This window comes from Lytechinus pictus, chromosome 8 (genome assembly GCF_037042905.1).
Source record: "Lytechinus pictus isolate F3 Inbred chromosome 8, Lp3.0, whole genome shotgun sequence".
NCBI classification, from domain to species: domain Eukaryota; kingdom Metazoa; phylum Echinodermata; class Echinoidea; order Temnopleuroida; family Toxopneustidae; genus Lytechinus; species Lytechinus pictus.
This window is the reverse complement of record NC_087252.1, coordinates 17400475-17472563: the sequence shown is the minus strand read 5'-3', so window position 1 is coordinate 17472563 and position 72089 is coordinate 17400475. Positions and strand designations below refer to the sequence as shown.

Sequence of the window (72089 nt, the reverse complement as noted above, 5' to 3'; positions counted from 1 at the left end):
ATGCAACTCACCAAAAAAATTCGACAAAGCTCCCCAAAGCTCGGGCTGCAGCATAAGGTTCGATCACCGAGCTGCAACACGCGTATTATGCATGGGTTGTCCTTGGCAACCACGGGTACGGGTTTACTCTGACCGGGCAAAATGTCAACATTTTGAAACGAACAAAGAGATTGGATTAAAAAATGACGGTACTTTTTTTGAACTAATCAAAATGGATGTTATATCCAGTGGCGGATCCAGGGGGTGGCGCAGGGGGCGCGCGCCCCCCTCCCCCCCTAATATTTGAGCGGCGCCGAAGGCGCCGCTCAAAAAAAATAAAAGAAAAGTAAAAGAAAGAAAAGGCGCTGCTTGAAAAAATAAAAATATAGGAAAGAAATTAAAGAAAAGGCGCCGCTTAAAAAAATTATACACTGATATAATATTAGCAACAGTAAGGAAAGACTATCCCCCAGCAAAGCACCATCATATCATCTTCCTTATCTTTTCTTTTAACTACCCTTTTCCCAACAACTTCGCCGGTTAAAAATAATCAGCAGTGCGCTGCCTGCATATAACTGGCGCCAATCAAGAATAATCAGCGCCACCTTAATCTAAATCGGCGCCGGACAATAATAATCAGCGCCATTTGGTTATAAATCGGCGCCGGTACAGAAAAATCGACGCTGCCTGAGTTCTTAACCGGCGCCGATCAAGGATAATCAGCGCCACCTAAATCTAAATCGGCGCCGGACAAGAATAATCAGCGCCATCTGGTTATAAATCGGCGCTGCCAGAGTCTTAACCGGCGCCAATCAAGAATAATCAGCTCCACCTAAATCTAAATCGGCGCGGGGCAAGAATAAACGGCGCCATCTCGTTATAAATCGGCGCCGGTAAAGAAAAATCGGCGCTGCCTGGGTTCGTAACCGGCGCCGATCAAGGATAATCAGCGCCACCTATATCTAAATCGGGGCTGGTCAAGAATAATCAGCGCCATCTGGTTATAAATCGGCGCTGCCTGAGTCTTAACCGGCGCCGCGATCAAGAATAATCAGATCCACCTAAATCTAAATCGGCGCCGGACAAGAATAATCAGCACCACCTGGTTAAAAATCGGCGCCAGTCAAGAATGATCGGCGCCTCCTGGTTCTAAATCGGCGCCAGTCAATAATATGAATTGCCGCTGCCTGAATCTTACGTGACGTCGGTAAAAATAATCAGCACTACTTGTTCTAAATCGGCGCCGGTCAAAAATAATCAGCGTCCCCTGGTTCCAATAAATAGGCGCCGGTAGAATAATGAAGAAGGGCCTATTGCCAACCAAATCTAGATCGGCGCCGGTCAAGAATGATCAGTGGCACCTGGTTATACATTTTATTGTTGAATGGTCATAACAAAGCTTATCGCATGCCCTTACAGAGTGGACTGGGGCGGGGCAGTTGCCCACAGAATGACAGATGTCATGAAATCTTTAATTTATTTCAAAAATCCCAGAATCATACAAAAGCGTAGAGCAAATCCTTTAATTTTGATCTTATTTTCCAATGCTTTAATAAAAAGAAGGTCGGTCACTTTTCTTCTTTACACATTCCACATTGTGCTACCTCTATGGCCTTTAGTTTAAGACAGCTACTATAGTGTTGTGTAAGATGATTCGATATCTTAGCCCAAAACTTTGCTAAAACCCGTTACTAGTACCAGGAGTGTATAATTACGCAACCAGTCGTATATTGAGATTGAGCTACACAACTCGTTCTTTATTTAAAATCGTGCTTAAATTATCCGCTTCTCAGATTGGAATATAAAAATTTTCAGCTCGCGCTTCGCGCTCGCATCATTTCTGTAGCAAAACCCCATACTTTTCATGATTAAATAGGTGAATAGAATGTCCCTTTTTCAGGACTAAATGTCAAAAGAACTCCCGCTTCGATTTGCAATAATCTTTTGCTGGATATAATCTTGTTCTTTATTACAAACCTCCATTAAACTGTCATTTTTTTTCAAATCGAAATATCAAAATTTTAAGTTCGCGCTTCGGGCTCGCATCTATTGTTTTTTTAGATACCCATCTTAATCATTGGTACCAAAAATGCATAGAATATCAAGCTTTCTGGTCAGAATATAAAGAAATTTCAGCTCGCCCTCGGCACTCGCATTATCTGTGTAGTGAGATATGTATCCTCCTCATGAGTTACTACAAACAGTCCTAAACAGGCACCTTTTTCCTGTTTTCAGGTCAGTATACTAAAAATTTCAGCTCGCGCTTCGCGCTCGCATTAATTTGTTGGTGAGATATGTGTTTCTATCTCATGAGTCATATAAATATATATATATATGTGTGTGTTTGTGTGAGTTTGTTTGTTTTGTGTGATATCGAGCGCCTTTGGAAAGTTGATTCATGATTTGCCCCCCAAATCTTAAAGAAAGGATCGACGCCCCTGTGTATATATATATACATATAGTAAAAAAAACTTGTATCTCTATTAATATACAACAGTATTGGCCTCATCGCAATAAAAGGGTTATTACACGAGATTTTGAAACCGCACATAACATGCATAGTTTGTGTTACTTTTTGCTTGTTTCTTTCTTTAATAAGTTTTTCAATCTCTCTCTATACATGTTTTTAGAAAGATTATATGTTTAAATTGATGTATATTTCTGTTATAATGAGATATGTTTAAGTGGACTTCAGGGAATGGTCGTACGCAGCAAGGGGGAAGGAGGGGGGGGGGCACATTCGCGATCTGCTGTTGTGAAAAACATTTTTTTTTCCCTTAACATTTCATGAAGACTATGAAAAATGTGCAAATGTGAGATGTGCACCAAATTTTCGAGTCTTGCCCCCCCCCCCCCGGAAATATTATCTGCGTGTGATCATGCAAAATGGCATGACTGAAAATCCTACATTTTAAAAAGAGCATTTGACAGGGTCAGACTTTACCCCTTTTTCAACATTTTCTTTTATGGCGCCGGTGAAGTGCAAAAATATGTGCGCCGCTCGGCAGTGCGCCCCCCCCCCCCCTTTCGCCAAAAGCTGGATCCGCCTATGATATCATTGTAATCATAGTGATCTGAACTTTCAGATGATGTTTCACTTTCTTACTTGGCTTGATTTGGCGCGAAGTTACCAGAGCAAAAGATGTCCTTGATTTGTAGCCCTCTCTCACACAAAATTGGGGGAAACTTGAAAAATGTAAGTCTAAAATTACGGTATCTTAAATTCTACATATTTGATATGATTAATATGATAATAAAGCTGAAAATCTAAATTTTCTAGATCTGCTTCACTCTTTGATATTGACTCAATATTAAAAAAACGACAACGAGTTGAAGTGCGAAAACAACGGAGTTTTGCACGTTTTTTTGTTGCAAAATCTGAGTGGAAATCAGAGTGATGGCAAGTGCGTCTCAAGAAAATGTCAAACATGAAAGCGGTCCAGTCCCAGGGACAGTAGAACAATACCAACAAAATGTGCCATGATGTGATCATCAGGTTGTTGGTAAGAATGTATTGGGGAACACAAGGAAAAGCATTAGCAGTAAAGCTAAAACGTCAAGTCCGTACACGAACCATTGCATTAGAGTCACAACTATCACTATCTTAGATGAGCAAGCAAGAGGCCAGGCATATCATGACGGTTTCAGGACATAAAAGTGAGAGCAGTCTTAAACATTAATATCGAGTTTACGAAGGACATAAACCACCAATGAGCTTATGCTTGTCATAGAATTGTCAGTTGAAGGTTAGGCTTTCTAGTCCTAGTAGTACAAGGTCTAAAGTTAGTGCCAGATTTGGTCCTGGTCCTGGATCTGGTTAAGCAAAAGAAAGATCAGGACCACCAAGTACAGTCACCAGGCCACCACCTAGTCCTGTTTCATCTCATCCACCACCAGATTCTGCACCTGACGTTATTAGTCAGCCTCAGGATCTACAGAGATCCACATTGGGTCCTGGACCAAGTCCTGGTTCGACAACAGAGAGCTCAGCCTCAGGAAAACATTGATCAATCAGTAGGCTGCCATCTGGTCCTGTTATATCTCATTCCTAAATTTGTGCATCTGATGTTACAGCTCAGAATCAACATGGATCTCAGTCAGCCCTGTGTCCTGGACCTGGACCGGACTCACAGTCCTAACCTCAAATGAACTTTGTATCAAACAATTAGGATGTGGACCAGAAAAGGGTAGAACAGTAACACTTTAAACATATAACAAGTAGGCAATACTGCATCGTACCCTATGTAATTATGTTGCGTTCGTGTTTGTTGTTATTACGTTGAACAGTCGGAACGGTTGGAATTTCATTGGGATGTAGACTACCGCTATGACTGTTTTCCTTATCGATGCTTTTGGCTTTATCTCTGTTGGAATTTGAATTTTTGCAAGGAATTGATCTGGTAAGTACATTCTATATTTTGTTAGTGGATCTAGATCTAGTGGATCTAGATCTAGTTTCATCTAGGCCTAGGTCTAGTTTCTCTACAAATTAGAGTCTAGATAAAGAATCTCCATCACTTCAGGCTATCTAATATAAAATATATTGAATGGTTGGGTATGTAAAATAGACATTCTTTGGACCGCCTAAAGGATTTATATTTTCCCTCGTGTTCATATTTTCTCTCAGCGCTGCGCGCTTCAGGGAAAAAATAACCCCTCGGGAAAATATGAATCCGGTGGTCCAAAGAATGTTTATATTACACACTCCATCAGTCAATATCTGAATAACTTTGATACATTGTCCCGCCTTTGAAATTATAAAATACATACTAAGGAATTTTCAAATTAGGTTGATTATGACTACGAATAGACAAATGATTTTTTTTCCACAGTTGAAAATACAATTATTTAGAAAATAGGGCCTATGCCAGGGTGTAATTACCCGAAATTAAAAAAATCTTTGATTAAAAACATATAGTACAACAAATATTGCTTTTGTGAGAGAATTAAACCTGCAAGATGAGTATTTCTTTAACTGCACTTTTGAAGGAATAAACTAATAATAAATTCCTACTACACGTGGATAGGGAATTCTTAACATCTGGACCATATAGCTTTGTGAGCCACCAGCGTGCGAGGGTTGTAAAAGTCCATATTAAATGCTTGACTTATGTGTTGGATATGGATACCATTATGTTGTGGAAACATAGTGAAAATGTGGGCAAGTAACATTCCGGCACGAGATAAAAAGGGAAGTTTGAAGGAAATGGATATCATCAACAACCAGACATTGCAGTTCAATATGGTTAGGGTAACCAAAGCAACTAGCAAAAATAGAAAATTGCCTTTTTTACAACAGAAGAACTTAATATGTGACATTCCTTGATATTGTCCAAAGAAAATTGCAACACGACACATCAGGTAGGAAAGGACTATTGTGCAAAATGCACATTATTTTGTCAGGTTCAATGTATTCATTATAGTGTAGTTTATATTTCGAGAAAATGATTTACTGATGTGTTTCAAGTTGACTTTTAACGAACATCCCTATGATCCTAGTAGACACCTTTGTTTAAAAAAAGTATTGTCAAGTTTTATTCTTAAATCACAGTTACCATTATCCTTCCTCCCTTTGAAATGTTTATCATATGTTTCCATTCAGTGATAGCATATTACCTCGAAACCCACTAGATAGTTTTGAAAGTGTAGGAGTCCTTCCTAGGATATCAATATCACGATGGGATAGACAAATACTTGTGTCATCCGCAAAAAATATGTAATTTAATGTGTTTAGCACCATGTACATGCCGTTGATATTAATCAGAAATAAAAATGGACCAAAAATAGAACCCTGTGGTACTTCCCATAAAAAAAATAGTATACCACATTTAGAAAAGTTAAGGGATGTGTGCTGTCTTCTATTTGAATGATAACTTTTAAACCAATTTAGCGCAATTTTGCCCCTATCTCTATCCTAATCCAACCATTTGTCTACCCCCCGGGCTTTGCCCAAACGGAAGCGTTGGAACCCTTTTTCACCGAGTTTTGAATGTATGTTTAACCTTTTCAACAGCAGAATCAAAGAGTCATTAGTCTAAATCGGCTTATAACCACTTGGCCTACAGTCAGTTGGCAATATGGTCTAACATCGTTTGGTTTAATATCTCAAATGACAAAATGACGAACAAGACTACCAACTGTGGTAAAAAAAACAACAAAAAAACAATGGACCAAAGTTAATGATTTGTGCATCGTATTTGTATTAGACAAATTTGATTTTATTTTAGACCATTTGATGATTAGTAAGAATCGGAATTAGACCAACTAAGGATGGGGTTCCAGTCAACAATTAAGAGACAAACAGACGCTCCTAACGCACCATTTCGTCAAAACCTGGAGGGTCTTTGGACGAAACGGTAGTAGTAGTAGTAGTAGTAGTAGTAGTAGTAGAAGTAGTAGTAGTAGTAGTAGTAGTAGTAGTAATAGTAGAAGTAATAGTAGTATTAGAAGCAATGGTAATATCATTTGATGTTAATGTTAGTTTTTTGCTGAAGTAGTATTAATACTATTAATAGTAGAAGTAGTAGCAGTTGTAGCATTAATATCATTATTATTATTATTATCATTAGTAGTAGTAGTAGTAGTAGTAGTAGTAGTGATTCCAAAATAGTCCTAAAGAGTAGTACAATTTAATTTGAAATATTTAGTATCTTGATACATGTATATTCACGATGAATGATTTATGTTTGGGAATCCCCACCTTATAACGGATGTTGCAACATTTTGTAGCAAGAGGTTCCGTTGGTTATCATTATAATTAGGGATGGGTCGATTTATTCTTTTTTAGTGTTTTCATGTCATAATGAGTCAATTCTTATTGAACATCATTTGAAGTTGTAATATATTTATCATACAACGCAATGAATTGTGTAATGAAATTCTTGTACTTTTCTTTTGTCCTACCAGCTACCTGTATACGGTAAACGAGTAAATTTTAACATCATTTGTGTCGTGTGGAAAGTGCTTATATTGTGCAAACGACTGTTCAGTTTGTGTATACTGATTGACGGATACATGATCTAAAAACAAACAAACACACGAACAATACAAACAATTGGGTGGAGAGAAAAGCTAAGAAAGGCAACTAAAAATCGAGATGGTAAATTCATGAATTCATTTCAGACTACAGGTCCAGATTATAGTCCAAAAGTAGAAAAACAAGAATTAAGTTCATGAAAAAACAGTGTAAAATTTCATTTAGACTTCGTACCGAATATGTCTCTTTGACTGCCTATAAATTATATAAAAAGTATATGTACACAATTTCGAAAAACATTTCTAAAGGGTCTAAAGAAAAATTTAAGTCATAAAAACTATAATATCTTTCGTTATTATGTCTACTTAACTGGATTTTTAACACATCCAAGCTCCACCCACTTCTTTACATGATTTATGAATAGTTTGGTAATGTATTCAAAACTTTCAGCATCATTGAAATACTATGATGCATCAGACTATTAAGCCTATTCTATGAAGTTCGAATGAATATTATTTTTTTAAGTTAAGTAGTTCAGTCTACCATCAAGTGTATTTATACAACCGTTAAAATGTATACAGGGAAGTTTCTGATCGCGCACTCTGTTGGTCAAAATATTGGCGATAGAATCTTTGCATTATAGTTTTCATGAATGTAATTATGGTCATTACAGGGTGTCAAAAGTGATTCCAACAACTGCTCAAAACGTCCGATTTTCAGCTAAAAATTAAGGAAATATAAGAATACAAAAATAAGCTTGCGCTTGCATTATTCATGTGGGCCTTATGGAATACCTTATGTTGTTTGTAAGAATAAAACCAAGATTTACATAAGATTTTAGTTAGGAATAACCTTCACCCCCTCCCCCAGAAAAGAATAATAATATTTAATATATAATATAAAAGAAAATAAAACAAGTAAAACATAAAACAATATGAATTTTTTTTTAGAATCCGATCGGAAAGAATTCGGATGAGAAATTGTTTTGTATATATTTGCTGGGAAGCCCGGTGGAGGTGTTGTGTCGCCCTAAAGCTCAAGTTCGCAGTGATGTATATGCGACCCTCTGATAACAAAGTTAGTGTCTGAACCTTAGTGCTGTGGTATCAACATCATTAATGACATCCTTTTCTCATTTAAATTCTTTAAATGAAATCACGTTTTACTTCCTTGGCTATACTAACAGGTTTAATTCTTTCATCGCCAGATTTTCATAAATTTTTATTTTGGAACTAGTACTCTCTTTTTTTACCAATTAAAAATAATGTTATGATATCCCCAGGCTTGGTAGACTTCATTTCTAGTGTGATAGTTTGCGAACTTACCAATTATTTTCTTTGTGTCCTCCTGCGCGAGCCGGAGGACATTGTCCAGTCGTCTCACCACTGCACCAATTAGAGGTTAGCCTACGCTTAATGTAATAGATGTTAGAAACAGCGCCAATTCGAATCTATTACTCTTTTGTCGTTAGTTTTTCGTTCGGGATCTCACAGCCGCCGAAGAAATAGTAGGTTTGGCTTGAGTATTGACCAGCGTCATCAATAGTCTCTATTTAAACTTACGACGTTGGGATCTCATCTCTGGTTCGTCTGCGTCCAACTGACTAGATTCAACCTCTCCCTACGAAATGTTTCCTATAAATAAGTGGGCTACATTTTCTGCTATCAGTGGGAGCAGTGCTGACTTTATAGATTTAATGCTTCCTTAATCAGCACTGTGTAGCCGCAATCACAGCCTAATTCCTCACGCACTTTCTTTTTATTCGGATTCGTTAACTAGCAGCGCAACGCAAGTCATGTAGTCTTTTTTGTAAGTTCTTTTTCGGTAACCGTGAAGGAAGACAAAGAAGAGTCTTGGGTGTATTGCAGAGTCCCCCTCTGGAGACCAGCAACAACATGATTGGTGCTGCTGAGAAGGGCTATCATCCTTTTTTCATTTATCAATTTCAAGTTTATATGTAATGTTAATCGGAAAAAAATTGAATTAAATTCAAAATTATATGGCCTGATAGATGATTTGGAAGTAGGCCTACCGGTAGTTGAAGGGCTAAAGTAGGGAGTTTCGATTTTACGACGCACGACGAATTCAAGAACATAAATGTATTGTGAAACACCATTCATGACAATGAAGTCTCTGTCGAAATTGTTGAATGAAACAAAAAAGTTTCGTCCTGGATTCTGGACAAACGACATAACTATTTTTTTTTTCTTCAAATTTCAATATCTTCTTCTTCTCCTTCTTTCGTTTCTTCTTCTTTTGCTTCTTCTTCTTCCTCTGATGGCTGGTGGAGATCAACAACAGTCAGCTGTACAAAGACCTTCCAACCATTTGATGGAAATTTTCATAGACTTCACAGTGTTCTTAAATCCGTCCACATTCCAGTTGCGAAAGATTCTAAGTGTTCTTGTATGTACGATGACAAGTCTATCCTGTCAGCTTTGGTCCTTGTTCTCGACATCATCAGTAATTACAAACATGCAAATAATGAGGTGAATATCTCGACTCGGTGTCAAAAATATACCTGCAATGCTTTTCACTGCTTAGACCAAGGAGTTACTGGTAACTCCTTGCTTATAGTTCTAAAAGGTACATTTTCGTTGGAATTTGTTTTGCAAAGTTCCTTGATTTGATCCATAACAAAACCTTTTTTTAGTGGTTAGTTTTCGGCGAAGAAACTAGAAAGAGTGATGGTGATTAGCAGAGAACTTTCTTTAAATTTTCGACAGTGAGATTGGAGGATTTGACATTATGAAATGTGAAACGCATGGCATAGACACGCCAGCACAACGTGTTTCTTTGATTTTAAATCATTCAGAAATCTGCCTCGCTGTTGAATGATGCATGTGCAATGCCGATATTGTTTTCAAAGCATTTTGTTGTCCTGCCCCCAACAAGTTTTGTAATGTATTAATATCTGTCCGGTATTTCAGAAAATAACGATACATGTGCAGTGTCATGCTGAGGATATACGAATATTATATTAGCGTTTTCACTGTATTTCATGAAAGCTGATATGATAATTTGTTCGGAGCGAGAGTGAAATATAAATTGTCACAAATGATTATCAGATGATATTGAAGTATCACTTGAAATGATAATTTAAATAACTCAAAAATAAATCGTCATTTTAAACTTCGTATTCTTTACCTTCCTTCGAAATTGGCGGTAGGTGAGGAAGGGGTAGGGTGTTTGTATATACTTTCGTATCAATCTCAAGAAAAAATCATTAAGAATGTGAACTATCTCCTCCCGCCCATTCGTAATCGGATCGGTGCCAAATTTGAAGGGGGTATGAAAGGCTGAAAATGACAAATGCCCTTAATATTAACGGAGAAGGATTAGACAAGTAAAACACTTAAAATTTCATTAAAATCCGGTAAAAGTAAACAATCCTACATAACTTTATTGTACACTTCTGAAATTTCCGTAAAAACAAATTTATGCGTGATTTCCTAGATATGCAACAGTTACTTACCATTTAAATAATCATTTTTAATCGCAAATTATTTAATTTTACATACAATTCTCTGAAATAATTATCTTTTGGAAGAGAGTCTGGCAAATGATGACGTTAACATTAATGGGTCAATCTCATTTTTATATTATTGAACGAGACCATGTGAATAATCGTAATTTCACTTAATAAATTCTAAACGAACAAGTCGGGACAGAACATCATTTGGTAGCTAATTGCATATTCATTAAGACATGAGCAGAACTCTTTCACCAGAACAATGTAATATTGCTAATGTCATAATTATCTTCGTCATTCGTCGTCTAATTCTCATACTTGTTAGAGTTGTTTTTTTTTGTTTACATTAATCTGCCTATTTAAATTATATTACTCTCGGCCTGGATAACCGTTCAACATTGTCTTATGCAAAAATTTAACTACTCAGAACGTTTTAAAAAATCCATGATTTGTAACTGTCATTGAGAGGAAACTATTATGGTTGACTTCCTTCCTGCTTTCGCTTACCAGAACGGAAGTTATGTTTAATGTTCACAACACTTTTAACATAACAGTAGGCCACCTGACCTGGCCTCCTGCCAAACGTGAAAAAAAGAAGTTCCAGCTCCTTGTATAGCTGAATAAAATTGACATCCCATCTCTGTCCCCTACCCTCCCCCCCCTCATCCCGTTCCTCATTCCTTGCGGAAACATTATGCCAGGCCTATACACTACCCAACATCGGCTCGCACTATATCAGCTCCCCCCCCCCCCCCCCCACAGAACAAGAAAAATTACAAGTAATATTTTCAATATCACAGTTACTGCCATAAACGTGAAAACCATCACCTATCACCTTCTTCATCTGCCACTGCCAACACCATCGCAACCATACTATAAGTAACATTATCACCATATCCTCGATCAGCTCCATCGCAATGATACCATCATCAATATCACCATGATTTTAATTATCATCTCCACCATCACCACCATCGTCACTGTCATCTTCATCATCATCATTACCATCATCAACATTGTCACCATCTTTTCTGTCATCTCCATCACCATCATTACCATCAGCAACATCACCACCATCTTTTCAATCACCTCCATCACCATCATTACCATCATCAACATCAGAACCATTTCATTATCATCTACATTATCACCATTACCATCATCCTCACTATCACCCCAATCACCACCATTGCTATCGTCATCACCACGACTATCGACACTGCCACTATTATCTTTATACTTATTATCATTACCACCATTACTACACTGCAAAAACACCTATGTTGATTAAACACCAGCCCGGTATCTATATCGGACCACAGCAGAGAAGCGTTGAAGCAACGTACACCAGTTCAGAACCAAACACTAATTGGTGTTGCTTAAATGCTAAATTGGTGTTAGCCTAACGCCAAAACGGTGTTGTTTCAACACCTCTCTGGTGTGGACCGACATAGATACCAGGAAGGTGTTACAATAACACCATCGTTTTAGCAGTGTGCAACTCTTGCCATCGAGTCCCTCAGCATGGTCCCCATTATAAACACCGTCTCTAATATCACATTTATCAGAACCATTTTCATGTCCACCATCCACATAGCTCTGAACATCACGCACGTTCAGCATCTTGACCTAACATCACTACGACAAACTAGATAATCAATCCTCATCTTTTGTTCCAGCTACACTTTGTAAATGAATGCGAATGCTAAGTTTCTCAGAAGGAACAAACGATTTATTATCTAAGAAAAAAGTGGAATAGAAACCTAAGTGTGCAAGTAAACAAATCACGTGCAAGTACTGGGAAATACAAACTGTGGAACCCTGCAGGGCTCCATTCTTTCCCCTCTGTTTTGTATTCTGTATATCAGCGACTTGCATAGATAATCGAATTTATCATCATTTAAAATGCATGAAGATGAAAGTAATCTTCTTTCACACATCACCTTTCTTTTTCAGTTACCTAATACCTCGTCGAATTTGGATAGGTTACACAGAGTTACACCAGGTAGCTAGATTATTACTTTTTACAAGTTTATATATAAACAAGGCGTCATTGATATCTGATTTTGGTAATACATTTAAGGTACATTTCCTATCTATATACACTCAAATAATAATATCGTCACTCAAATAATGAGATATACTCTGTATTATTTCTAGCCTGTTTGAATTAACCTTATTCTAGCGTTGGAAAAGAGCGCGGCATATCAGATAGCTGCTCTTCTTAAAACAGAGGCGATATGTATTATGATTCATTTAAAAAACGACACGGATCAATCTTTTATAACATTTTTAAAATGCACACATTTGTTAGTTGAATCCTTTATGTATCACTTTAACAATCAATAATTACCCATCGTCCTTAGCAATATATTTCGAGTAAATAATGAATTCCTCCAATGCAACGTTTGCCGCCTTGAGTTACCTCAAATTCCAACATACTGATTTTTTTTACAGCTCATAAATAATCATTCTATTCCTTCGAATTTAGACACATTTCACTCTAACAGCAAAATTATGTAATAATATTTTATACACTGACAAAAGAATTCATATCCTTTATTGGTAATGTTCAAAATGTATATATAAAATATATATATATGTATATTTATATATATATATATATATCTATATATGTATACATATATATATACACATACAATATATATACATATATACCGATTGTATATTAGGCTTGTTGGATTCAGGTGGAGAGAAAACAAAGACAAAAACTACATCTTTGAGTGGTATGCATTCAGTTCCAACACAACGCCTAGGTTAAAAAGCAAAATAATACATACAAATAGCCGTACTAAAGGCTCAGGCTGTAAATATTGAGCGTAAGTAGGGAAATTGGTATGTCATATTCACTCGATACTGACGCAACCACAATCATGAATATGCATGAGAAGAATAAGATAATCGATAAAGACTTGTTAAGAAACTAATTCAGGATAAAATGAGGTGACAATGACCTCCAATATCACTCTTTAAAATCATAATACATAAATAATCACTCTTAAAAATAAAATGTCAATATGTTTGGATAAGAGTTAAACGATTGCACGACAAGAAAGAATAATAGTACCTAAACTAGAAACAAAGTATTGTGATATAGCGTGATAAAGATGACTATTGAGGAATAACTCGTGAATTATTCCTGATGTTTTTTAAAAAATCTGTATTTGTCCAGCCAAGAAAAATCTCTTTCAAGGCCATACTGAGCACTTTTGGCAACAATCTTATAACTTATTTTCTTTCCCCCTTTATTTCATCCCACTTTTGTCCTTCGTTCTTTCTTTTCATTTTCGTTTCTTTTATTCATTGCTTTGGAAGCCCCATTACCTTCCTGATACATGTTTTATTATCTATAATATTTTTTATGACCATGCATCTCCTTGTATCCATTTATTTTTACCATTTCCATGTTTGTTCTACGTTTGCTCTCACTATTATTTCCCTTTTAAATCGTTTGTATTGAAATCAACTGCTTTTAAGATTGTCTAATTTCATTGGTAGCGTTTTTACAAGCTTTTCTTTCGTCGGTCTCCTGTTAATAATAATACTTTTTATAAATGCTATATAAAATTACAAAAAAAAACCAAATACAACAGTTGGTTAAAATTTTATACAAAACTGCACGAAATGGACACCACTTGTAATATATATGTATAAATAAATAATGTATAAAATGGGACTTTAGCATGTGTTTGAACACAAAGATGGAAGGGCACTGTTTCAATTTTCCATCTACAAGTCTGTTTGAAACGTTTGATTGGTCTTAATTAATTCGAATAACTAGTTTTATGATTAAATGAAAGAATGAGACCAAATAATATACAATGCAAATAAAAAAATGTTTTGTTTTTTATTTGTTTGGTGAAATGACTGCGGAAATAGAAAGGGTTTAGTGGTATGTATAAATTTTGTTCAGCTTTTTTACAATATGAACACACTTAATGCGTTACATGTGATCAAATATAAAACAATGCACTTTAAGAAAAAAAAACTCAGTATAATTTTATTACGATGAACATTTTTCCCCTTCGATTGAGCAATCTGAAATAAAACGAATTTACAACTAAATACAATTCATAAGTGCAATAAATGTTATGAAAAAATAAACGAAATATGTATATACATTTATAGGCCTATACTTCTCCTTTCCTTTATTAGCTGTGAACAAAATGACTGTACATTTCTGTTTTACATTTTGATGAAGGTTATTCCCAATTTGCGATGCCATGAATTGAATTGTGGTTCTTATGATTTCCATTTGTATTGACATCGAATTCGACATGTATGTTTGTTGTCATCGCTCATTAATATATATTTATGTTACTAATAATATCGAAAACAAAAAAGGGATATGTAATGGAAATTATCATGAACAAACTGATAAATGCATCGAAATCGTGAACATACCATAGCATCCAAGTAGAGTATATAGCACCAACAAAAGTAATATTCACCATTACCAGATTACTTTATTCGGTTGATGTAAAACTTTATCATATGCATGCATTTCTTATATTACAATTTTTAATAATAGTACCAGTATTATCATGCAAACCAAATCATAACGATAAAGAATGGCTGAAAATAAGCGTTATTCTCCAGCTTTGAATCCACCGTTTTCACGTCACGTGTATTATGTCTATCAACTCACTTCTCTCAATATTGGGTCTATAAAAAGCCCTGTTATAGGGGCAAACTTTCTCCAGGATTTTTCAACATCCGAATTTTTGGCCGTATTGATCTGATATTGATGGATTGATTGTTTATCATTAGATTAAATTTATATTGCGATTTATAATTGCTTTTGATTTTTTTTTGTAAGTCTTAAAATTTTCCTCATTTTATTTCTCTGAAGATTCCTGGCCCACCCCCAAGATACGCACACACATACATTTACAATTACATATAACTATTAGGTCTTGTATTTATTGATTCCCATTCTCAACAAACATTTCTTTTTCCGTAGGCCTACTATGGGTGACCAGACTCATTACTGGTCACGTTGTCAACATCAGTCGTTTATGTCATAGAATATTCTTCATTTAGAAAGTAAACATTGGATATGAAATATAGGTTTTAATCATTTCTGAATAGTCAATGTAATCTGCTTTATTTCACCTTTCAATTTTGCTTGGTGTCATATGTATTTATGCTTGAACATTTTTTTTTCTAAATAAGGGTATGCAAAATGATATTTTAATGGAAAGAAAAGGCAACATCAAACAGTCACTTTGGTAAATTAATTTCTACTTAAATGGAGTTTCAAGGAAAGCCCTTAAACTGTATTCTTTTAAGAATGGTAAAGATCTTTTAAGAATGGTAAAGATAGAAGTAGTGAAATCTACGTACACATGCATGAAACTATGTTAAACAAGATACAGTTGGGGTGCAGCTTTGGACAGAGCTTCCTAATCAAGGTACCGTTAGACATTTCGTTTTTTTCTGGTTTCGAAACGGAAAAGAAAAATCGAAATAGTTATCCAAAATTGATTCTATTTTCGAGATTTAAAACAGAAAACGGCCATTTTTCAATATTTTGATTCAAAAATGAAAGATGTTAAAACGAGAAAACAGAAAAACGGTTAATTCTTCCGTTTGACTTTTTTTTTACATATTATAATTTTTATTTTTTCCTTTTGAAAACACAAAATTGAATTGAAAGTTTCGTTTCCTCTATTTGTTTCGCGTTCACGGAACATAACATTGAATTGAAATCTCTTTTCCCTTTTTCTGCTTCACCTTCACGAAACAGAAAATTGAGCGCGCCTCCTCGTTTCCCTTTTCCTTTTCGAAATCAGAAACACGAATAATCTAACAGTACCTTGATTCTTCTTCAACTGAAGTTTAATTCTTTTTCAACCTTTGCAGAGTCTCATATTTCAATTAGTCTCCTCTGTATGTAATAACAATTGTATATTATGTACTTTTGCCTTTTACTATCCTATTGTTTACATTATTTTTTATCGAATGGAATGAATTAACTTTCTTGACATTAATGAAACATAAATACCAAGATTAGCATTGAAACTGGTGAATTTAAGAATTTGTAAAGTAGGACATTAATAGGCTCTTGAAGGCCGAAACATAATATTCTTACGAGGTAACTTTACTAGTAACTAGGTTGAATACATAGAGCCTATCAGGTGTACAGAAAGCTATCTCTCCTGATTGAAACTGTTGAAGGTAATACCAATGTCTCTCAGGTTTCTCAATCTTGTAATCAGATATAAGACTCCTAATGTGTTTGAGCTCACCGGTATACTCATCGATATTGAGCAGACCTTCCTCGAATCTTACAGAGGAAATCAGGATTGTATTGTCCTTACTCACAGCGGCAAAGAGGCGTATTTCCAGAGGTTTACGTAATAATTGATACATTATAACACCCTTTTTATTAATACGTGCTATCTGAGTGTCATCCTGCTTAACGATCAATGAATCACCATAACTTGTGATTTGCTTTGGTTCATACCCATCGCAGGGTATCACCCTTATAGCCTTCCCACCTGATGGTGAGAATACCTGGATCTTCTTAGCTTTCCTGTAGCTAACATAGATCAGATCATTGCTGTCAACGGCGAGACCACCTGTTCCACCTTCACTCTTACCTAGAGTATCGAATGTCACATCCTGTCTCTCTTCATTTGATGTGTACAATGACATCTTATTATATCTATCACGTACAGCATAACAACCATCAGAGAGGAATCCTAGGTCCACGATCCATACGTCTTTGATCACTGCCTCCTGAAGCTGACAATTAGGAGAGAAGATATAGATTCCCCCTTCGCTATAACCAACTGCTACCATACCATTATTGGAAGCAGCTATGCCATTCATAGCGTCCTTCTTTGAGAGTGCTGCATTGCATTTCGGCTTACATTTCACAAACCTCAGTTCCCCCATTGATAATGTATCAGGATCGCAGCTTGGTGTAAACGTCAGTTCCTCTGCATGATCGCCGACATCAATAGCAACCATCTTCTTTGGATTATCCCTATCTAATACATTATTCAATTCAAATGACAATGAATCACAAATTGCTGCAGCATCTCCTTCTATTTGGCCTTTCAAACTATTACTCAACAAATCACTCGCACTCTCAATACTCTTAACTAACCTTTGATTATCAATTTTCATATTATTTAAACTCCTAACTAATTTTTCTTTCTGATCATCGAGTTGCTTGTTCAAGGTAGCATTACTCTCTGTTATTTTATTGATAGCTTCTTCGCAAATCCTGTTGTTTTTTGCCTTTTCCCCATCAATGTGATAGTTGACGCGTTTGATTTGATGATCAATACAAGTCATATGATTCTTGACTGTTTTAGTTTTAGTTTCACCACGTGACTGTAGGTTTTCAACTCTATCTTTGATGGAGGCGGTGTACTCCCCGGCATCTTTAACACGATGGCCTTTCTCCGGAGTGTGGTAGAGCATGCGACATCTCGTACAAATGAGCTTCTTACATGTCGTGCATACATCAGTGCATTCATACTTCTCAGTTCTATGTATCTTTTCCCGACAATATAACTTCTTCTCTAAGACGACCCTTCCCTCTCTGATGTCCTCAACACTCACTACTTTGTGTTTAAGATTAGGGTTCCAGTTGTTATGATCTTGCAGACATGCGTTACACATATTCTTACCACAATCGCAACAGAAGTGTGCGGCTCTTGATTGCTTGTCACACGTGTCACAGAGCTGTTTACTATTCCTGAAGCCGTCAACAAGTGACTTAACAGGAATGTTAGTTTTAAGGTTTGCAACATCGCAATTCGCGACAGTTGTAGTATTTCTACATATTGGACACGACAAAATATTTTTAAGTAAAGAGAACGCCAGAATATCTCGAATACATGTTTTACAAAACGTATGTGTACATGACAGTTGTTTTGGATAAGTAAGCAAATCAAAACAAACCGGACACTTTAGATTTTGCGAAACGGTGTGCTCAAGTGTCGCCATAATTATTGTTACCTTGAACCTTTTGTTTTTGTTTTTAATTAGCACAACACTTTAAATATCTAGCAAAAGCATAGATCTTATTCTTATAGTATTTCAAACTGCAGTTAGTATATCAACGGTATAAAAAACAAATCTGTAATATATATTGAACCAAAAATATGCAACTCAAATTTGTCTTACGTTTTTTTTAAATACACTGGAAGGCAGCTCTTGTCTGTCTGCACACTTTTCCTAGAAGGTACAGTCTATGATTTCTCAGTTGGAATTCAATCCACATCAATTCTAATGAGTTTGTCTTCAAAGTCTTGACTTCTCTCATATGTTACGTTTGTCTTGATATAACACCCGCACCTCCTCCGCTACGACCCTCTCCATCGTTATTCTCAACGCGAACCAAAGCGACGAACCTGGATCTACTTTCTATTACTCAATCCTCACACTAGACCGTAGCTAGCCCTTTCTGTATTATGATGTCGACTGAGGTAAAAAGAAAGAAAAATGAGAAAAGATATCTTCTACTGAAATGATTATTTAAAGAGGTGTCAAAATTAGGATTTTTCAAGGGGCATATTGTCACAGGAATAATTTTACAAGCAAAAAAGGGTATTCCATTAAAAATTGAGGTCATTATTTGCTAGATAATAATTGACAAGCAAAAAAGGTCATCACTACACAATGGACATGATTTTGTTCCAGGAACAATTTGAAAGGAAAACAAAATTAATTCTGAAAAGCAAATTTCCATTTAAAAAAATATATAAAAAATTATGTATATTAAAGTACTATTTTATTGCTTCTACCAGTGAATACAAAATAAACTTGCTTCATAACTTTCATTACTTCATAAGATACATCATAATAACTTCATAAATAATACATCAACGTGGCACGGGTCCATGAAACAATTCACGTTGGCTACGTCAGCTTAAAAAAAACCCACCTTCTTAACCCAACTGCCCAATGAAAACGGTTATCAATGCAGAAAAGTAAAGTTATTGTTATGCTAGTTAAAATTCGCTTAATATCAGAAAACGATAAATCACAACGGCCTGATCGGTATGCAAATAAGGGAATCAATTATGCCACCTACACATAGGTTCTGCTGTATTTTATCATTTTAGTTGATACTTGTATGTTCGATAGTTTGTATATCCGAACCAGAGACAAATAAATATAAAACATGTGAAGGAAATTTCAAAATGAGTAATATTAGATATACAAATAACATTTACAGTGGTCCTGGGAATTGAGAAAGATACAACATGTGGATTATTTTCTTACATATATTCTTGGGCTTGGGTCTCATCTATCAAATGAAAGTTTAAAAAAAATGACATAATGTTACACGTGTGTGAGCAATTTGTAAAGGTCGCAGAAATCGTTTTGCGCATAAATGCTCATTTTCACGCTGTATAAGGGAAAAAACGGCGAAACAAACTAACCGTGCCATACATTGCTTACAATTATTCTTTTGCACTTTCAGTCAATTGAAATAAAACCGATACATTTCAAATTTTGTAACACATAAACATTTTACCCTAGGTAAGCACAACCTTTAGCTCAATAGCGGGTCCACGGGCCGGCTGTGTCCCCCCCCCCCCCCCTTGAGAAGCAAAATTAAAAATTATAATGTAAAAATGCTATTAAAAGAGAAGCGTGCCCCTTCCCCTTTGAAAGTAAAGACCTTATTTTTTTCATGTCAATTTTTTTCGGGGACGAAATATCATTAATTTTTGGTTAAAACACTTTTTTTCTTTTCTTTTTTTGTTTGTCAATTTTTCCCTCGGAAAATGTGCCCCCCCCCCCCTCTCTTGGGAAATCCTGGATCCAACCCTGCTTTAGGTTTTTTGGTTCCAGCTGCATCTGAGGACATGTAAACAAATTTATATTTCAGACATCTCCTGTTCAGCAATTTCTACTAAGTTTTTATCATCAAAAGTTGGTTTTCATTTCATATAAGCACCAACTTTGATGTCTTGATTATGCATATATTCTTTTGAATTGTGTTTTTTCATGTACATCCACACAAAACAACAATGCGTCCACGAACGACTGGTATTTCACATTTTGCCAAGTACATTGTGCAACATGCTATGATATGCTTTCAAAATAGGAATGCAACAAATCCCTTCATAAAGTGTTCATAAGTGTGCTATTCTTGTCACCTGGTCCATTCAGTTTCTTCATCCTGCTATGTAAGGCATGCTTATGTAATATCTTTCTTTGAAATCTACATATCATAATGAAAGAAATGAAAGGTCATTTGACCAAAATTGTCCATGAAGTAACTACGAACTGGTCTATTACCATGGAGCTATAAAGTTGTCGGTAAAATGACAAGAATTTGATTTTGTTGAAATAAGGGAAGAAAAATGTTACCTTTGAACATAGAAGTAACAGAGTAATACACAAATCAGCATTCAACCTGTTCAAGAATTCAGCTACTACGTATTTAGGCGCAGGAACAACTATGGTGGATTTCTTTAAACAAATATTTTACTAATCCAAGCAATCCAGATGAATAACCAGTTACAGCAATTAATGCTTGATAGTGCTGGATCTTGAAGACGATGCCTTATTTCTATTTCTGTTTTTTTTTTTTTTTTTTTTTTTTTTTTTTTTTTTTTTTTTTTATAATCAAGCCACGCCTGCAGTATCCAAAGGAAAATCTATATCCCGCCGCTTATCACATTATTTGCATAATGTTTTAATTGCTACAAAGGTCATAACTATAACAAGTCATGACTTGTGGCAGATAAGCTTCATGATCATGATGTGCAAATATTTGTCTGCAGACAGTAGCGAATTTCAGTCAGTCGACTTTTACAATTTTTTTCTTTTTGATAATGACAATCAAAATATTTTATGTGCAGCCTTCTTAAACAATTTTACCAAATTAAGAAAAAACACTTGGACAAGGAAAAGTAGTAAAATGAGGAAAAATGGCATTTAATCATTAAAGACTTTAAGAGCAGAGAGGAAGAAACTGAGGTTAAACATAAAATACAGAAAGATAAGGGTGAAACATACAATTGAAAAAAAAACAAGGAGAAAAAAAATGAGGGAATTAGACAAAAGTGACGATGTGTCAAAATATGCCCTGATATATTTTGGTACAAAACGGAACCTGCCCGGGCCTCTATAGCCTATAATCTAGGCGGAGGCTAATGTCTTGAACGGTTAATGTAATAGTTAATGTCTTTGCTGTTATGCTGAACGCAAGCGATACGTCTGATGTGACAAAGACAATAAATGCTACCTCCGCCTAGATTATAGGCCAGGGTCTCCTCTACAAAATATAAGGGAACCGCTCGCATCATCTATATGAAGGTGATAATTAAAGGCAATGGACAAGTCTATTACCCTCCAGCATGTACCTGTTCTAAGACAGAGGGTCGTTTAGATTCGCAACATTTTGATTTACCGAGAATATCCCAGAATCATACCATATATGGCAAGCCATTTGACCCATCGACGATAAACATAGTTTATCGTCTTTATGGGTCAAATAGCTTACCATAACCATACCACTTTAAAATTCGGGTTACACTTCGTAATTCCGAAGGTTCTTTATTCCGAAGGTTCGTAATTCTGAAACACGTAAATTGCCTATACCTCGATGTTCGTTAATCCAAAAACGTAAAAGGGTTCGTTACTCCGAACATTTGTGGCATTATTCCGTAGGTTCGATAATCCGAAAACGAAATAAGGTTCGATGTTCCGAAGGTTCGTTAATCCGAAAACGAAATATATGGTTCGTTGTTCCGAAGGTTCGTTAATCCGAAAACTAAATAGGGTTCGTTGTTCCGGAGGTTCGTTAGTTCGAAAACGAAATAATGTTCTTTAATCACTTCGTTTTCGGACTAACGAACCTTCGGTATTACGAACCTCATTTCGTTTTCGGACTAACGAACCTTCGGAATTACGAACCTTCAGAAATACGAACCTTCGGAATAACAAACCTTCGGAATATCCGAACCTTCGGAATAACGAAGCTTCGGAATTACGAACGTATGCGAAAATTTGATCTGACGGGCCTGCATGTGTAAGAATGCATTGACACATTCGGAAGTAACAAGAAAGAGACAAGTGTTTTCAGAATTGTTCAAAGGAATATCGATGTGATCTTAATGGTCTGATTCATTTATCCCTGACAAATTACTTTGCCCATTGAACTTAACATTACAAAATGATACAAAATGATGAATCAAAAGGTATAATTACATTTGAGAAAACTCAGCATCCCTAAAAATAAAAATTTACACGAATATGGATTCTACAGTATGAAACATTTTGAAACTTGGTAAATCTGACCAAGATGTTGTTCAGACAAAATGTAATTGTAATGAATAAAAATAATGTTCAACAATATGTTGAGTTTATAGGCAACGTAGATCACACCAAAGGAAAATGTAATAAATTCAATAATGAAAACGTGCACAATGTGAGACTGCATCAGGCAATTATCTGGTGAACAAATGCAACTTTGAAACTACAAACATGAAAATGGGATTAAGATAAACAAGCATCCTTCGAAACTTTAACCTTATTTATGCCTATATGGATTTTTATTATTTGAAAAAAGGGTTAACTTCTTGTGACTTTTCAAATAGAATAGCTTTAAACTCTAAGTAGGGTCCAATAAACCATTGGAAGCATTCGTTTAAAATCTCTCTGTTCAAAGTACGCATGATAAAATAGTGAATGCTCATAAAAATATAAATTCATATATTCTTATTGAGACTCAACAAAAGAAACGAGGATTTTATAGTTAAATTATGAACTTATTTTTATAATCATTGATGACACCCTTTATAGGGCCGACCCCAAGAAGAATTTACATTTATCTTGCTCATTATTAACTTTCAGACAATTGTGCGTATGATGTTTTGCAACATAAGAGCGTAAGATATTAGATGCGTTTAACACAACCTGGGTCAGCTTTCTGTAGATGGATTGCTATAAACTTTAAATCACGCTTTATTGTACTTTAAGCTATTTATGGAGTGCCACGAAAAATGTATCTACATATGAAATTTGAAACTGAAGTTTTTTTATTGAATAGTTTTGTTCTTTTATCCAAAACATAATTGCTATTAGGGGTGATTTCTGAAGATAAAATGTCAGCAAGAGTACTAAAGATATCAACCTGCAAACATTCTGTAGTAATATATTCGTAATATTCTTACACATCGTGTTTACATGTAATGCATTTACTATTTATTTAATAGTAGACTTAAGTTGTTTTTCTTTTTTGATAAAATACTATTTTGTCTTTGTTTATCTGCTTATAGTATTTGAATTGTATATTTGTTTTGTATTATTTTGTACATTTTGTTTTGAACAAAATGTTGGCGGATGCCAGACGTTCTAATAGATTCAATTCACATAACGGAGCATTTATTTTTTATTATTACTATTATCATTTATTCTAATTTGTGTCACTCTTTCGTTGGTACCTTCGATATTTTGTATAGTCTCCTTTTAAACTGTCTTCCGTCTCTCATTTATACTATAGTTTTGTAATGTTGTCTTTACGTATTGAAACTAAGTTACAGGCAGACAGGGGCTTGCCTCACATACAAGCTTTGCTTTTTTGGCAAGCCCCTCCGTTCTGTTTTTTTATATAGTTAATAGTCAAAGTTACTTTAGTTCGCATTATAGTTCTCATTGTTTATACCTTCTAATTCTTATGCATTATTCCGATTAATATTGTACTTTAAATCTGACTATGTATTGTTACTTTTATTTTGTTGTGCTTTTTGAACGGAAAATGAATAAATCTAAATTAATCTAAAATCGAAGGGCAAGTGGAATTCCTCTTTTATTTAATTGATACATAATGCAACCAATCAAATATGTCATGTAAATTTAGGAACTTGTTTTCATCAAACAAAATATCAGTATGAGATCACTGGCGGATCGAGGGGGGGGGGGGGGGGCTAGTCTACAAATGTAGACCCACATCTGCAGTGTGTGAACCACAGCTGATTCAAGGAGTTGCATAGACTAGGTCTACTGTAGCTGCAGATCTGAAATGGCTCGCTTCGCTCGCCCTTTCAGGCTAGCTTCGCGCTGAGATCCCACCTAACGAGCCATTCAGAGTCTGCATAGCAGACTATAGGGGGGGGGGGGGCAAAGCCGGCCCGTTTTGGAAATGTACTCTGAATAATGAATTAATGACTCTTGAATTTCTGGAAAGAAGTTTACTTAAATAAGAAGTGTGAACTTAATTCCAACTCTGCTTCCAATGTTTAACCCCAAGGAATTTTGCACAAGACTTCAGTAATCTGAACCGCATGCCTTAGTTGTAATATTAGCTGGCAATGTTGCTAGAGTGTTGCTGAATAACATGTAGTTTGTTTTAACAAATGATTCAAGGAAATTAAGCCTGATTTTGTTCAGATAATCATCCCGTCATGTCTACAATCCTTCAAAAAGATGATGAGATGACAATTAATAGATCTCGATCTCATGTCTTTATCCAATATGGGAGATGATCAGATGACAAGATATCTTGGATCTCGTCATATCTATACATGCCGTTTGAGATCGATGATCAGATGACAATATCCTGGATCTCGTCATGCATGTCTACATCATGATCCATGCAGTGCAGATCATGGATCCAAGACCTTGTCATCTGATCATCATCTCCACAACTCATTAATGTAGACATGACGAATCCAAGATCTCAGTCATCTGACCATCTCTCCCACATGTAGACACGACGAGATCCAAGATCTTGTCAAATGTCAACTCATATCATCTCTCCCACAGGATGTAGATATATGATGAGATATTGTCATCTCTCCCACAGGATGTAGATGATGACAAGATCTGAGATCTCGGCATCTGGTCAATTTTTCCTAATTATAGAGATGCAGAACATATAATAAGATTATTATCTGAACATCAGGGTGGCACGTATACGTTCAAGCTTCATTATGTTAGCAATGATCCATTCGTTAACAGAAATCAATTCTGTATTGACAGTCAGCTAGTGCAACAATAAATTGCAGGGGTTCTTTTCAGAAGAAATACATGTATAGGCCTACATGTATGCGTCATGAAGGAAATCATATGAGAAATAAGGTGAACCTTGCACTCTGACACATGTAATTGACTGCATATATAAGACTTAACACCATCTAAGAATACAAACTGTTCTAACCAACCAACCAACCAATTAACCAACCAACCAATATACCAACCAACAACCAACCGAACCACCAACCAACGAACCAACCAACGTAACCAACTTAACCAACCCCAATCATGATCAGCAGCAGCCGCGTATGCGCATTATCTTGATAAGCCAAAATGGCGACGCCCATGGGTATTTCTGAACCTCGTGAGAGTGACAGAGTTAGCAGCGAAGACGGTGAGAATGGAGGTGCTTCTGCTGGGGGATTGCACAACACTGACACCAAACCACCATGTTTAATCGTATTAGGGATGGCAGGCTCTGGTAAAACGACTTTCGTTCAGGTAAATAAAAAAAAAATGCGTCCATGCTTAGCCCATGCCCCACATATTGATTATTGTGTTGAGTATACAATTGAATTGTACTGTAGGATGGGGGGTCGCACCCAGGCCAAGGGTAGCCAGGCGGCTTCTAGAGAGTAAAAATCATTTACTAACGTAAGGTCACTCTCATACGAAGCCAGGGCTTCCGTCATATACTTTTGCGTGTACCACCAAAAAACCTGAAACTTTCGCCCCCGAAATTTCTACTTTCTTTCTAAAAGATCTAGCCCTAAATCATGTAGGGATAAAACTTCATTTCCGACATTTCTACGCTCTCGTTGTTATTTTTGAACAAGAATTCATCAAAAAAATGAGAGAAATATTGTGTAAAGACGGAAGAGACTTGCCCGATGTTTACGCCGCCATCTTGTTTCCTATTGTTCTTCGCCAACGTTACAGACGCGTGCATCGGGTAACGTTGGGGAAGAACAATACTATAGAAAACAAGATGGCGGCGTAAACATCGGGCAAGTCTCTTCCGTCTTTACACAATATTTCTCTCATTGTTTTGATAAATTCTTGTTCAAAAATAACAACGAGAGCGTAGAAATGTCGGAAATGAAGTTTTATCCCATGTACATGATTTAGGGCTAGATCTTTTAGAAAGAAAGTAGAAATCTCGGGGGTGAAAGTTTCAGGTTTTGGCTTCCATTGTGTGGGTCTATGGGATAGAAGGCCTGGCTTCATGAGAGTGACCTTACGTTAGTAAATGATTTTTACTCTCTAGAAGCCGCCTGGCTACCCAAGGGTTCATTACATGCCGCCGCGCACAGAAAATTCAAGCCATAGAAGTCGTGTGTTGTGGACCCAAGAAGTGAGATCCCAGCACGCGCTACCCACTAGTTAGAAATCCACTGCCAAACGCGGTTCGTGGACGTGGTGCGAGGTTAGTAATACTAATACTAACCTCGCAATACGTGTGAGTGGGGGGGTCGTAGCCAGGAGGCTTCTAGAGAGTAAAAATCATTTACTAACGTAAGGTTACTCTCATACGAAGCCAGGTCTTCCTTCCTATACTTTTGTGTGTACCACCAAAAAACCTGAAACTTTCGCCCCCGAGATTTCTACTTTCTTTCTAAAAGATCTAGCCCTAAATCATGTACTTGGGATACAACTAACAACTTCATTTCCGACATCTCTACGCTATGGATTTTATTTCTAGACAAGAATTCATCAAAAAAAATGAGGAAAATATCATGAATAGACGGAAGAGACTTGCCCGATGTTTACGCCGCCATCTTGTTTTCTATTGTTCTTCTCCAACGTTACGCGATGCAAGCGTCCGTATCGTGGGTGAAGCAGACAAGCAGACATGCCTAGAACATGAGTAGAAATCGAGACCGAGTATGAGTTCAAGTGTGTATTAGAGTCAGAATACGCATACACAAAATTGGCGACGAGGATAAAAAAAACCTGAAAAGGCAGAGGATGTGGCTCGACGCGTGGACCTTTCACAGCCAGCACCCTTTGATGTTCGTTCGGCTAGAGCAGGGATTGCCTGGCCAAAATGGAGGCGGACATTTGAGTACTACCTTGCAGCATCAGGAGTCTCAGCAGATGGTCAGAAGAGGGCTCTTCTACTACATTGTGCTGGACCAGATGTTCAAGAGTTGTATGAGACACTGGTAGATGAGGATGAGCCTAAGTATGAGACAACGCTGAAGGCTCTGACCAAATATTTTGAGCCCTGGAAGAATGTGGTATTCGAGAGACATGCATTTCGACAAGCAGTTCAAAGTGATGATGAGACAGTCGATGAATATTGCACTCGACTATTGTCGTGTATTGGCAGCATCATGTGCATTTGGTGAGCACACAAACTGAGATTTTGCTTACCCGTGTGGTATCAGTGAGAAAACAGATCCTCTGAGAATACCTTTCATAATTCATATAAAATATAGGAAAGTGGAATTCTAGGTCGATTTTGGTACGAGGTGACAGAGTATTGCAGACTTCTTTCGATGGAATATTGCGTGGGGCACGGGAGGCTTGCAATGCGCATGCTTACTATATTTTCATTCATAAATTTGCTTGCGTCGCAGTGACTGGATGACGTCACTGCGCTGCAATAGAAACATGGCGACGATTGAACGATCTGTCACATCATCATCACTTGAAAAACTTGTATATTTATGGATATTTCGAGGGTTATTGGTGAGATTCAAAATGAGACTTGTGTACTTTTGTGATGAGTTACAATCATGTCTTACACTACGCAATACAAATCAAATACATGTACGTTATACTGGTGAGCAATTTTCGGGTATCGGGTATTGATTTTTCTACCCGGGTACCCGAAGCTTCCGGGCGGGATCCGGGTACCCGGGTTTTAGTCCCAGCCCTACGTATTACACGAGGAACAATTATCCATAGACTGTGTACAACGAATAGATCATCTCCGCACAGCGATTCGGAGACCGCTGATTGGTCAATCGCGCAGATCACGTCATGACCACGTGGTCGCCAAAATAATTCCTTCGGACTGCGTGCGGAAGTATCGATAGCGATAACGATATCCGGTCACGTTGTGTACGCGGGGAATGGTCTTGGTTCGTGATCGGATCGCTCCGGTATCGATCAGATTATCGAAACTCTGCAATTTCATGCATATTCACGCGACGCTCTGAAACCGGGAAGCCAATTGACTTTGTGCACGTTGCGATAGACTCTACAAATTCCGACGAACACGATGCCATATCGACGCTAATTCGTAAGATTCTGACGGAAAAGCAATAAGTAATCGAAATTTGCTTACCTGTGCGGTATCGGTGAGAAAATAGATCCTCCGAGAATACCTTTCATAATTCATATATAATATAGGACAGTGAAATTCTAGGTCGATTTTGGTACGAGGTGATAGAGAATTGCAGACTTGTTTTCGTGGAATACTTTCTGGGGAAATGGAAGGCTTGCACTGCGCATGCTTTATACTAATTACTATTACTATATTTTCATTTTCATAAATTGGATCTCGGCAGTGGCTGGATGACGTCATTTAATAAGCAAAAATGAACACGTCTGCTACGTTCACGCTCAGCTATCCGTTGTACACAATTTGTCACTGTGTATAACTTGGGTCTTATGTAAATTTGATTCTTAGTTTAAATTATTTTTTCTTAATTAAAAATAGAGATTGAAAAATAAAAATTTTCTTGCCATATTATTTTCCACCAATAGAGGGTGTACACAAAAATATGCCCAAAATTCAAGTTTTTGAGCGCTCTGGTGAATACAAAAATTATTCCCATGTTACCAATAAAAATAAGTTGCAACTGTATGGAAATTAGTAATTTTGGTCACAAAAGTGATATTTTAATGATTTTAAAGTGTGTGCTATGTACAGCATTGGCATACCAAAGTCCTCCCTGTAGATTCACCACAGGCAGGATGGTTGCAGTGAACAAGTGTTTACGATTACATCACTCAGTCAAGGCCAAGGGTTCATTACCATCTACCTGGAGCGAAGTTCGTGCAGGCTCCACTCCACTTCACTACCGCTACACTATGCTCCACCTACCCGAACTTCGAGACCGTGAACTCAATCTGATATTCCGAGTGACAAAGGTGGGATTTTATGGGGGGGGGGAAATATAAAATTCATGCAACATCACGATCTTTAAAAACAATTAAAACTAATATTCTTACTTTACACAAAGTTTCACTTTTCCATGCTTCTATCAGTCTCAAAATTGGTGATTTAGAACCAATATGAAGTTCCTCACACATATAAAATAATTCGCTGCCGATTTCAAAACATCGCATGCGGATGCGATAAGCGGGAGGTACCGGGTCCGATATGAGCTCGGACACTTACGCATGCGATGTTTTGAAATCGGCAGCGAATTATTTATATGTGTGAGGAACTTCATGTTGGCTCTAAATCACCAATTTTGAGACTGATAGAAGCATGGAAAAAAAGCGAAACTTTGTGTAAAGTAAGAATATTAGTTTTAATTTTTTTTTAAAGATTGTGATGTTGCATGAATTTTATATTTTCCCCCCATAAAATCCCACCTTTGTCACTCCGAATATCAGATCAAGTTCACGGTCTCGACGTTCGGGTAGGTGGAGCATAGTGTAGCGGTAGTGAAGTGCAGTGGAGCCTGCACAAACTTCGCTCAAGGTAATTACCATCCTGCCTGTGGGAAATCTACATGGACTATGGTATGCCAATGCTACACACAGCAAACAATTTAAAAAATCATTTAAATATCACTGTTGTGATCAAAAATACTAATTTGCATACAGTTGCAATTTATTTTTCATTATTAACTTTGGAGTAATTTTTGTATTCAGAGCGTTCAAAAACTTTTATTTTGGGCATATTTTTGTGGAAAGTAATATGGCAAGACAATTGTAATTTTTCAATCTCTATTTTTAATTAAGAAAACATACTTTAAAGAATCAAATTTTCCTAAGAGCCAAGTTATATGATGAATAGCTGTAATGGAAACTGACAGTGTAAAAAATCAAGCATTTGTCCCAAAGAAAAAGAAAATAAGCCAAACATTGCCAACCTTATTTCACCGCACAGGGAGTAGAAACAGAGAACAAGGTTATATCATAACCTTGTTCATAGAATCGTGCCTTTACATACACGCACATGTATATGCAACTCAACAGCTTGAGTGGCAGACTGGAGTGGGTATTTCCATTTTCTGACACCCCTTTTCCCCATTCACTTTTGTACTGGTACTCCTAGTATTAGAGTCAATGTATTTTTCATCAAAAAGAGGCGCGACGTCACCAACGTGTGGTGATTTGGCATTTGCTTATTGTATAGTATTGAATATCCATCGGCATTACATCAAACGCGATCTTCGTATCGCTGTTTGTCCCCTTTTTGAGCAAAGAAAACAATAAACTTTTTCAAACAGATAATAATGCTCGTTTAACTTTAAGCAAGAAAAATTTGAAATGAGTAAGTTAATGATCTCTGAGGTGTGGTTTTATGATCCTGGGCTGGGATAATTAAGTGTTAAATCTGACGAATATTCGTTCTCATAACCAAGTTTGGGGGAGTAACGGACGAAGCTTTTTTCGTTTCCAGTCATCGTGGCCATCCAAAAGTTTTACTTTTCTTTTTATGAGGGCTATGTTTAGTCTTTAGATCCCCCTGAAAACTAGCCACCATTAATGTATTTTGTGGTGGCTATTTGGAGCCCATGGGGGTTCTTTTTTAAAGGTTGTATTTCTGTTCCACGATTTTAACTAAAATTTCAAGCAAAGTCAACATAATAGTCTACAGTATATACATGTAGATCATTGCAGACATTCAGAGTTTCAGACACCCATGATTTATTCATTATCACTTATTTATGTACATGTAATACTTAAATGCAGGCATGAAAAGTGAGTTTTCTTTAAAATCAAACATTTTTTTTCAGAGTCTTGGTGAGAAAGCAGAGCGATGTGACCAAGCCAGGGGGAAGGGGTGGGAAGAAAGAAGAAAGAAAAATTGAAGGATTGTGAAAGAAAGAAAGAAAGAAAGAAAGAAGGAAGGAGAGAAAGAAATAAATTATGAAAGCAAGAAAAGGGAGGAATAAAGATATGAAATAAAAATAAATCTGAAACAAAAGGTAAAATTCTCTCACCTAACATTAACCACCCCTCGCATCCAAAATGTCAGATTCGCTATTTCTGAACATAACAGCTCAGAAATAAGGGTTAAAAAAAGGTGGATTTTTCATGGTTAGCCTGATGTTCGTGGTTATTTGGGAGCATGTCCTTACATGAAATTCTGACTTTCAAGAGCCATATTGCCGGCCAACATTATTTTCCCCATAAGTGAACGATGTGTTCTAAAAAATAAAAAAAAATTGACAACAATGACGCAAAATCGTTCTTATTTTTTTATAATCGAATTTGAAAGTTGAACCTTTATATTTAAAAGTGAAACTGAAAGTGTTTATATATCTTCTGATGACATTATTTTCAATTTTAATCATACGTTTACTGTTTATCACTTTATTTCTGACATAGCGCCTGACTGCTCATTTGTATGCAAATAAAGAGCCACCATACATCATCAACCTAGACCCGGCTGTTCATGAAGTAGGATACCCTACTAATATTGGTAAGAATATTTATTCTGTCGTGAAATGCTTTTCTCTTTGTCTCCATTGTAAACGCAAGAAGTGAGGCTTGTAAAGTTTGTTTTTTTAGGGGGGGATGAGAATAGACATCCAAGTGGAGAGTGAGAAGCTTAATGAATGAGCTAAGGCGTGTTACTGGTGGACATGAAAAAATAATTAAATGTCAAGTCCACCCCAGGAAAATGCTGATTTGAATAAATAGAATAAAGTCAAACTATCATCATAATCAAAATCGGATGTAAAATAAGAAAGTTATGACATTTTGAATTTTCGCTTATTTTTCACAAAACAGTGATATGCACAACTACATGTAGGTGAGTCAGTCGATGATGTCCATCACTCACTATTTCTTTTGTTTGTTATTGTTTGAATTATACAATATTTCATTTTTTACAGATTTGACAATAGGACCAACTTGACTGAACCATATACATGTAGTATTAAACAATTCTAATTCCACGTGTTAAGGGAGGAATTAATCGTTCTATCACTTGACAATTAGGAGAAAATTAGAATATTTCATATTTCATATAATAAAATACAAAAGAAATAGTGAGTGGATGACGTCATAGTCTCCTCATTTGCATACCAGCCAGGATGTGCATATAACTGTTTTGTGAAATTCAGCGAAACTTTGAAATGTCATAACTTTCTTAAAATTCTTATTTTACATCAGATTTTGATGAAATTTTCAGTGTTATGCTTGTTGAATTTTTCTCTTCTCATTCAAATGAACTTTTTGTTGGGGTGGACTTGTCCTTTAAGTCAGTCATTGTTTCAAATATTTTCTTCCCTCTGGTGTGAAAAAACATGTTCTATGTTATGTGTTCATCTCACAAACACACATAAGCTTTTGAATCCAACTTTGTCTTTAAGTCTTTGTCAATAATACTTCAAAACATATCCAAATTGTTGTAAAACAGACAAAACAATAAATTACAAATAGGAGGACAGATGGGGAACACACAGAGTGTTTTTAGCTTGGCAATAGAATTCAATATTTGAATCATTCTATGTAATCTATTTTTCCTCTTCTATTCCTTTCTTCTTCTTCTTCTCTTTCTTTTTTATGCCCCTGCAGACAAAGTCTGGAGGGGGCATTAAGCGTTGCCCCTGTCCTTCCGTCCGTCCGTCTGTCCCCCCACTTGGTTTCCACGCAATAACTCGAAAAATATTTAATGGAATCTAAAAGTTTTAGTGTGTAGGTAGATGACACCAAAATACAGGCTTAGTTCGAATTCAGAGTCCGCAGGTCAAAGGTCACAACTCATTAAATATGCGAGTTGGTTTCCATGCAATAACTCAAAAAATATTTAACAAAATTTAACATTTTGGGTGGGTAGGTAGATGACACCAAAATACAGTCTAAGTTCGAATTCGGAGTCCGCAGGTCAAAAGTCACAGCTCATTAAATATACGAGTTGGTTCAAAGGTCTAAATTGTATTGGTTTCTGCACGATATTAAGTTTAGTCACATTGAATGAATTTCTGATTGCATTGATCGCATTGACGTGCCCTTTGGACACGTCAAATTTCTAGTTTCCTTCTTTTTTAACATCAAATAAATGCTTTAGTCTAGACTTAGTGAAGCAATGCTTGTTTTCCGCCCAGATATCCGTGACACCGTCAAGTACAAGGAGGTTATGAAGCAGTACGGTCTAGGACCCAATGGAGGCATCATGACGTCACTCAATCTCTTCGCTACACGCTTTGATCAAGTCATGGGATTTGCAGAGAAACGCAGCAAAGAAACAAAGTAAGACTACGGCAGGCCTTAAAGATAATTGAAACAAAAAGTTTGTAGGGAACATCAATTTCACTATTAAAGAGACTGTAAATCCAAGATTAATTGCCACTTTATTGTCATGAATGATGAATGTACATCTGTTACAGTTCCATAAATTGGACTTTGTGTCATTTGTGAAATCATGAAATCTAAGCTGAAAAACTATCACACTAAAGATTGCAATGATGAATTAGCAGAGTTGGACAGTGGTATTATTGCTCGCAAAAATTCATGACATTTGACTTGAATCCAATGCTTAATAATGAATGTAATTTGCACCAAATTTTATTTTGGCTCATATTTTTTTATGCAAAGAGACAGTGAGTAGTCATTTTGGATTCTGTGTAAAATTATTTTGAAATCATTAAAACGACTGGCATTTATCATTTCATTTCAATATTCTAAGGGTGGGGGCCACTTTCCTTAGGGCACAAAGGGGGGGGGGTGGATATTTTTTAAAAGGCACAAAAAAAATCTCCATGGCCAATTAGAAAAGCATTGAGGTCAGGCAATACGGTAGATTCACAATACAGTGCACCATCTATCGGTTGCAGCGAGCAGGCAAATTTCTAACTTTGGGGTAGACATCGCGCGCATGCAGCGCACATTGCTAGTGTACAGTAATGTGACTGTGATGCTTCAAAATTAAAAGGATTTGGCAAAAGCGGCAGAAGAATTCCCAGGAAACGGTCAACAGTTAGCAAAGAAATATATGGCAAATTTCTTTCCCACCTCCTGGTCCCTAGCATGTATGCAAGCGGATCGAGGTGCGTCGGCCAGCACAGCATAATCGCATGAATGCATAGCACCAACCATTGTCGGCTCTTTCCCATGAGGCATTGCAAATTTTGGCCTGTCCGCTGCAACCGATAGATGGTGCACCATATTGCAAATCCACCAAATTGCTTTGGATGGTCTTTGGTTTATTAATTCACGCAACAGGTAGAAAGCAATTCATGTTTTGTATGTGCATGCATCTTCAAAGAGAGGTTAGGTTGACTAATTCCCCATTAAACTTATTGACTTGATAATGATAATGATAATAATAATTATACTTAATTCTTTTATAGCGCATCACAAAAGGCAGATTGCATTTCTATCCGCGAAAGGTATAGGAAGTTTAAGAATGAAATGAACTTGGACACAAGAAGGTACATGTACATGCAATTTGATATTGGACACTGAATTCACTGGCAGATAGAGAAACTACGGCGGTATGAAGAGAAACTTTGAACAATAATTTCTGTCACTTTGATATCTCGTTGAATCAGAAAGTGCATTCAACATAGTTGCTGAGGCGTCTGCCAAAGAACGCTCATCATATTTTCTGATCATCCACCTCAAACTCAAACCCCCAGTTAAAAAAATATGATCAGCATATAGCCACACCACCATATCAGTATGTTATTGTAATACTTGCGTTTGTATTGATAAAATATACTCTTTTTTTCATCTCAAATCCTAGATACATCATACTAGATACCCCAGGACAGATAGAAGTCTTTACATGGTCAGCTTCAGGAGCTATCATCTCTGAGACTTTGGTAAATATATATTGCAATTTGTAAAATAAAGACAAAAAAACAAAACAACTATGCAATGTCATAAATCGTGGCATGGGTTATTTTTTTTTGCATAATTGCAGGGGCAATTTTCAAGAATAATGCAATGGGCAAGGTGCTTGCTGATTTTTTAAATTATTTCTACATGATTGTGTTGGTGAAAGCCAAGATTCTGAAGTGAGAGGAGGGGAGCATTTGAGGCCCCCCACCCAGTACCATAATGATTTGATTTATTGATTTCTGTTTCACAGTTGAACATAATATGATAAACAACAATACGAGTGAAAAATATTACAAGACATCATATCATGTATAACCCAATTACAGATTTAAGGAACATATTTAAAAAAAATACATTTACCCTAAGATGAATTTTGTATTTCAAAGTAAAACACAGGGGCTTGCCAATTGCTGAGCCTAGTTAGGGGATGGTAGGGCTCACTTCAGGGAACAATGCGTTCCTCGGTAAATCTTATTCTCTGTGTGTGTTTACAAGCAAGAATAAGATGTCATGAAATGCATATATCTGTTCAGTACTTTTAGTAGAGATGTTGTTCAAAAGTGGAATATTCATTGTCTTGACAAAGGACCAGGGAATAATTTTGCTACCAAATTGGGTTAGCATGTTTGGCCGTAGAAGAGTTCTCAACTACCTTCTGTACAGTCCTTTGTCAAAATATGCTACACAAAATGATTTATTTCAACATTGTGGAGCAAATTGCAATACGATACCAGGAAAATTATTCCCGGAGAAGCTCCTTTTCATGAAATATGGCGAGAAATATGATGTGATAATATTATTTAATAGTTTTTCTGTGATTATTTGTCAGGCGTCTACCTTTCCCACGGTGGTGGTTTATGTTATGGACACGGCACGGAGCGTGAATCCAGTCACATTCATGTCCAACATGTTATATGCCTGCAGGTAAGATGTCTCTTTACATTGAACGGACTCTGAGCGACCAGCTTTATAAAACACCCATCCAGTGGGTGTTTCATAAAGCTGTTCGTAAGATACGAATGACTTTATGCACAACTGGTAACCCTTTCTCATGCCAAGTGATATATCCCTATGTAATGGAGTTAGGACTTAAGATCATGTTCCAATCGTGCGTAACTTTATGAAAAGCTTTATGAAACACCCACCTGTTTTGACACAGCTGGAGTGAATTTCCTTTCACTCTAATAAAATTCGACAAATACAATAGGCATTTTTACCCAAAAATATATTTTAACTTTCCTTTAGCTCTTACAATATTTGACAAATACAACAAAAATTCATAAATTTTAACTTGAAATGATAGGAGTTATAATTCTTGAGAATCTGACACAGCATAGAAGAATAGGTCACCAGGTGGGTGTTTCATAAAGCTGTTCGTAAGATAAGAGCGACTTTAAGAACGACTGGTGATCCTTTCTTACGCGCTAAACCGTCTATGGTGTATACCATTTACCAAAGAAAGGATTACCAGTCGTTCTTATCTTATGAACAGCTTTATGAAACACCCACCAGTTATGCCTAGAGTCAGGTGTAGGTTATAAAAGGCTATGAATTACCATTTTGGTATTCCATTACCCTGTTTTAAAATCTTGACACCCATTTCTTAATACATATTAATAATAGCTAGATTTGTATAGTGCTTAATACTTTGCTCATCCAAGCACTATTACCTCGGTCATCGGATCTCGGCATGCCCGGACACAATGTATGCACTTTCTTCATTCTCAGGGTAGCGTTCCAAGATTAAATTGCTACGCATAACTTTTGCATCGTACAAGTTATTGATTTTGCACCAAGGTGGAGAGTGGCAAAGAGTGGATTGAAGCCTTGCCAAAGGACGCTCGACCGTGGTGGGTCTCAAGCACACAGCCCTCTGCGGTAGTCAGAATCCCTATGACACAACGCTTCCACTTTATATCCTTCCTTTTTTCTGCTTAGTATCTAGAAAAGTTTCAGATCATAACAACTTTGCCTGATAGTTATGCATAAATATTAATGTCTGTATATAATATTTTTAAGTGTATTAAGAAACTTGTGTGCAGTTGCTTGTAAATATCATTTGTAAAGTTGGAATTGATTGATCAATTCCTTACCAAGGTTCCCGAAGGATAGCCTATGTATGATTAATGAGGCTACCCTGAGTGCAGAAAACTGAACATTAAAGAATGAACACCAGTCATTCTTTCTGTTACTTGAAATACAGCAATTCCAGCAATTTATTGTAAAATGAAATTTGTTGAGTAAGAAATAAATTTAATAAATTTGGAAAGCGTTATATGTGCAATATTCTTTTTAAATCTTATGTCCAGTATCCTGTACAAATACAAGCTACCATTCATCGTTGTGATGAATAAGATTGACATCGTTGCTCATGACTTTGCCATGGAATGGATGAGGGACTTTGAGACGTTCCAGGATGCGTTGAACCAGGAGACTTCTTACGCATCAAATCTGACACGATCGATGAGCCTAGTTCTGGATGAATTCTATGAAAATCTCAGGGTATGTTTGAGCATTTCTCCTTGTGATTAACATTATCATAACAATCCGTTCCTTGTCTGCTATTAACGAGTTGGTGTGTGATGAAGCTGTTCAAATAAGTTACGCTTGACTTGAAAATGAAAATCCTTATTTTATTGCTCAAAATTCATTTTGCTCAATTGATTGTGGACGCGGCAGCCACTGTGCAGCACCAGATGACTTTATGCACACAAGTCATGCAACATACTTTTATGGATGTTGCAAGAAAGTATTTGTAATCAACTGAAAATTTGCATCAGCATATTTGCAAATTATAGACCAATTTCCATTATTGCAAATCAATTTTAACTTTATCTTTTAAAGAGTAGACCAGCGATCGAGTGCAAAATTTCAATTCATTGCAAGACTTATGATTGATTTAGGGATGCCAAATTGACGCCTGTTGCCGTGGTTATCCACGCTGTTTTATTCATGAGTCCACTGTTTTGAATTAATGAGTCCACTCTTCAAACAGTGGACTCATGAATAAAATAGTGTATCTATCCATGGTAACAGGCGTCAATTTGGCGCACTGACAAAAGCGCGCATAAGCATTGGACATTTTTTATACAAGCGCCCGATACGCGCTAAATTAAAGCGTAATTTATACAGGAAATCTGCCTAAACCATGGATTTAACCATGGGTTTTCAAACCACCTTTGTGAATTTGGGCCAAAGTGACTTGTACATGACTGCAAGTTTCTTACAGTACTCCATTAGGTGATCAGTTTACTACATTAGGATACATGTATATATAATTTGGCTCATGAGACTTTCACTAGCCATGCATAAAGCAATGTGTATTAAAGTTACAAAAATCATTATTCGCTATCTCCCCATTCCTTCAATGTGTATACTTTCTTGCTCTCATTTTGTCATGGACTGCTCTGTGAATATACTACCTTCATATGTTTTCTCCACACTCTTCATTTTCATAGCAGAATCGGAATTCCCAGCCCATCAGGGAAATCAGGGAAAATTATTTTACTTTTTTCCAGTCCGGGAAAAATCAGGGAATGTGATTTTTTAAAATACCTCAAATCAGGGGTAAATGCCTCAAATGAGGGAAAAATCACCCAATTTTGATCAGCCCAAAAGTCGAAAGCATGGTAGTCAGTGGGAATCTGTTATATTTTGTAGCATATCAAAACAACATCCATTGTATGACTAGTTATGGTGGTACTAATTAGTTTTACATTATTGTTTTTATACTGAAAATCCATGTAATTCAGTTTATTAACAAAACATGCAAAACTGGGAATGGGTTTAAATAATTATCAGGGAATTTTTAAACTTCCTCAGGGAAAAATCAGGGAATTCTGTTTTCTTGAAAAGCTGGGAACCCTGAGAATGCTATTATGAGGCAGGGCTCTTGTTTAGTAATGCAGTCTACCATTGGGCCTGCCCAAGCCCCACTTGTTTTCAGCAAATAATAAAGGAATAGTTTAGTTCTTTAGACATAACACTGGTTTATAAAGGTTTCTATGCATGATGAACAGTAAAAAGCTGTAAAGTTGTTAAACAAAAGTTGAGTATTATACGTTACTTGTAAACTTAACAGCATATGCAATGTATGTTTGATTTAATTAGGCATTCAGAAATAGACACTCTTTTGCCCATCATGGTCTTGATTTTAAAAGTATAGCCTGCTTATTATTGGTCCTGAATCCAATATGTAAAGTAACAACATAATTATTTTCTACGTTAAATAAGGAAACCTGAGTACAAAAAGACAAACCCTGCAATGGGCACTGATTTATTGTGCACATCGTACTCTCTATACGAGCTAGAGACATCATTTTTGTGGAGTTACAAGTAACACAAGATGACATGATTAGCACTGGAATCACATGTGAAAAAGTTTGTCCGCAGACCAGATAATACTTACATGTATTTTCGTGTGTCTGAGGTATCGTGCCGTTCTTTGGCAAAAGGAAGCAAGTTAAAAAAAAGTATAATTTGTTGTAAACGAGCAACGTGTGTTCGTCATTTACATAGGCGTCAATGCAATTTAACAGCATATTTTTTTCCAAGCTTTCCATAGAACGATCATTTCTTCCCAAAATTTTGCCTGAACGTGCAACATACAGAGGGTGTTCCAGAAACAAGAATAACTCAAATTTGACTGGTGTGTCACTTGCTTCCTTTTGCCAAAGTTGGGCAGTAAAAGATTTGCCTGGCTATTTTTTGTTTTGTATGTGTGTTAGAGCCTTAGTGAGAAAAGTAAACTTAAACGTAAATTTGAACATATTCTTTAAACAATCATATCTTCCCCAAATTTTGCCTGAACGTGCAACATACTAATGTTGTTTCAAAAACAACAATACAGTAACTCAAACATGACTGATGTGTCACTTGCTTCCTTTTGCCAAAGTTCGGCAGTAATAGTTTTGGTTGGCTGTTTTTTGTTTGTATGTGTATGTGAGTGTGAGAGCCCTGGTGTGAAAAGTAAACATAAACGTAAATTTGAACATATTCTTTGTTATACTGATGTGATAGGTAAACCTGAAAATTTCAGTAGAGAAATTCAAATCCATGTTAAAAATCTACTTTTTTTTGTTAAATAGCCTTTTCCTTCACATGTGAAGCCCCTCAACTGTCTACAGTCTACTGTGAACTATACAATTACCTTAGTTTTTTGCTGAAATTCCTTCTCTCTTTCTATTTTTTCCTAAGCGCTTAGAGACATGTTTTGTGATAAGCGCTTTACAAATAATGCAAATTATTATTATCATAAATTTGAACATACTATTTGTTATACTGATGTGATGTATACTTCCAGGCTGTAGGCGTGTCTGCTGTAACAGGACAGGGAATGGAAGACTTCTTTAAAGCCGTAACTGAAGCCGTTGAAGAATATGAGACGTAAGTTCATTCCTTCCTCAGCAGCAAAGCGAGATTTATTAAGGATTTCTGTTCTCAAAGGGGGGCGGGGGGAAGGGGTAACTGACCGAAACAATGTGTGGTCCCTAAAAGTGACTTTGTGTTTAATAGCGAGTTTTCAGGGGGGGGGGCGTTTCATCAATATTTTCGTCCGACAAGTTGTCAGATCTGACAACCTTCCTTGATTTTGATTGGCTGAGAAGCACACTTACTGTGGTAACTGTCGGATAAAACAGAAATTGTCAGATAAAAGGTCCGACAAGTCCTTTCATGAAATGCTCCCCAGATATACCTTGTGTGATAACCAGACCAGTAATCATGCTCGCAATGTGCGCAGTTCAACGGATCCTCTGCTTTGACAGATTCTATCCTTCAAAACAAAAGTAACGCTAGGCGATCGAGCATTTGCTTGTGTAGCCCCAAAGCTCGGGAATAGCTTACCCCTGGAAGTTAGGAAAGCACCATCCGTAAACAACTTTAAATCAAAGCTCAAAACACATCTATTTAATTACTAATAAGCATTTTTGGAGTCCCATAAAGCGCAGTAGATGTATACTTAATGGAATAGTTCTACTCTCTTCAGCGCCTTGAGCACATAATCAATGTGGATTTGGCGCTTTAGAAATACTCTATATTACTATTATTATTATAAATTTATATATTATTATTATAACTATTGAAAACACAGAACAAATTTTATTTGCATGTAGAACCTAAAATGTTCTGAGATGAAAGGTACTTGTTCAACTTCATTATGGGCAGTATGAATGTAATGAGCAGTGAATTACAGTGTGTTTTCCAAGTGGGCCTATATTACAAGAGGGTGTGGGTATTGTGGGTGCATCGTCTAATGGTCCTGACTCTACCCTTTTAAACAGAGGGTCATGGGTTCGAATCCTAGCCATGGCGTGTTTCCCTTCAGCAAGAAATTTATCCACACTGTGCTGCACTCTACCCGGGTGAGGTAAATGGGTACCGGCAGGAAGTAATTCCTCAAAAAGCTGTGCGGACCAGAATCGGTAGACTAGCTTAGCCAGGGTAATATAGGAGCGCCTTGAGCACCTAGCAAGGTGGATACGTGCGCTATACAAATCCTATATTATTATTTAAGAGTACACTGCTCAGAGGATTTGGGGTGGTGCTGCACAATGCTTTTGGTTCAAATTTCTTTATCTTTAATTGCTTTCCAAGGAGAGTTAGAAATGTACATTTAGATGATTTCTGAAACTTACCCTCATTATGATCAGTATGATGAATTTCATATGAGAGCTTTGATTGAAAGTCAATTTCTCATAATTTGTTTATTTTGTCGTATTCTCTGTGAGCTTGTGCAATTTCCTGAGAGAAAAAAAACGATAAATTCCCAAAATTTTCTGTTGATTAAAGAATATAGATTTAATTAAGATTTTGTAATTGTATTTTCATTTCCTCCGAGTTTCAGAGCTTTTTTGGTCATTATAACCTGTAACCTTATTCGGCATATTTCTGTACAAATTTCCCAAAGTCTTTGAAAACAAAGGAGTGTATGCTCACCAATTACATGTTTCAAATTTAGCTCATATAAGTACCCATAATGAAGATCAGAGTTGAATTCATTTATTCATATTTAACTCTAACAGGTAATACTGATGTTGCTTTTGTTTTTCTTACATGTATGTTACAGTGAATACAAGCCCCAGTATGAGAGATTACGAAGAGAAAAGGTATAATTTACGTGAAGTGTAATACTTAGCTAATTTTCTTTTTATGTTGTTATCGCTGATTTTCTTTTTATATTGTTATTGCTATATTGTATTCAATTACATGTAATCCTAACCCTTACACCCAAAGAACTTAGTTCTAATGGGGTGATAACCAGTTAATGAGGACGAAAAAGGGTTGCTGCACCCCTCTCCACCCTTTCTTCATTCGATTGATACCAGTCATTATTACAGCCAATGTTTCCTCCAAAGTACATGTCCCTCTACATATGAGGCATGAATCAAATTCTGGTGATTGTAGGGGAGACCGGGGTTAGTTGGAACATGGGGTAAGTTGAAACATTGTAATTTTCTTTAACGTCTTTAAATAAATTTCTGCAGTACTGCCCTCAAGTTATTGTCATTATCAACAGCCATCCACCATATTACAGACAACACATGTGCAACAAGCCTGGTGAAGTTAGAAACAAATTTTAGTTTTTTTACCTTCTGAGTAAATTTTTTCGCGTTCAGAAATGTTTGATTATCTCAGAGAAGTTTATAGATCAAGTTGGCCAGTTTGGGGGTATAATAGACACTTATACCAAGCTACAAAATGAGGTTATTATTATGCCATGGTGAAGTCCCTTTTTTGTGCTGTAAGCTTATAAACGTCAAATGGGCCTCCGGGGTTAGTTGGAACAAAATTGAAGGGGCTAGTTGGAACATGTTCCAACTTACCCCAAACACAATTATGAATGAAAACATTGGATATGAGAAAAAAAAAAAAAGGATTTCACACTCTTCTGAACATGTATTGTATACCATGCTTGTTTTGTATATCAGTTAGGTCTGAGTGTGCATTTAAGGCCTATTGTAGGCACCTAATGCAATGTTAACCCTTATCAAAATGGGGGGGGGGGTCAATTTGAGCCCCCCTCAAGAAATTTCGTCATTACGCCGTCGCACGAAATTTTTTTGACTACACTGCTAGCTGACTTTTTACTTTCAAGTCTTGCGCATCATTTGAGACCAAAATTTGCGATACGCAACAAATTGTATGTGCATGTTCGGACCCAAAATTGTTCAAAAATGTGATTCCATGTACAAGGTCAATGCAAATTGTGTTTTTGAACCAAAATTCATAAATGTATGATTATTTTTTTACTTTTGCTGGTTCAATTAGATTCATTTTATGCTATTTATGATCGCAAAAGACTCCTGACAAAGTCCATCGGAAAAAACAAAGTTCGAAAAAACAAAAATACAAATAAAAATCAAAAAATACAAAAGAAATTGTATTTTTTGGTGGATATTTGTTATAAATGTGAAAATTGATACTCTCACCAAAAATTAGCATTCTACTAGCTTAATAAATACCGGTAGAGTTAAAGGCAAAAACATACAAAAAAAATCGGGAAAATTTTACATGCTTATTTGCATAATTAATTATAAAAAAAATATAAACAATCAATTTTTGTCTTAAAAATTTGATGCAGAAGTACATGAAATTGCTGACAGTACACTTAATTGCATGTAAACTCAAACGCACATATGCAGAATTCTACTACACAGTCTGCTTGCGTGAGTGGCTGTATAATAGAAAACATAAAGTTCAACGAATCCACACTTTAATATTTTGAACTTGAATAAGATAAAGCAAATAGGCTAAAACCATGTAATATTACAGTTCTAAGTAGTTTTAGTATAATTCTTAATTGACCATGCAGCGTTCCAACTTACCCCATACCATGTTCCAACTTACCCCGATATGGGGGTAAGTTGGAACGTTTGCGATGGTCTTGTTCAAGGTGGATTTTTTCAGTAACCATAATAGAGTTAAAAATTTTATTGGGTACATTTGAAGCCCTGAGATATATGCTTCAAGCTGATATATTAATTGTTTCTCGAATAAAATCTATTTGGATTTTACAGCCATTTTTGTCAAAAATGTTCCAACTAACCCCGGTCTCCCCTACATGTAGCATATTGTAATATATTGTGAATATATAGGGATCATATAGTAACCTGATTGCAGCAGAGGTGATTCAATGGCCCATATTCCGAAGTCTGGTTTAACTTAAACTCAGGTTTAAAGTTGTGTCTAAGTATGGATAGCCAATTGTTACCTAAATCACTAAGAGTAGAGATATAATATTCCAACTCATTTGGCTCTCAAATCATTCATAATTGTCTAGGAAGTATAAATAGATGATTGTCTTCACCATCGATGAATCAGGAAAGAGTACAGTTAACATAAGAAACATACAACTTAATGAAAAACTTTGACACTTTTGGCTTCCCATAATTTTAGCACAGAGTTAGACCATGGTTTAAGTTAAACCCGACTTCAGAACACTGGCCAATGGGTTTGCATGAAGTATGTGAACTACATGTATATGACGGATAACATATTCATATTAGACATATCCACCAACCCCCCCCCCCAAAAAAAAAAAATGGATTAAATACTATTACTAAATCTTTATTTATCAGATTCAATTTTTTTATTCTACTACCAATATTTATTGAATGTAGGTCAGAGCTAAGTTATTTATTTCAATGTCCTATAATGTTATTAACTATTGTATCAATCAAAATTAATTGTAAATTGTATGCAATTCAGCCATAAGGCTGCTATGTGCAATATTTTTTTATACCAAAATAAATAGTCTGAATTCTAAGTAAACCTTTAAAAATGTTTTGTGAATTGGAGGAAATTGAGTAGTTGTCCCTTTTGTACATCACAGGACATCTCAGCCACTCAGACTTTGGTGGCAAGAATTGTGATTTTCTTTTCAATTTGAGTTCTAGCATAGATATGATTTTTCTATTTTTCTTGATAACTTAATAACTTTGCAATCCCAGAGGAAATACTTGTAATCCCTGTTTTTCAGTTAATCAGGTTGGGGGTTCAGCATCACAACAGCATTGATAACTCTCTTACTGTTTGTCTGACCTTTTTTCCAATAAAAAAAAAAAAAATGAAAGTGGGGAACATGACATCATCAGCCAACCTTTTACTTATGACATCACACATTTAAGTATTTTCACGAACAACCCCTACAATTTTGTATTTTTTCAGATTTTGATCAAATTACTTTCATCATTTTCCTTGTTGAGTTTTACTATATCATACATAGATCGTATAATTTTCAGTCAGGAGTACCCTTCGAGCTTTGAAGTATCATTTTATATGAATTGAATTCCCTTCTATTCTTGATCCCATTCACTCTTGTTTGTTTAGATGGAAGCAGAAGCCAAAGAAGCTCAAAGAAAGTTGGAGAAGGTCAAGAGGGGCAAAGGTCAAGGGTCAAAGGTCGGACTTACAGGAGCATCAGTGGAAGAAGGTAATAATACAAACAACTGTACATGTAAAGTGATTAGAAATGGAATAAAGTGCCTTTTCAATGTAACTCTTACTAATATTATCATTAATGTTATTATTATTACTACTACTTTTACTATTATTATTAGGTGGTTGCTGTAGGCATTTAATATTTTCTACTTGTCTGTCTGTCCCATTCTTATTTTTTAAATGTTCTTATTCTTTTTTCCTTCTTCTCAGATGCAGACCTCAAAGGCCCATCGGTAGAACTGAGGTTAGGTCCTGATGATGATGAAGAAGAAATCACTTTAGATTCTGATGATGATGGTAAGATTTCTTCTGATAATGATATATTTCTACTTCATTTTGAATGTTGTTCTGACGTGTAGTCTGTATTCTGAACATCAGTTTCTTTTCTAGTTTCATCCTTGGTTTAAAGTTGTGATATAACTATGGAGAGCCACTTTTGACACAAATCCGAACTTAATAACAGCTACCATTTGATCTGACCATACACCCACACAAGCAAACATTTTTTTCCCCCCGCAATCCTACATCCCTCTGGCCTCTGCACCTCAGAATAGTTTACTAGATAGATGGCATATAATAAATGTTGTGTTTATTATTATTATTATTAACATTATAGCATGAAAAAGGTACACAGTAAACATAAGAAACCTAAGTTTTGTTCAATTCTGTGCACATTTTTTTTGCTGTTGTTGCCAGCACCAGAGTTTATCTTTAGATATAATGGCTTTCTATATAATAAGGGCTTGAATGCCTCTGGAAAACGGTACTTGCATTGGATTTTACATCCATGGTAAACCATTTGTGTGATTCTCTACTTTCTTGTTTTTAATTTACTTATGTTTCGTCATTTAACTTTGATTCATGTACATTGTATAATTTGTCTGTTTTATGACCCAATTGATGATAATGAAAGTAATGTGACATGTCCCTTAGCCCGTTGACAACTGAATTCTTTATTTCCCATAGACTTTATACAGGAATCGCCCGGTTCCAGTAGGCAGTCGGTTAATCTTATTTCCTTTGATTGTTTTGTTAGATGAGGATGAGCTAAAAGAAGCTGAATCATTCCAGAGGTTCTTACAAAGTCAAGGAGCACATGCAGGTTCATCTAGCCAATCCGCATCCTCCAAGCAGTCAGGTGATACGTGACATCACAATGGTTAACTACTTGTGTGGCCAATCAGCTTCCTCCAGGCAGTCAGGTCATATGTGACATCACAGTAGTCAGCTACACCTCTCGCGAAGCATCAGAGCACCAATCATGTATGACATCACAATTTTTTTTCAAACTAATGTAGGCCATCAGCTAGTTGTTAACAGTCAGGTGACGTGTGACATCACAATAGTTAGCTACTCATCAGTACCTGCTCCACAGAAACGTTGTTAGCCTAACAATAGGAGACCCGGTCACATCCTTTGGATAGTGATGTCAAACGATAATTGCAAGGTGTAAATAAAGTTATATTGTGACATCAGGCATCAATGTGACATTACCAATTGTAACAGAGCCTCTGTTAGCGCATTATTAGCAGTAACGTTTCTCCACAATCGGTAGGCCTACTGGCCAAATGGCATCCTGCAATCAGTCGGGTGATATGTGACATCATAATAAATCTAATGTAGCCAAGTTCTGATTTGCAAATAGTGTTCTGTGCGAGTAAACGAATACATCAACAAGCTTCAAGCACACACCAGTCCTCAGAAAAATCTTGGGGGGAGGGGTTCAGCACCCCTGCTTCGCAGGGCCGTGCGGACACACTGATGACACATCCAAATTGCTACCACCACAACAAGAGTAGTCCATTGTGTCCAAGACAATACAGGGGAAAGGCTGGACACTGATTTTTTTTAAATGCTCTATCTCGTATAATTTGGGGAAGCCGAGGGTGCCTAACACCGTTAGGGAGAGAAAGTTTCATATATCGTCAAAGGCTTGTGTACAAAACAATTGGGGAAAATGATGTTGGAAAAAGATAAATGTTTATTTAAATTTAATTGAATAAAGGGGACGAAGAAGAGGGTGCAGGGGCGGCACATGGGGATAATTCTACCTCCCCTTTTCTAAGAAGTCTGAAAGATATATTCATTTCTTATTTTGCAAGCATTCTTGGAAGATAAGAATAATCAATCTTAAAATGTCAAAATTGCTTCTTCCCTCACCCCTCATATGTTTTATACACAACAGCACATGACGATATGCAAATTATACCTATTCTCTACTGTCAAGCATCCTTCCCAAGTGTTTCATTACACACTCTTGACTGTCAGTCAATGAGAATCAAACGGCTTTGATTATGTAATTAATGTTGTTTATACAACTCATACAAAGGTTCTTGTCATTTGATTGGTTAAAAGCCACTGCATATTTAACCCATTTCGTGCTGCATGCAAATTTTATTTTCCATTGCACGGTGACAGTGCATTTTTTATTTTTTCCATTGCATGGTTGAGCTCTCTCCTCAGTGTGTACCACTGAGCATGGGAGTGTATGTACATTTTGTTTGTATGTGTGTGTGTGTGTATATGCACAAATCACTTTATAGCACACTGCTTTCATACTTAGGGGGAAAATAATCATTTATCAGAGAAAAATGAGTTACCAGACAGAGGCAAATACATTTTATTTCCATCTGCTTTTTTGTCTAATTATTATTCTATTTTCTCAAATAACACGATCAAAAAGTTGTATAACCCAAATGATGCATGTCTTCATTCGTCCATTATGCGACCTATCCACTCTCGTTGACGCCGCGTTCAATCCATTGCATTCAGCCGGTTTTGTGCAATGGGTTGAACAGAGCCTCAACTCAAGTGAGGATAGATCGCATAATGAACTCATGTGCATGCATCATTAGTATATTGTTTGCGTAAGAACAAACAACGATTTCTTATGGGTGAGAGTGCACGAAGCATAGGTGGCAATTTGTGAAATATGTGGTCCTTCTACAGGGCAAGGTTGCATTGCAAAGTAAAAAAAAATGAGGGGGGAAGGGGACGACCATATCCCCTGCCCCGTCCCACCAGGACACCCTACAATGGCACTGGGATAGGCTAGATTCCCAATCTATAACAGAGTTTAATTTTTTTTCCCCCTATTTCAATGCATAATTTTTTTTTTATGTAAACAATTTTTCTCTTTTTCTTGGAAAGTTTTCTTGTTATTCAAATTATGTACCCGTTGAACTCCATTTGAGCTACATGTAATGTAGATAACTTTTCAAGTTTTTCATCAAGTTTGTGGGCTATCAAACATACTGTAGATATGTGTACATATAATATGAGAGCATGAATAAATTGTGTTCTATTTGCTTTAAACAAAGTGTCACTGTGCATCCATGAAAGAAAATGGGATATAAGATTGAGATTGACAACAAAACCAGTTCGTTCTATGATTGTCATGCCCTGGATCAATAAGTTTATTGAATGTTTGTTGGATTGTTAGATTGATCTATTGATTGTTTGAGTACTGAGTTGATTGTTTGATTGGATGGTTGATTGACTGTTGGTTTGGTGATTGTTTGGCTGATTGATTAGTTGGTCGATTGAGTGAGTTATTATTTCATTGATTGAAGATTGCTTGATAGATCGGTCAATTAATTTGGTTGATTGATTCATTGCTTGATTGATTGTATTTTTTTTAATTGATGATTGTTTGGTCTGAATTACTTGGTTCTTTGATTAATGAAGATGATCGATTGATTGATCGATTGATTGAATAATTTATTATTAGGTTGGTCAATTGACTGGTTAATTAATTGATGAATACATTTTTTATTTGATGATTGGTTGGTTTGTGATTTATATTTTTGTTGATTAATGGGTTGATTGATTAATTGCTTGATTGATAGATTAGATTTTTAATTTGATGATTGTTTAGTGTGCTGATTGATTCGTTGGTTTATATTCTTGACTGATTTATTGATTGAATAATCTGATTGATTATGGGTTGGTCGATTGATTGGCTATTTTATTTATTGATTAATTGGTTGATTAATTGCTTGATTGATAGATTAGATTTTTTAATTTGATGATTGTTTAGTTTGCTGATTGATTAGTTGGTTTATTTTCTTGATTGATTTATTGATTGAATAATCTGGTTGATTATGGGTTGGTCGATTGATTGATTAATTGATTTATGATTGATTGGCTAATTTATTTATTGATTAATTGGTTGATTAATTGCTTGATTGATAGATTAGATTTTTTAATTTGATGATTGTTTAGTTTGCTGATTGATTAGTTGGTTTATGTTTTTGACTGATTCATTGATTGAATAATCTGATTATGGGTTGGTCGATTGATTGATGATTGATTGGCTAATTTATTGAATATTTCGATTGATTGGTTGAATGATTGCTTGTTTGATAGATAAGGTCGTTTTTCTAATGTATTTTTGATTGGTTGATTGCTTGGTTTGCTCACTGATTGATTAAATGGTTTATTAACTGAGTGACATGTTGATCGATTGGTTGGTTAAATGACGATTGGGTGGTTGATTTATTGGTTGATTGACTTGATGATTGATTGGTTAATAGATTTGTTGGTTGGTTGGTTGGTTGATTGATTGATTGATTGGTTGGTTGGTTGGTTAGTCGGTTGATTAGAGTGTTGGTTGATTGTTGATAGATTTGTTGATTAATTGATTGATTTATTTATTCATTGGTTGGTTGATTGAATGGTAGGTAGGTTGGTTGGTTTTGTTGATTGATACGTTGGTTAGTTGGTTGGTTGGATTGTTGATTGATTGGTTAATAGATTTGTTGATTGATTTATTGATTTATTCATTGGTTGATTGATTTATTCATTGGTTGGTTGATTGAATGGTAGATAGGTTGGTTGGTTGATTGATTTTATGTTTGGTTGATTAGTTGGTTGATTGATTGGTTGGCTGGTAGGTTAATAGATTTGTTGATTGAATGGTTGGTTTGTTGGATGTTTGGTTGGTTGATTGATACGTTGGTTGATTGGATTTATTTACTTATTCATTGGTTGGTTGATTGAATGGTAGGTAGGTAGGTTGGTTGATTGATTTAATGTTTGGTTGATTAGGTGGTTGATTTATTGGTTTATTGATTGATTGAACGGATGATTGGTAAGATGATTGATTGCTTTGTGGGCAGGTTGGTTGGTTGATTGGTTAATAGATTTGTTAATTCATTAATTGATTGATAGGCTGGTTGATTTGTTGATTGAATTGCTAGTTGGATGTTTGATTGATAGGTTGGTTGGTTGGTCAATTGATTGGTTGATCGATTGAATGGTTGGTTGGTTGATTGATGAATATATTTGTTGATTGATTGATTAATTGATTGGTTGATTCATTGGTAAGATGATTGATTGATTGGTTGGCTGGTTGGTTGGTTAGTTAGTTAATTGATGTTTTGTTTGGCTGATGGTTTTATTTCTTGATTGATTTGATGGTTTATTTATTGATTGGTTAATTGATGGGTTGATTTATTGGTTCACCCTGAAGAAAAGTTTGTTGTGAAAAAAAGCAAAACAAAATTGATGAAGGTTTGAGGATAAGTCATAAAATATTAAGAAAGTTATTAGAATTCCAAGTTTTGGATTTTGCGACGTCATAAACGAGCAGCTGCCCCGTATGTTATGTAATATAAAATACGCGGGGTCTGAAATTGTTTGTATGTTGATACTGAAGGTACAGTTAAACCATATTTTCAATTTTCTGGGGAAACGACATTCCATTGATTTTTTTTTTACCATACGACATGTAGGAGAGCTGATCGCAAATGACGTTACATATCAAAAAAGTTAAAATTTTAATGATTTTGTTATGCTTTGATGAATTTTATCAAATCCTCGGCAATATTTTTAAATATTTCTTTCTGCTATTTTTACAATAAACTTTTTGTCAGGGTGAAATTCTCCTTCAATTGATTAATCGGTATGTGTATTGGTTAATGAATTTGTTGATTAATTCATTGGTTGTTTGATTCAGTAATAGGTTTGTTAATTGGCTAACTGATTGATTTGTTAACTTTTGACTAGTTGATATATTAGTTGAACAAAAACAACATTTTTTTTACCATGCTAAAGTAGAATTAATACCTCTTAAAATACAGTGATTCATTTTTTACAAATAAAATATAGATTTTTAATTCCTTCAACCATTAAAAAAACATCCAATTCATATTTCATGGGCACATTAAACTTATTGCAATATATTTTTTACGACAAAGATACAGTAATATAATTTCATATCGTGCCATGAATTTTAGAGCTAGCTGTTCCAAGGCACATTTTAAACTGGCTTTAGCTAGAGCTGCTGCTTCCAAGCGCTCAGTGCAATCCTACCGGATATCCGATCACCTCACCGTGGTCAAGTTCAGCACAAAGAGGATAAATCATTAAACATATTGGTCCATATTCTGAAGTCCGGTTTATCTTAGACCATGGTCTAACTCTGTGCTAAAATTATCGGAAGCCAAAAGTGTCAAAATTTTTATAAGTTGTCTGTTTCTTATGTTTACTGTGCTCTTTCCTGATTCATCGATGGTTAAGACAATCATCTATTCATACTTCCTAGAAAATTATGAATGATTTGAGAGCCAAATGAGCTGAAATATGATATCTCTACCGTTGGTGATTTATGTAACAATTGGCTATCCATACTTAAACCACAAATTTAAACCTGAGTTTAAGTTAAACCCGACTTCAGAATGCGGGCCATTGACCCTATTCTGAAATTGGGTTTAATTCAAACTCTGGTTTAAAGTTGGGGTGTAACTATTGATAGCCAACTGTAAAAGCTATATCTCTAAACGGGACAAGTTCAATTTATCAGTACATTATTCTAACACTTAAATCCTTCATAACTGATGTGGGAATAATTACTTTAAAAAAATATTCATCTGTAAGGCATGAAGAAAGAACCAAGTGAATATAGAAATATGTAAATGCAATTTCGAAATATCTGACTTCCCATAACTTTCATACAGAGTAAGGCAAGGGCCTGAGTTAATCTGGACTGGAGAATGCGGGCCATTAAAAATATAAATATGAAGAACTATATACATACATAAAAATATAAATAAAACCATCATGGTGTAAAGTTTCATGGGCTCGAATGCTATGTGTTAATTCCCTTCAGCAAGGAATTTATTCTTATTGTGCTGCACTCGACCCAGGTGGGACTACATGGTAGGATTCTTAATAAGCGGCTATATGGTCAGCAACAGCCGGAGTAATAATTATTTTTAACATGACCGAGACAAGTGCGCTACAAACCGAACTTGAAATCCATACGGCTGAAAGACATGAACAACTCACTACACTTTTTTTAATATTGGAATGTTAGACGATATTCGAGTATACTTTACCACATCCTTCAGACGCGTTTTGACGAAAGAATAGATTTTTTTTATCTTGATTTGTAAAAGATGCAAATGAGGTAAAACCAAACCCAACATCAACACCAACAAAAAAAAAGAGAAAATACAAATGTGAAATGATCGTCATTGGCCTACTCTTAAATCAAGGCCCCGTCTTACAATGAGTTATGATTGATGCGAGCATCTTAAACTATATCGAAATCCAACAGTGTCATATTTTTTCCAAGAAATTTACGTGATGTCCTTTGTAAACACAGACAAATAAACTGAATTTTCAAGAAAACAATGAGTGTATGATTACAAATCAAATCTAAAAAGATTTTGAACAAACATGCATTTTATATGTTGCTGGCTAAGACGGAGTCCTGATCATTTTAAGAATGCGAATCGCATCTTCCACTATGTGTAGCCTACACACTACAAATACACACAGTATAGAGGCGTCCCGTCAACAGTGTACAACTATCTTCACAGTTTACATTTGAACATTTTCGCAATGTTAACCACATCTTTGCGATCACGTAGTCTACTATGTGAACATGTTTTGGACACTGTGAGCAAATTGTGTGACACTGTGTTTTGTTTCAAGCAGAAGAATATTCATTAGAATCATGATATTACAACTATACATATTTAGGCCAAACATTAATGAACCAACGGTAGATCCATGAGGAACACCTATTTTAAAATACTAGACTGTCAATCTCAAAATATTATGAATTGACACACGTACATGATCATGATGAATATTCCAACAATAAGTCCATTTCCATGTTCATTTCCAAACAGATTTTATCGTGAGGTACTTCACACCGATTTCTTTTAAAGATCCCCAAAGGTACCAGCTCTTTGGTGTATGCTATCATCGCATAATCAATGACCCAAAAACTTTGATATTGGAACGAATATATATACTTAACGTCTTTCTATATCTAATAAAGAAACAATCTCGTTTGGTTTAAAGGCCCTACTTGATGTGTTTGACTGAGTGGTGGAAATTTGATTACTAAAAGGTGCAACTTTTCGCCTTTTAATGTGCGTAATACTTGACAACTCCATAGTGTGCTTATAGTAGGCCTATCGCTAAGTGAATTGAATTTGAATTTAATTTTATGACCAAATATCACTGTCAGGTACAATTACAAGGAATAGTACATCACATTTAAACAAAGCATTTGGTAATTGGAGCTAACATAATAGCAAGATGCTAATCGAGGTTAGCCCCAAATAATGTCATTATCATAGTTCAAACAATAATTTTAACTAAATCCAATAATGTACATCAAATTCAGTACTAATTCTACTTAATTGCACCCTTAAAGGTGAACAAATTATAAGCATAATTGCACTCACATTGTGTTCCACGCCGTGAACACACTTATAGGGACACTGTTTATTTCCTGAGTAGTCACATCAACAAAACATACCTCAGACCGATGAGAGTTATTACCCTACTGGAAATAACACAGTGTCCTACGATATGTGCCACAGTGTGTTCACACTGTGAAATCAACTTCATACTGTTAAATTTGAGTGGTTTTGTGAATCGCATATAATAGGCATATTCACATAGTCGACTATGTGAACAGTCTCACTGTTATATCTTCACGCTGCATGTCGAATTTGAGCATTTTATCAGTATGAAAAATATTCTCACATCGTCCACTATGTAAACACACTGTAATCACACTGTGTGGCACTTTGTTATTTCCAGTACTGAGGGTATTTCCAATGAAATCTATCGATCGGTAATTTGGAGTTGGTTTGGTTGGCGTGACTGAAACATAGCAAACTCCTAAATATTACGTTGGTTATGACGCGACTGGGCAAATATATGAAAGGAAGTTATTCATAAGATTGACGACTACTTTCTGGTTCGGATGAACATTGTCTTTGAAGTTCTGAGCAATGGTCATATCCCAAGAGTCGATGAAAGCCAACTCGGGGGCATCCTTCAAGAGCGCCCTCATCGTTTGGTCCAACGTCCTAATATACCACTCACTGTTCTGCAACACATGAAACGTGGTTTCATGCTCACGGGTGTTTGCGCTCTTAAAGATCACAAGTGTCTGAGGACTTCTCATGTGAAGCCTCTGAACTGCTGCTTTAATATCCCTCATTCTTTCTTCATACATCTCCAAAGGATAAGTCGTATAATGTGTTCCAACACAAATCAATACGACTGTTCTTGAATCTACAGTGAGATCATCTAATTCGTTGATAATATAGTTGATGGTATCCTTGCGAAGGAAAAACGACGGACGGGCAGGGTGACCATGAAATTTGAAATTAATGGAAATATTAAATTTGGTACTTCTAGAATGCAGTGGTCCAGCAATAGATTGACTTTTATCCTTTGGCGGCTCCGCTTTAATTTCAGGTTTATATCTACTGGCAAGCTCAATGTATAGTTGCCTGGAAGTGGAGTCACCAAAAATATGAGCTGCTCTGTTCTGCAGACATTGTAAGACTTCGGGCTTGGTAAACCGACGGAATTTGCATTGATCTGAGAACCAGATGTCCTTGGCGTAGAAGCCTGAAGGAGTAGGGTTGTGTAGATGTTGTCCTGGTTTACAGGATGGTAAGGAATCTTGATAGGCAAAGACGCTCTTCTTCCAACCTGTAGAATTTAAGAAGGGAAGTGAAAGATGAAAAGACTCCGTCGCTCTCCTACATGCCATAATATAATGGAATAGTCTGGACAATCCTCTTCATTTTCCAAATTGAATTAAAAAGATCAAATATGTACTAAGTAATTTTCCAATCTCCCTCGGAAATATCAACCTGGATCTCAGCTAAACAATTGTCACCTTCAACTATATAATTATAATGGTGGAGCTTCACTTTATAACCTTCAACATTAGTCATTCTTGCCAGAGTTACACCAAAACCTAATTCTCCCGAATAAATTCGGTCCGATTCTAGCCGAATTCGGCCAATTTCGGATGCTTTAGGAAGAACAGAATACTCCCGAAAGCGCCCGAATACGTGTTTTTGGATGGATTCGCAGCTGATTCGGTTCCGGTGTAACTAGGCCTTAAACCATTACCTACTGGATTCGGATAGCCCCTGTGCAAAGCTATTGAGAATTACATAATTAAGTAGACAACGGGTTAAGTAAAGTTTATAGCCATAATCATTTTCTATAGCTGAAAATTGGGAAGCCAAAAATATGTCAATTTTATTTACTAATTGTGACTCATTCTTACTGTGCACAATTTCCATGCTTTAATGATGAAGAAAACCATTTTCCGAACTCCTACGAATGATTTTAGTGTCAAATGAGCTGATAACCTTAACATGTGGGCCTATACTGTTTTTAAGAGAGCTTTATCATAACTGGCTTTAACCCAGAATTTAAATTAAACTCGAATTCAGAGTCCTATCTGCCTACGGGACTATGTGTTTATCTCCAATATGTTTTTGTCGGGCTATTTTGGGATATATGTTTTGGGGCATACTAGTTATATCTTAATACATATTGTAAATGGATCCAAGGGATGTATGTCAAACAAAGTTTAATCTTCTACCTGAAAGATATTTTTGAGTTCCATGGACAATAGTTATGTAGGGGAGACCGGGGACAATTGTAACAAAACTGACTAAATTTGTATTATCACCTTTAATTTCATTTTTCATTTTCATTTCGTTTATTTCCATTTTCAACAATTACAGTTTATTTTGTACATTTTAACATATAAATAACAAAACATATTTCAAGTATTCCTGTACAAAAATTATATTCAAGATTATTACATATCATGTTGGAAATGGAGGAGGCTACTAAAAAGCGGAGCTTGTAGAGTGCAGCCTCCTAATAGATATTCTTGTAGTTGCATAGCATATAAAAATCAAAATAACAACTTGAGCATGAACCAGTTAAATTAAAAGGAAATAGGGGAAATTAAAATAGAAAAGGAAATAAGAAAAAGAGAGATTAAAGGTCTCCAGAATCCAGCCCCAGCACTCACAGACATGACAGATGGACCTCGTTGATCAACAGGAAAACGAAAGAGATGGAAAAGCGTACGTGACATGATAAAGCTAGATACCTGCTCAAACCTAAACAAAACGAAAGATTCATATGCTGGCTTGGCATATGAATAGGTTTGGGTTAAGTTATACAATAATTGTAAGCTATTATTTGAAAACAAGAGGTCAATAGTTACAACTGCCCCACAACACGGGGTAATTATATTCTTACAACTGTTACAATTACACATGGAATTGTAACAGTTAGTTTTCTTTATCAAGGTTTTTTTTTCATTTGACAGATGCATCAATTTTGATATTTAATTTTCAACAGCATTAGCCCTGTGAATGATAATACTTGACAATGCTTGACTCATTTATATAAAAATTTTCCACTTGCTACTATTATGGGGAACGTTATACCCTTTTTTAAAAGGTTGTTGTGGCTTCACCCTATAGATGTATCATTTCTATTTTGGTTCTGTATCTACTATAAATAATTAGTATGTACCTACCCAGCATATCTTGAAATGGACGACTGTGGTAAAGCACTATACATTGTGCTTTTAAACTTTAATGTTTTCTCTTCCTAATAAAGTGATTTTATTTTTGAAAGATTGGGAAACGAAAGCTTTGTCTAAAACAAAGCAAAATATGCCACTTTTTCGGACAGAATCGATATTTCTTTACCTTAATGACAAACTTACCAAATCCGCAATTACTGTTTTATTCAGATATCATTTGTATGAAAGACATGCTCCCTTTTTCAATACCCTCCCTTTAATTTTCCATCTCTTTATATACTGGGTAATCAATGCCTAACATACGGGTATAAGGTATTTTTATAACGTGATTGTATATATACTGAACTATTACCCCGTACAAATGCATGTAATTCAGCCTTTTGCTGCGAGTTTGATTTTATTGTAATAAATATAATCATATCTATTGGAAATATATATGAAAAATTATTATTTCTCATGTCTGAGCTTATAGAAAAGGCTCCCATTTTCTTTGTAAACAAAGCATTATGATTGACAAAACGTTCTCATGTTTTATCGATGAGGCTACCCCTGCGCTGTGCTTTTATTTCTAATTAGCCTATACTCAGATTACAATTTTTATATTAGAAGAACCTACATTAGTATTCTCTCCTCGTATATGAAAAACTGAAAAAACACCAAAACACTTAGGGTTCTGATTACAATTAAACAAATGATATACAAACTTTATTATGCAAAATTCATATATATATGTTCAAAGTTATGTAGACCTTATTTCTAAACTTATACATGTATATGGTAGCCTTGAAGGCTTCCTTCTCTTTGTAAACCGAATAAATGATTGACATCTCGAGTTATGCAATTATATTTTCTTAGCTTTAGTTTTAAATGTTTATAAGAGCCAGGGACAATTGTAACATGGTGTTACATCTGCCCCCGAGGAGGGTGGCCACATTTGGAAATATTTTTTTTTCTATCCTATCATGGGTATTAGTCAAATACAGGCCGAAGAACATATTTTCTAAACATATAAAAATGACCAATATAGCTACATATTTGTCCAGAAGAAAACAATGCCCCCGATCGCGGGTTGCGGGCCGGGCCGAGTTCATTCTCAAACCCGCAGACCGTCATACGAAAAAGGGAGAAGTAACGACGCATAATAAAAACATTAAAAATGAAAATTGAGTTAGGATCATGTGCTTCTTACGTGGCGGATTCTTTTAGAGACGTAGATATTTCCTTTTAAAAAATGCCGGCGTATTTTTGTATTGTGAACAGGACTGAGACAGTTCGACATAATAAATCGAGTTGCTCTTTCAAAGGAGCGCCAGTGCAGCGCAGTCAGAGAAAGGAATGTTTTTCGACTGGGAGAGGGGAGAGAGAGAGGGGGGAGGGGATGTGTTCGGAGAATGTAAACAGAAGCCAGAATACATTGCATAATCATGTCTGGCAAGGAGCGAGTGATAGGCCACGTGGTAGAGAAAGGAATGCTTTATGACTTGGAGTGGGGCGAGTCGAGCCTGTTTCCACGGCAACGCTCGCTGTTTGAGCTCGAGGGATTTGCGGTGCACGGCAGTGAGACAGTTGTTTGCTTATTGGATTACCAAATTAGGTCATGACCTGATAGAGCGTGCCGTCAGGTCAGAGTGTTAGCTGCCCTTTTTTGAAGACATGCTAAGCTGGTCTAGTCTAATTCTGGAAAAAGAGGCCTATATATTTTGGGGTAAAAGTTGGAAACCGGACTATTTCACACAATTCAAATATGCTGAATCTGATAAGATCGGTTCCCAAGCTAATTTCTCATGTTTTGACCACCTAATTTGCAAAAACAAAATGGCTGCCAAATTGACAATTCAGAATATTATTTCGACAATGTTCTTTAATTATATTCGCTTTCACAGACATGAATACTGCAAAATCCTGCATACATACGTGTACCTTTCGGGAAAACTTGTTATTTTTGTTTGTGGCTAATTAATAATGCAAATTTATGCATAATTTGGATCATTATGCTACAATTTGATAATTTTAGCTCAAATAATTACATTTTTGGTACAAATAGCATTTACATCATTATAAATAATTGTACGGCCCTAAAATATTATATCACAGTGAATAATAATGTATTTTATTGTTTTTTGAATTTCTTATGTATTTCGTTGTATTTTGTACCCTTTTGTTTTGTACATGTTTTGTTATGGGATCTGTCAAATTACTGATTATCAATGGCAGAAAATAATTAGCTTCAATGATTTAATTATGTAATCACTTTTTTATTCGCATATATCCATGGGCATAAACAGATGCACCCACTCCCACACCCACATCAGCATACAAAGGTAAACTCCTGCACGGATGACTTTCTCATTTAAAAGCACACTGGTGGAGATCCAACGAATTTCATGAACCTATCTGTATTCAAGCGAATGTCACTTGCTCAATTGCTTATATTTTTATTATAAAATGGTATCTTGAATTATGATATCAATCAATTCATTCATATTTACAATTCTCAGATGATGAATTATTAAATTTGAATCATAACAGTACTGTAATTCTCAACTCCTAATAGTCAATCACTTGCATTTAATATCCTTTGGATTAGTTATGTTCCCGACCAACATAATCTGATCACACATACATGTACATATATTTAGTGTGTTTTTCTTCAGCAAAATGAAGTGAAAACCGTCTGCTGAAAATGAGATGTCCTGTGTTTTTCTCCATTACGCTCATCAAATTGTCCCAATATTGAAAAAATTCTCAGAACTGAAGCCACATATAATCCATCTAATTTCTCATTTTGCCTATCAATTAGACCGTTTTCCGTGTTTTAAAAGCCAGACTGTGATGTTCTAAAGTTCCACAACGAATAAGTCACTGCATATCCTTTTAATAACAATTTTTTATAATTGGACTTCATTAACGGATTACATGTGCATCTCCATAATATATATTTTCCAATGCAGTACTGCACCTGTCCTATCAAGGATTGCCGCTTCATCCAACTTAGAGGCATCCAGCTTCCCCCAGCTTGATATATACACCTTTACCTTCGGGGTGTTGAATGATCATTGTCAGTTATCATCGATTTGGTGTTCCATTGGATGGCTTGATTGATAGGGCAGCCTCATATTATAAAAATCATCTCTAATTGTTGAAATCAAACCAATTTAGTACGAGTATTCTGCGGAGGCAGTTCGTATCGAAGTCATCGTGTTTGTGTTCTTGAGATTAGTCCGATTCTCATGTCACAGATCCATAGAGAAAACCTAAACTTTTGTCTTGAGAGAGAATCTGCTGTCTAACCAGATCTTGTTTCAGGTGTTAAAATGCTCGGAGTGCACCTTTTCAATACCGCAGTGAATTGTGCAATGTATTCTAGGCCATTTATCGAACTTCTAATATTCACACATCTTCATATCTTCAAAAGATAGACTATTTCAAATTGATAACGAAGATATCTTTCAGAGGATGGTGGGTTCCTGGCATGTTTGGCGTTCCTGTAGGTGATTATTAATCCACTTGTTTTGATCGGTATTAAACCCAACAGCATCCAATAGCTTACCCAACTCTGATAGGCTGCATGCGAGTCTGAGATATCACCATCAAAGTCTAGGTCGAGAATTTCTTCGATTGTAGAGCCAGGATTTCTCTTTCTATGAGGAAAGCAGTTGCCTAAGTTATGTTTGACTTGTCAACCAGTTTTGATACCAGTGAACATGTCATTCTTCTTGGGAGACTGACAGTCTGTTTTGGAATTGATGATTCTGCACTCCAATGGCAGGTTTCCTCTTACCTTGCCAACAGAGCTGTATGAAGTTGTATTCATCACTGGCATGCAGTCTCATGTGACTACCCTTTGATATGGAGTTCCTTGGGAGTCTGTCCTTGTCCCTTGTTCATCAAACTGTACACCACTCCTCTTGGCTCTGTAATGTGGCAACATGGTCTAGGTATACACTTCTACGCTGATGACATCCAGCTGTATACCTCACTTTTGATCCAAAAGGTAAATATACAGAGGTTCGTGCAGCTACTGTTGTTGGTGCTGGCATTGAGGATTTGATGTTGGATGAAGGTCAACTTCCTGGAGCTTAACGATAAAAAGCGAAGTATCTTGTTCTGTCATCTCCATATATGCGTTATTATTATGACTAAAACTCCAGTCTTAATAGGTGAGGAAGCTATATATCTCCAGTATGCAAGGCTAGATCTCTTGGCGTAGTCTTTGAGAGAACAATGAGCATGAAGAAACACACATCACATGTCTGCCAATCTGCATATTACCTGCTCCACAGAATTGCTGACATCAGACATGATCTTACATGAGGTGGTGCAGAAAATATCATCCATGACCGGATAACCTCTAGACTGGACTTCTGCAACTGTCTCCATGCTGGTTTACCTTCAACAGGCATCTCTAGCACTTTTTAACCATAGGACACACTGTGAAAATGTGTTCTGTATTGGGCAGTGACTGGGCTGGAAACCTTGTTTTGCCCATGTTTTAACCATGGAGCTAATCTGTGTTTAGCCCCATGTATTTATCATTTCCTCTTCTGTATTCAGTATCGTTCGTCAAAGAATATTCCAAGTCAAAGATTGGATAAAAGCTGTGGTTTTCAGTTATCACTTTGATGGTTGACTTGGGGAAAATGTAGAAATACAAAAACAGAAGGAAATAATATGGAGATATACAAGAAGAAAAAATTGACTGTATCATTATCCTGGTATTTATTTCAATTTTGATTACTTTATAGACGAGGTCCCATAGAATTGAATATTGTAATTATGATTGTTGTGAGTCGCCGTGTCGACCGACCTGGACTGAAAAAACAACATTGCCGATCTTTGCTGGGCAGCCTGGGCTAGCTAGCGCGCGCTGAGCTGCGGCTCCAATCAGAGGAGTTAATTGCGTAATGCTTTCAATTTCGAGATCAGAGCGGACCCATTACTTTTCTACTTAAAAAAAATGTTATTTTGCTGTAGAAAGTTCCACGAACCGCTATATTTGATTACGCTCGAACGAATAGCATGTGGAGCGACAAAATGAGCATGCTCTCTAAAAAAAAGCTGACACTCTTAAAAATGTTAGGCAACATAGTGTCCACACAACAATTGGTTTAAACTTTATCCAATTATGAGTAGTTTAAAACCAATAATGTGTGCTTTGGGTGAAAACTACACAATATTGGTTGAAAACTACCCAGAGTGGGATACATTTTTAACCAATTGCTGTGTGGACAGTATGTTTCCTAACATTTTAAGAGTGTATCCTTGTAGCTTGTTACTGCTAGCAATGGGAGCCTCTGTTACATTTGTCCCCGGTCTTCCCAAACGTGTACTGTCTGTATAATATGCGTAGTAAGGACTATAATGAATACCAAGCGGAATAAAAATGAAACAGAAATGAGATTACCACAAAAGACACATCAATGTGCGAAAACCTATCCTTCATTTATTTATGCCTCTTATAAGCGTATTCATTACTTTTTTTTATAACGATATGACTTTTCATTTCAAGTTGGTGTACTTACTATCAATATCGCCTTTGACATCCAATGGAAGTGGTGGATTTGTTATTGGCAGCTTATATCTAAAAATGAAAAATACGATGAAAATTATTTTCCTTAAGAGATTAAAGATTTAGCATAGATTTGTGTACGCTCGTTTGTGTGTGAGTGAATTTAGTGAGCGTCAAGACAGCTCCTCGAAGTCATTTATAATACGATTTTGCAATCATTATTATTATGACTATTATTATTATTAGTGTTATTATCATAATTGTTATTATTATTTTGAACTGGGTAAATTATGAGCAAACTCGTCCTGTGAACTCTGAGCCCCTACTGGAAATTATATTATAACCGATTAACAAATAATATTCTTCAACCGGTAATATATCCATGGTCACCATGACAGTCACATTTTCTTTTCTTTTCTGAGGGGTTTAGAATAATTTAACTTCATTCTGGTGAGAAAATCTCCGCTCTCTTTCCTTGCCATTTTTTAAAGAAACTAGAACCACCTCTTAGGAAATCGTTCCCAGGCCCCTGAAATTTATAATAACCCGGAACGGCGCCAGAAGAAAGAGTGTGTGTGTGTGGGGGGGGGTACACAGAGTCTTAAATCTTATCTAAATTTCGATTTAAGATTGATTGATTTCCTTTTCAGCTATTTTCAAAATGTAACGAACTAAAAATAACAATATCAAATAAATGACAAGAAACATAAATAGAAGCATACAGAGTAAAATTTTAAAAAATAAGGGTAGATAAAAAGGAAGAATAGTATATAAAAAGAGAGATGTAATTATATAATACCCCTTTGATTGGAATAAAAACCGAAAGAATAATAACAACACATAATGGTTGTATTTTCACCATCAAAATATCAGCACTTCTCGGTTTCTAGGCCTTTTGGTAGCATTTTTTTCGGAACACAATGCGGCGACAGCCCATTTTACACCAGTTGAAAAAAATTAGGAAATTATTTTGTATAAATCGAAATACTGTAGATTAAATTGTGAAAATTATTATTAAGGACAAACATGTTTCTAAAAATTGTGGGTTTTGTTTAAAAAAATAGTTTTAATGAGCGATGTTTCTAGTCAACTTTGCATATGCATTTTGGGCCGGCGTTTATTCACGTCGGATAGATTCAACAGTGTATATGCATATGCATGGGAGTATGGGTTGCGGTGTGTGCTTGACTGTTGTCCATACGCAGTGTGTGCGTGTGTGTGTATGTGTTTTGGTTTTTTTTTGGTTGGGTGGGAGGTGAAACGCCTGTGAGGGTGTGTATGTGTGTGTATTAGTAAAGCTGTTATGTAAAGGTGGGAGCGTCCATGTATGCCTATGTGATCGAAATTTATTTGTGTTCGTGTGTGGGTGTACGAGGGTGGGATTGTGTGTGTCAGGGTGTGTATGTAAGAAAATGAAGGGAATTATGGGCAAGCGGCTTCGATAGATGGGATTTGAAAACTCTTGAATCTGAAAAAAAGGGTAAAGAAATGGGGAGCAGCGGCGGATCCAGGATTTTCAAAAGGGGGGGGGGGAGCGCATTTTCATGAGGAAAAAAAAGGGGAAAAAATGTCTTCACTTTCAAAGGGGGGGGGTGCACACTTCTGTTTTAACGGCATTATTACATTACAAATGTTTTAATGGGCCTCTCAAAAGGGTGGGGCACGGACCGGCTGTGGCCGGGCCTGGATTCGCCAGTGATGGGGAGGGTGCGTTTGCGCGAGAGGAAGGGTTTGAGCTCATAAACGTGAATGGATGTGCGTGGTAAGAATATGACCCCGTTCCATAGGCGGTGGAAGCGGGGGTGGGGGTCCTGTCCCCCCTAAATTTGAGGTGGGGACGGACCCCCCCCCCCTCCTAAAATTTATGTTGTTACCCTTTTTTTTGCTTGTCCATTTTTTTACCTGTGTCCATCCCTAAATTTTAGGTGGACCCCCCTTGAATTTTGGTTGATAACTGTTTTTTTCTTGTCCAATTTTTTACTAAATTTGTTTGCTTCCGTCGCCAATGCCCCGTTCTAATTACCGTCCTAAAACGAGTTTATTGAAAACTGGATTCACGTGAATTGAGAAAGCTCGAAGCGGTCTCTGAAGATATCTTCAGATCGACTTGTTTCGTCAACTGGTTTTGCGTAAGTGCACAACCGTTCTCCAGGAAGTGATCTTTGCACTTTTGAGCGCGCTTAGAATTCCACACACTGTGTGCAGAATATATCAAATATATAAAACAACAACAATAATAATGATAATAATAATAAAAATACACGATTTTTGGAATAGGAGGAGCATTATAAAGTATTACATACACTTTTTAAAACAAAATATTTATAAAATATCAAACTTACACTTTGAAGACTTTTTCCTCTTCTTTGCTTAATGCATTCATGGTGAATTTTTGGGATAGTTTGTTATCTGTTGCGTATCGCTTCCAGTCATCGCATGACAGATTTTTATTGGAGGGCGCTACGCAGAACCATGGATAGCCCGTTCGCCCATCTGTGAAGTTGCACAACGATCTCTGTATTGTACAGGTTTGGGAGAAGGAACGCGAAACATAAAGGTAATGTTGTACGGTATGGGTATGTTCATGGTTACAAGATTTATTACTCCTGACTGTGAATGCTTTTATCCCCCCCCCCCCCAGAAAAAAAAATGATTATAATGATTATTATTATTATTATTAAGTAAATAAATAAATAAATGAAAAAAAAATACATTATGAATAATATTTTGAATGATATTTAGAATATCAAAGTAAACCCTGCATGACTAAAAGTTGGTTTTGATAAAAATCAGAAAAAATAGAGCAATATACTGGTGAAGATTGCATTAAAATCCCTCAACTCAAAGATTAACGTAAGGGGTAACCTTTTTTGTATTTATTTTTATATTATGACGTCATAAACGAGCAGCTCTGATCCATAATCATGTAATGGGATATGAATTATTCAAAGAGCATAAGCCTGTTTTGCATGTTAAAGGTATTCCGTAGTTATTGTTTATCTCACTACATTTCGCCATGTTTAACTATTTAAGGTATTCCAATTATTCGGCTCACTATTTCATGTAATCTTTATTATCATGATTATTATCCTTAGTACCTAATTTAGACCAATCTACTTCAGTTATATAGGCCTATAATTTGATATCCATTAAAAATTAAAAACACCTTTCCTTTTATAATACTCAATTGATTTTGAAGTACATATATATGACATATTCATATAATTTCATACACTCTAAATTGCAAAAGAGCTGAGCTGGTCCCGAATCTCACTCCTCTGAGAGTGAGATGGGGGACCAGTCCCTTTAGAGTGAGATGTACATCTTTTAAGAGTGCATAATAGCTCCTTCTGGAGTGAACAGTGCATATTTTTTATTAGACATTCATGTTTTTAATTAACCTTGAAATCTTGATCAATCTTGATAACTCACATTATTGATTATTTTGGGAATGCACATTGTATCTTCATAGATTTCCGAACCGGAGCTCAGATTTCGCGAGTACCTTCCAGTAAAGATTGTTTTCCCTGGCTCCACGACACGGGTCCTCTGCAGAATCTCAACTGCTTCACTCGGGTGCACCAATGTCACAATCACGCTCACCTTCCCAGGCCATCTCAAGGTCACATCAGCTATATAGGATCCATTTCCCAGGTCATTCGTGACGTCAATGCTCCAGGACGACTTCGTTTCTGGGGTGTAGAGTTTAACCCGGAAGTAATCTCCTCCGTAGCTCTTCGAGGCGTTGTTGATGTCCATTGCTGTGATGAGGATCTTCAGACTATCGTTGACCTGGTAGGAGTCCTTCCGGTCGATGATTCGAGCTGTGGAATATGCGTTGCTCGTGTACGAAGTCATTTTATTTTTCATACTAGTCGATGATAAGTTAGATACTGTATAGTTCTCAATCACAAATAAAAGAGAGAAATATAATTATACATACATATGTATGCGTGTGTTATGTACAACAGCTTTTGGTAAGAAATGGAGAACAATCCGTGACGTAACTTTAATCGATGTTCACCAGAGGTACTCTCCAATTTCTAAAAACTTTGTGAGGCCGAAAATGTATCTTCTAATCGAACCCAGACCACCCCCCCCCCCGCGCTTAGAACGACAACCAGATTTTCAGCTTCTCCATTTTTTTTTTGTTCAGTTGTGCATTATACACATACACACACACCCCCACACACACGGGTTTAAATAATAAACCCAGCTGGGGGAAAAAAAGAGTCCCACAGTGTATTTACAGTATAGATCCACACCACAATGTGAATTAATTTTCACACTCTTAAATTTGAGCATTCAGGTCCCCCTGGCCTACGAATGCAAAACGTATTCATAAAGGACCCAGCGGACAAGCAAAATGTTGCGGTTGGCTTCATCCGTTTTCATCCGCTCCAGAAATGGACAACATTGGCGAAAGATTTGCGAAAACCTAACGGAAAAGAACAGATGTGGGTAGTATAGCGCAGATGTTAAACGGTTGTTCATCGGAAAACTTGCGGAAGAAAACGGAAGAAAGTGGATGACGCTCTGAAGGGGTTACCGGGGGTTTTGAATACTTTATTTACGAGATGCATACGCTTATATAAAATAATAGGCCTACTTTCTCTTTCCGTGCTACTAGCGATGTATAGACGTTCCATGTACCTCATCTTCAGTGGATCCGAGTTACGAGGATGCAGAAAGGACACAGCGGACGTTTAACGGAGGATAACGGAGATGGAACATTTGTTGCTCGTATATGTTGCTGATTTACATCGTACCGGCGGAAAGTTCATACGTTCTATAAAGGCTTGCTCCCACTGGACATACGGACGCAGCGAGAGGATTTAAACGTAAACGAAAGTGTTGTCATCCGCTGGAAAACGTTATGTATCCGTTGTGTACCTTAGCAAACATGTTTCATACATCGCGCATCCGTTTTGTCCAATGTCTGGGGCGGATGAAAACGGATGGAGACACCCCGAAATTTTGCTTGTCCGCATGCGTACTCTTATTTCGAATTCATGAATATTCATATCATGTAGACTTTGGGTCCGGAACTGCGGTGGGAAAAATAATTTCGAGTCCCGGACCGCATTATGCCAGAATTCTTCGTTTAATTTCAATGGACAATTAACTGACGATTAGAGGTATCATCAATTATGTTCACTTTACCTTATACTTAAATGTGGGTGGAACATTTATATGGTTTGGACGAAGCTGACGCTCCGACTGGTAAAACATGGTCATCAAGAAAGCTGCAATGAGTATCACCACTAATAAGTGATGTAGAGTCCTTTTAAATTCCATATATGCAGCACCGTCGCCCTGGAATGACAAAATTATAAAGGTGATTAATTGATATCGTCATTTAAGAGAAAATGCCAGTAACGTTTCTTTTTTGGCCGACCCGACAAATCCATGGTTCAGTCAGATACAAGTCAATGAATCGCAGAACTTTCTAATCGGCAGGCATTAAATCATCCAGGTGGGGTTGAACTCCAGTATCCTGGCCCTGAGCACGCTTAAGACGGTGGTTTTGAGGCTCTCCAAAACCACAATTAAAGGGGGGCTCTGTGCTGAAAATAGAGGGAAATTCCACTAACAAAAGGCTGAAATTCCCTCAAAGTCTGATAACAATTACGATTTTTTTAAAAGCTATATGCAACCCCTCATTAATATACAATAGGGGGATCATGATGTAATGTCTCGACTTTCCTTTTTCTTGTTGTATTACATGAAATCATAATTATATTATAATTGTATTTGTCTCTTTTTACAAAATAAGTTACAGCTCTCTACAACATGTTGGGCTGAATGTATCTTTTCTCTTCTTCCCCTAGTTCGATTTCCCCGTTTACTCATCTCTCTCTCTCTCTCTCTCTCTCTTCCTTTTCTCTCTCGTTCTTTTGATCTCTTCTTCTCTATTCACCTTTTTCTTGTCTTTTTTTTACTTTCCTTTCTTCTGTTTTTTTTTCATTCTCTTCTCCCACTCATCTCTGCGTCCTCTGTTGCCCTGTCTAACTTTTTTCTCTTTTTTTCGCTTTTTTTATCTGTCTGTCGCTTTGCACTGCTGCGCTTCGCACTTTAATTTTCGCGGCCTTTTTTTTAAATGCTTTTGATTTTTCACACCGCGTTACTATTACTACGATGCTGCTGCGCTGCAGCTGCTGCAACAGCTGCTGTTAGATTCATTGCGAGATAATGGTTGCTTTATTTCAACGCGCACTTCGCACCGATGCACGATCGGTGCCGCGCGAACTTCGCATTTCACGCTCAAACATTCAGTCCATTGTATTTGTGCGAATTGTGTTGATATCCCCGGAGGTGGCGGTTTTCGTTCAGCTTTTGTAATTATCCACACTAACAAGGCTCTCGTATGCGGTCGTTTTCACTATAGATTTACATTGCAATTTTTGGAGAAAAACACGTTTTTTTACAGCTCTTTTAGTCATCATGGCTCCGAGAAGGTTATTTTTCGTAGATGAAGCTCGTGAACTTATACTGGCGGGCTCTTCGGAGTCACCTGCTTTTGTCATGGATTCAGATTCGGAGTCGGAGCATGATGAGCCCATGTCATCTCAACGCAGTCCCACCCATAGCAATACAGGTGGTGAGTTGAATATCGATGAAGATGAACAGTTTACCCAAGATTCGGACATTGAGATTGAGGATGATGATGAACAAGAACATTCCTTCCTTTCTTTCTTACTTTCGTTCGTTCTTTCTTTTTTCTTCCACTCATCCATCATTTTACCTTTTCTTTCTTTCGTTTTTATTGCTTGCTTGCTTTCTTTCCTTCCTTTGTGTCTTTCCTTCATTATTTGCCTTCCTTCTATCTATCATTTTACCTTTTTTTATTTCTTCCTTATTTCCCTTCCTTCTTACAATCACTCCTTCCTTTCATCTATCATTTTAACTTTTTTTTGTTGCTTCCTTCTTTCTTTCCTTTATCCATTTCTGTTGCTCTTTCTTTCTTTTTTTTTCTTCCTTCTATCTATCAATTTAGTTACATTTTCTTTCTTTTATATTTCTTCCTTTCTTTCTTTCTGTTTTTGTTCTTTCTTTTTATCCTTCAGTACTGTCTTTATGTTTTGCGTTCATTCTTTCTCTATTGCATGCTTCATTTGTTCCTTCTTTCTCTCCTTTATTTCTTTTTTTTTTCTTTCTTTTGTCCTTTCTTAATTTTTCCCTTTCTATCATTTTTTGTTCGTTCAATCTTTCCTTCCATCCTTTCATTTTTTTTCCCCTTCCCCTCTCTTTACATTTTATTTTTTCATTCCTTTCTTTCATTCTTTCTTTTTTTTTCTGGGGGGGGGGTAACAAGAAAAGACATCAACATGAACATATAACTATTAAAAAAAATGATAAACTACATAGACAACAGGAAGCTGAAAATACATAATATGTTGATAAAGAGAGATAATAATATAGATAATTACATATAATACACATGTATAACGATTCAAACATTTATAAAATTAAAGACAGATGGATAAATGAAAATAGTAATAAGTTTACAGGCAGACATACAGATAGAAAAGGTATATGCAAACAGTTTTGTAATAGACAGATAAAATAGGCAAACATTTACAAATGTATATGGTTGCTATAAAAAAAAGATAGATAGAAATATACGTAGGTAGATAGATAGATAGAAAGATAGATATATAGATATATAGATAGGTAGGTAGGTAGATAGATAGATAGATGAATGGATGGATAAATAGATAGGTAGGTAGGTAGGTAGATAGATAGAGAGATAGATAGATAGGTGGATGGATGGATAAATAGATAGATAGGTAGGTAGATACAAGATACAATGTGATGCTAAGTGGGTATATAAACATAATTCTGCAGATGAAATAGAGCAAATTACAAATTTAGCAAGTGGCAAATAATGTAACTTGTTGTGTTTATTGGGTTTTGTGTCAAACATTTATAAACCTTTGACACAAAATATAGAGATATAATTATAAAGTACAGAATGTCATTTTTTGACCTGCGAATACCAAACTTGTCTAAAGGGTATTATATAAAATTCCAAAGTATCTCCCCAAAAATCAATAAATGCACTCAAGGCCCCTCTCAGAGAAAAGAGACAAAATATAGATACAATAGTTCATTGGGTCGCGTGGTCATGTACTCTGAATAGGGGGCAGGATATGAGTACAATAAGACACACTTCTCAACCCTAATCATCTTTTTTTCTTTTCTCCTTGGCTGCGTTTATGCGACCTCAAGCCAGAATCATGATTTGAATCATGATTTGAATCATGATTCAAAACACAAACATGAATCACGATATCACAGAATCAGCGTTTAGACGACCTTCATTACAATGCTGTTTCTCCTCAGATTCGGGCCAATCCAGTGCGCATCACTAGTGCGCAGTTTGACAGAGGAAGTTTTTCGCACGTGTTTCGGCTCTCGAAAAATCTCTTGCTTCCAGAATTCAGTCTATACCTAATTTTGTTTACTTCTATAGGGTCCATATGCTTCTATTCATCTTGTTAGTTTATCCAAAATGGTGTTCGGAAGTGAATTTCAGCGTAGATCCAATTTAATATTAACACTCTATACTCAACAACAACTGAGATCATTGTCTGTCCAGTTAATTCATTCACTAGAACTTGAAGTTGAAGACATGACCAAAAAATGAAAAGTAGTGGACGATGCGATGACCAACACAGAACTTGAACATGACAAGAAATGCATGCAGAGTAACCATGTACATACAATGAGCATATAGAGAGCCTTGAGCTTGGCAAGAGTCAAACCGAAAGTAGCCCGACACAGTGAGGTCATATAATCATGATTCAAATCACGATATCGTTTATTCGAACATTTTCATACGTGATTCTGTAGAAACGTCTTTCCAAACGCCCCTTTTTTCGTAGTTCATGTTTGTGATTCT

At 36.2% G+C, this 72089-nt stretch overlaps 3 protein-coding genes across 5 annotated transcripts; 1 reads left to right on the top strand and 2 right to left on the bottom strand.

Moving 5' to 3' along the window:
- Window positions 1-15268: 15268 nt before the first annotated feature.
- LOC135155078 (E3 ubiquitin-protein ligase TRIM33-like) lies at window positions 15269-20996 on the bottom strand. 2 transcript variants are annotated; one of them, XM_064103677.1, is made up of 2 exons: window positions 19695-19719; window positions 15269-18890 (listed from the first exon to the last, which is right to left on the bottom strand). In XM_064103677.1, exon 2 carries the CDS (start codon window positions 18411-18413, stop codon window positions 16539-16541), a length of 1875 nt encoding a protein of 624 aa, XP_063959747.1. In that variant the 5' UTR covers window positions 18414-18890; window positions 19695-19719; the 3' UTR covers window positions 15269-16538. The 2 variants fall into 2 exon arrangements, with proteins under 2 accessions (XP_063959747.1, XP_063959746.1); XM_064103676.1 differs by lacking the exon at window positions 19695-19719 and adding an exon at window positions 20793-20996 and having other exon boundaries at window positions 16492-18890.
- A 4302-nt stretch (window positions 20997-25298) lies between these two features.
- LOC129267105 (GPN-loop GTPase 1-like) lies at window positions 25299-49203 on the top strand. Its single transcript, XM_064103675.1, has 11 exons — window positions 25299-25904; window positions 31926-32019; window positions 33650-33794; window positions 35290-35368; window positions 36217-36311; window positions 37697-37889; window positions 40690-40772; window positions 42454-42493; window positions 45717-45819; window positions 46038-46124; window positions 46864-49203. Exons 1-11 carry the CDS (start codon window positions 25737-25739, stop codon window positions 46974-46976), a joined length of 1200 nt encoding a protein of 399 aa, XP_063959745.1. The 5' UTR covers window positions 25299-25736; the 3' UTR covers window positions 46977-49203.
- A 2710-nt stretch (window positions 49204-51913) lies between these two features.
- LOC129266760 (NXPE family member 3-like) lies at window positions 51914-68502 on the bottom strand. 2 transcript variants are annotated; one of them, XM_064103674.1, is made up of 5 exons: window positions 68348-68502; window positions 66617-67077; window positions 65527-65699; window positions 63198-63256; window positions 51914-55799 (listed from the first exon to the last, which is right to left on the bottom strand). In XM_064103674.1, the coding sequence occupies exons 2-5, from the start codon at window positions 67052-67054 to the stop codon at window positions 54991-54993; spliced, it is 1479 nt and encodes a 492-aa protein (XP_063959744.1). In that variant the 5' UTR covers window positions 67055-67077; window positions 68348-68502; the 3' UTR covers window positions 51914-54990. The 2 variants fall into 2 exon arrangements, with proteins under 2 accessions (XP_063959744.1, XP_063959743.1); XM_064103673.1 differs by having other exon boundaries at window positions 66617-67087; window positions 68348-68496.
- Window positions 68503-72089: the final 3587 nt, after the last annotated feature.

What these genes read in the sequence shown, in the direction of transcription:
- LOC135155078 (XM_064103676.1), bottom strand. Translation starts at nt 18,413, where the DNA reads ATGGCGACACTTGAGCACACCGTTTCGCAAAATCTAAAGTGTCCGGTT.
- LOC129267105 (XM_064103675.1), top strand. Translation starts at nt 25,737, where the DNA reads ATGGCGACGCCCATGGGTATTTCTGAACCTCGTGAGAGTGACAGAGTT. An exon ending in AGGATACCCTACTAATATTG is followed by an intron (nt 32,020 to 33,649) that starts GTAAGAATATTT and finishes TTTTCCGCCCAG; the next exon opens with ATATCCGTGACACCGTCAAG. An exon ending in CTATCATCTCTGAGACTTTG is followed by an intron (nt 35,369 to 36,216) that starts GTAAATATATAT and finishes ATTATTTGTCAG; the next exon opens with GCGTCTACCTTTCCCACGGT.
- LOC129266760 (XM_064103673.1), bottom strand. Translation starts at nt 68,482, where the DNA reads ATGGAATTTAAAAGGACTCTACATCACTTATTAGTGGTGATACTCATT. An exon ending in GAGGAAAAAGTCTTCAAAGT is followed by an intron (nt 63,257 to 65,526) that starts GTAAGTTTGATA and finishes TTTCATTTTTAG; the next exon opens with ATATAAGCTGCCAATAACAA. An exon ending in TGTCAAAGGCGATATTGATA is followed by an intron (nt 55,800 to 63,197) that starts GTAAGTACACCA and finishes TAAATTCTACAG; the next exon opens with GTTGGAAGAAGAGCGTCTTT.